The sequence below is a fragment of the Chenopodium album genome, chromosome 27 (genome assembly GCF_948465745.1).
Source record: "Chenopodium album chromosome 27, dcCheAlbu1.1, whole genome shotgun sequence".
Lineage (NCBI taxonomy): Eukaryota > Viridiplantae > Streptophyta > Magnoliopsida > Caryophyllales > Amaranthaceae > Chenopodium > Chenopodium album.
The window spans coordinates 28243192-28308593 of record NC_137860.1 but is presented as its reverse complement, the minus strand read 5'-3'; the positions used below and the strand labels follow the sequence as shown (position 1 = coordinate 28308593).

The window sequence follows — 65402 nt, the reverse complement described above, 5'->3', positions numbered from 1 at the left end:
AGAATCTGAGACTTGTAGTGAAATGAATAGTTGGAATAACAAGGTATTTGAGAGTTGAGACAGATAGTTTAGAGGGTACAGCTAGTTAGATAATTAACCTATGGGAGTGGTATGGTTTAAACATGCATTAGCTGATATGGGTATGAGGGAACCTTCTACCACACGTCCACATCAGCTACACCACACTGACATTTCTAAAATATGAAGATACAGTAGAAAAAGTGGCACCTTATATAAAGCTTCCCACCAGAGATCTGATCTATTTTGAAGCATGCGCCATTGCATTGCCATCTCATGTTCAATTGTATTTGCCTGTGCACAGTGGGAAGCAAACACAGCCTTTCTCTACAAGGACCAAAAAAATTAATGAAGCATTCACATACTAAGAGCAAATATGAAGGTGCGATGTATGTAGAATTAAAATGGTAGATAAGAATACCTTGTTAATGTTTAATTTGTGCTTCAGTTTATCCATGATAAGATGGCCAGGAAAATTCCGAGTCATATCAGGTTCATTAAGAGTGGCTTTGCAAGCAACGAGAGGCCTGAAATTAGAATAATTAGAAATTTAAAATAAATAAAAAACAAAAAAGAAGTAAGATATAACTTTATAACTACAAAGTGAGTCCTGTACAGTAGGCCCAATCTGCTATTTTGCATGGTAATCCTGGACCAGAGTTGTTTGCCTGAAGTGTCTGATATCCATAACGGGAGTACCACTTCACAGTCAGCATGTGGGAGGTTTAATTCAGGTGACTTAACGCATATTTCAGTTGGCCTCAGAGTTGAGTTACCTCTACTGAAGAGGTTATCCTAAAGGGGGCACCAAATAAAGCTAGTGAAGTGCAAGAAAGTGTAAGGAATAGATAACTCAAATGAAGTCGATCCTTGATAAATTCTAAGGCGTGGTTAGTGCTCAGATTTCCCTCTATCCAAGAACAAGGGATTTATTTGAGAATAACCTCTCTTGGTGCGAAGAGATCTTAGGAGTTCTAAGGAAAATTTTGATCTAGCAGAACCCAAGTATCGGTTTCAGAACCAAAGAAGGTAGGGTTCATTTATGATTATTCCAAAGAAAGTTTACCTAGTTTCTCAAGGAAAACATTTTACCTATCACCACTCAAAGCCGGGGTCATTTGTGATATTTCAAGTAGTAGACACTATAAGGAGGTTGCCAGGGAAGATCGTATAAGGTGGGAAAAGAATATATCACATTCAAATACTTCAGATATCAGCGTGTTAGGTTATCAGGATCATGAGAAGTCAGCTTCTGGTTTGGATTGTATCAAGTGTAAATTAATTAGTGTCTTAGGGATAGGTTCAAGGAAAGCCATGAGAAAAGTGGTTATCATCCAGTCACTTCAAGTCCAAAGTTTGAACCTTGCAGTTCATCCACCTCTACTAAGATGACCAAGAAGAAGAAGAAGGGGGGAAAAACATGTAAAGATACCTTCCTTCCCCGACTACAAGACACCTATCCTTTAACAAACACATGACGAGATCTGCATCATCCTTCGATTCAAATATAACCAATGCATGCCCTGCAAGTACAAACTATAGCTTCAGATATTGTTTACAAATTTCATGCTAAAAAATAAAGATTTCAAATTAAGAACGTACCATATACATCACAAAAATGTCTGCGTGGAATAACTTTTGCATGAGCCTTCACCTTAAAAGCCTTAGAAATTATTTCCTAAGCAATCAAAGAAGTGAATGACATCAAGATCATAGTGATTGGGCTACAACTAAGGCTACTAAACTTGGCATTAGGATCACAACTAATATACAGAGTCTTTGTAGCATTTTAACTAAATTTGTGCCCTTTTTTATGTCTGATTCCTTGCTATGGGTTAGGCCCCGTGGGTTATAGTCCAAAATACAACTCTTTGCTAGTGTTAGAGGTGGTATAATCATACACCTATCATGAAGCAAGGAAGCTGATAACGGACCAAGCAAAGCAACCGTATGTTCTCTCTAATTAGGTTTACTACTTCGATAGTATGATAATGTGTGGCACACGTTGAAAGGGAAAAGGGTGGGAGTTGAAAGACAAAGAATCATCATACCACAGATGTACAAGACAAAATGAAGATCTTAGTCCCACCATTCAACAAAAGATAAAAGCCTTGAGTTTTCAAATATTAAAACAGTCCAAAAGAACTTTAGGGGTGTTTGCCTTAACAAAGGGGAAAGGGAATGAGCTTAAGAAAGAGAAAGAAGCAGAATAGAAACAAAAACCCTTAGATAAGTTAGATTTGGATAATTAAGAAAGGGAATCATCCAACATCCATTTCCCTTCCCTTCAACAACTCTCACCGCCACCTTAAATCAGAAAACCACCACCATTGCCCCTTACTTCCTCCACTACCGCCGCAGTCACTGCCCTTGTCCCTCCTTAGTCCTTACTTATCTCTCTCTCTTTTTTTAATAAATCTTCTAGATCTAGTTGCTTAGTGGTTTTTTCGGATGTTTGGGTAATTATCCGTTTGTATAGGGTGGTTTCATAGTGGATGAAGTGATTTTTTCAGGTTAGGTAAGCGCTAGTTTTGGGTTTGGTGTTGTGGGTTTTGGGAGTGTGAGGTGGTTAAGGTGGCTCTCCAGTGTTGTGTGCCCTCACAGGCATGTAGATTACCAAATCAGAGAAAACATATAATCCCATTACCAATTTCTCTCTTTTTTCTTAAGCATCTTCTCACACAATAATGAAGGGGAGAGATGGGTTTTGGATGCCTTAAGTGATACCAATACAGATGCAAGAACATAGATACTACATTATCCCTTTAACTCAACAATTAATGACAGTTTCATAACCTCTAGCCAATTATATAGAATTACATGCATACTAAATAAGACTCCACCACCTTGACTATTGATGATTTGAATATTATTTAAGCTACTAGTTTAAGACATTCATATTAAGTAAATATGTAGACTAGGAGATAGACACTAACAGGTTGACAAAATCTAATCCCCCCCCCCCCCCCCAAACAAAAAAAAAATAATTAAAAAAATAAATAAATAAATAAATAAATAATTCTAGACTTGGTGTGCAGAGAATCATACTACCTCCGTCCCCAAATGATAGTCCCTTATGGGCAAAAATCACGGGAATTAAGAAACTTAAATAAAAGTAGTAAAATTACATTGGAAATATAAATTTGCATTGGGTATGTAAAATAGTAGAGAGAGAAAGTAATAAAAGTACATTGGAAAACAAAATTTACATTGAAAAGTTAAATTTGCACAAATATTGTTGCAATTGAAGAGAATTTTGATAAAAAATTGATATTAATGGTACTTGAAAAAAGCAAATGGGACTATCAATTTGGGACTAAAAATAGGCCATAAGGGACTATCATTTGGGGACGGAGGGAGTAATTGATTAAATTAAAGGAAAAACTATGTATAATTTAATACTCATAATTTAAGCTCCAATTATTGAAAAATAAAAAGGAAGTATGAAAGGAAAAACAAGACAAATAGAGGACATGGCATTCCTATGGTAGTAAACACCCAAGCACCAAAGAAGAGACACAGACAGCAGTCACATACTACCATTTTATCTTTACACAAGGGGAAAATAGGTGCTCTAGCATGAGAAATTTTTGATGGATTACAATAGTAGTTGAGTGGAATAAATATGCAGATATAATAAGCAATCATGAATATGAAAAGAACAAGAACCAAAATTGCAAGAAAAAAAAAACACAGGTAATAATTACATTATACTGTATTCAATACCTGTACGTCTAATGCAGTATGAGACAGCTCCAAGTTATACAAGTGGATGAGAGTTCCTTGCTCATGAGCCTCCTTTACTTTATCTTCCCACGACTGCAATTATACAGCAAAAAAAAATACTCATAAATGCATCATATTTGTGAGTCAAATGATTTATAATAGTTGACCAGATAACTTTTCCAGTCCCTTAGACCAACAAGCTATCAAGAGAACTAAAGCAAAAGGATTACTACAAAATGATGGCCAATTTGAAACAACTGAAAGTAGGTAACACAATAACGGCACAAAAATTATCACAACCAACATCAACAGAGCCATCGACAAATAATATAAAAGGAACATAACAGCCTATTCCCAATCCCACAAATCTATAAGATTTACTGCATTAACGCATAATTCTACTAAACCTTTAGCGTCCAGAAAGTAAGCATGATCAACAACGTTATGTAGCAGAACTTACCAACGTGAAGAACCATCTTCGGGTATCCTGAGATGGTGAGGGAGGATCTGTCTCTGAAATGTAAACAAACATGTAAATGCAGATATTATGTTGCCCACCAAGCATATATGAAGAGAATAAAGTAGACTGCAAGTAGTACCTGCCACTGGTAGAATTTTCCTCTTCTTCAAAGGTGGAGTTTCTGAAGTGTGATGCTCCAAATTCTCATGTATATTCAAAACTTCTGCCTTTATATGCTTTTCTGCAGTGTATGTAGGTTTTTCTGTAACTAATGCATAGCAAAAATTAACAGATGAGATAAATAAAAATTAATACAAACAACTACTAAATATGCACCCATGTGCAAAGTGCACCCAAAGTTATGATTTGCTCATTGATGATTAAATGAGCAAAGAATACCATTGGGTGCACGTTTCACCCAGGTGTATATAAGAATTACTCAACTACTACCTCTGTTCCCGTATGTCCTAGGGCACTTAGTAATAAGGAAGAGTGTACAGGTGGGGAAAGGAATGATTTTATAATTTCTCAACAATGTAAGTAGGTCAAATCTTATATTAAATTTTGTATGTGGGTATTGTAGCGGGCCAAAGAAGGCAAAAAGTTTAAGTGCCCTTGCCATAAATGGAATAAAGTACAAGTTTAAAGAACTTTAAGAAACAAACCTATGAGGAAGATGTAAAAAATCATTTAGGTATGGAGGTAGTATATACCAATTTTTTTATAAACAAATAAAAAATAGAAAATACAGTAGTCTTTTCAATGACCTTTCAATAGTGCATTAGCACTGGGATCATTGCTGCATTCTAAATTTGCTTTGGGCTTATCTCGATTCTCTAAATTCTCAGATGCATGCAACATTTTGATCTTTGTAGGCTTTTCAGCAGTGTTTGTAGGTTTTTCTGCAACTAAGCATAACACCAGCAAACATAGGAGGCATATATATTAATACAACGTTTTACCAAAATTATAGAAAGGGGAAAATGTATGTCTTTTCAACAAGTACCTTTCAACTGTGCACCAGCAGAGAGACCAGTCCTGCATTCTAAATTTCCTTTGGGATTATTTTGGCTCCAACTGAACAAGCGTTCCACTGCAGACATATGAAGATATAGTTGCTGATTTAGATCAAAATACAGAAAAGAGAATACTCAACATGAAACATTATCACAGGTATCGTGCTCAAAGTTCTGAGTAATAAGATGACATCTTGGCCAAAAGAAGTTATAATGAAAAGAGCAGGGATGTTATAGTTTCAATGATTTGCTTCAGCAAGATTTACTATGTCACTTAAGTCAGTTGTAGCAGATTGTCTCTTGCTCACAACAACAATAGATCCACCAGTAGCAAGAGGTCTATATCAGATTTCCAATATAATGTATTCTCATTTCATATTATATAGTACTGCTATAAAACAATAATAAAAAACAAATTTAAATTTCAAAACACAGAAAAGTTTATTATAAGGTGACAATGTGCCTAAGAGCATATGCTGTAAATTAATTTGCAATATTCCACTTAGAAAAAGGTCAATTTATTCAAAGCCCATCATCATGTGTTGGTTACATTGGGTTCAGTCACAGACTATTTTTGGTTAATAGTCACAGACTTGAGTCACTCAAGTTCACAATAAGAGTAGGTCAAATTTACAAATATCTTCTAGGCCATCATAGGGCATAAGAATAGAGTTGGATTAAAAAGTTTTGGAAGTGCAAAGAAAAACTTTGTTGCTGGAAATTGGAATAAAACTGTGAGAAGTTAGGAGAAATTGAGCCTCGTCCTGCAACTCCTATTTGTAGTGCTTCTAGCCTCTTTAAGCTTGACTAACCATTAAGTTACTAGTTTACTTAATCTTTTATCTAAACGTGGATGAACAAATCTTCTACCAAAATATCTTGTATGGCTTGTTAAAGAAACTCCCTATGGTCATAGAAAGAAAAATCCATACAATAAATTAGGAAGAAGCACTCTTCTAGTAATAGTCACATATTACTAAGATTTCTGTATACTACATGTAATCCAACTAAGACACCAAAAAAAAAAACCATACAGCTTCACTAACCTTTTATCTTGTCAATGACATCAGGAAACTTATCTGATATCCTTAGATCTCCGACATCAAAGATATGGGAAACGTAGTAGTTAGCCTTTGCCAAATCTGATTTAGACAGAAGAGTGTTCCTTCTATCCTTTGCAGTACATGCAACATTGCATTTCCCAACAATAGCTTCCTGAAACATAAAGGAGATAAAACTAAGATAATATTCATAATTTATTTTGAACATATCAACCATGTAACTCTATCCATATTCACAGAATGTTCAAGCAGAGAGAAGTTATTGTTAGGAAAGTGAACAAGAGCTCAAGAAGGTAGAGAAGTTACCAGAGGGATTATGTTTGAAACTCCTTTGCCCTCACCAGAAGCCAAAAACAGCTCATTCCAAGAAGGCTCATACTCTCCTAAGAAGCTGCAAACATCTACTGGGCGGAAAAACCAGATAACTCTCCCTCTCTTTGCTCCTGCTTTTGTCTCCCACATCTTCACTATTTTACCTATATCGGTGTCTTTTGCACCTTCCCGATATAGGTAAACACAGTCATGAAGAGAATATTGAACACCTTGATATCTAAAAGACTTGTAAGACTTAATTTCTGAATCATCTGTCACTATCTTGATTCCCCATTTGAAAGTTTCCTGGTTTTCCTCCATGAGTTGTGACATAGCTTGGTCAGCTAGATGAAAGTCAGAAGCCACTGATTAACACACTACCTAATTAAGAAATCATTTCAGTAACCTATGGGAAACATCTGAACCAACAAACTATGGGAAAACAACAACATAATTTAATACTAGCTTCTTCCAACAATCAAAATACATGTCTAAAATCAGGAATAGAAAACAAAAAAATCATCTTGACAACAAACTTTTTTTTTTGAAGGCAACAAGCAGGAACCATTATTAATTCAAATCAAGCAAAGCCAAAGTCATGAGACTTTGGGGAAAAACATTCATACAAATTCGTTCCATATCAATCGGAGTTTCCCACCTAGCAATACTATGAGCAACTACATTACCATCCCACTTCACATGCCTACACATAAAGGAAGTAAAATTTGAGCTTAGAAAAGACACTTCATCATAGAATAAGAAAACTGGAGCCGCCCCTTCTCACTTGTTCTGGATTGCCTTGACTGCATAAGCTGTATCACACTCCAACTCTACCCTGTCATACCCCATCCTGAGAGCCAACCTAACTCCAAAAACTGCTGCCCCCGCTTCTGCCAGACCAGGTGCCCAACATGCATCAATTTTCTTTACTGCAGCACCTAGTAAGATCCCTGGGCATCCCTAATCACAGCCCCAAAGCTCACCCCACTCCCTGCTAACACATGAGCGTCAACATTAATTTTGACAGCATTAGCTTCAGGCGGTTTCCATCTAGTAGGTCAACTCGCTGCAAAGATTTGGCGAGGCATACAAACCTTCGAATTAACTTGCATAATCCACACACAGCTTAACAAAACCCGTAGCAACCCCACCGCATCCACCTCACTCCCACTGTCAAAAATCTCCTTATTTCTACAGTGCCACGCAGCCCACGCCAAAGCAGCAAACAGACTGAGTTTACACTTATCCACTTTCCCAGCCACCCACACAAACAAGTCATTAAAAGAAGATAATGGAGCATCCCTCAACAGATCAGTGAACTCACTGCAGCCCCAAATGCTAGCTGCATGCTTGCAGAAAAATAAAGAGTGGATGATAGTCTCATCCCCACCTGAGCAAACATTGTAGATCTTCGATGTGCACATATGACAACAAACTTGAGTAGAGTAAAGCTAGGTTATACAATGTGGATGAACGTACTCAATTTCTCTCTAGAATTTGATGAGTTTCTCTCATTAAAACGGATAATAATGTTGAAAAAATGGCCATTTTTGCAGATGAATTGATAAATTCCCCCAAAAATACCATACTTTCTAGCTCTAAACACATAAACCCAACAAAATTTCTTCAAATATTAAACAGAATTGTCATCTAGATCAAACACAGTAAACATATACCCAAAAAACAGAGGAAAAACCCCTGATTCCAACAATATAGAGCATAATAAAGACACCCAGTAAGAAATTTCCAAAACAAACAAAGAAAAACACGATCAAACTAAAAAAAAATCCCAAAAAAACAGCAAAAATAAAAGCATTAAAACAGACCCAACTAAGAAATTTACACTAAAAACCAAAAAAACCACCATAATAGTTCATATACAAAGAATGAAAGTAGAATATTACCTCAAAAATGAAAGTGGGAACCTGGATGAAGAGAGAGAAAGCAGATAAAAGTGGGGTTTGAATTTCTGGAAATGGGGTGATTAAACCTTGATTACTAAAAATGGCAAAAAGAAGATGACAGAGTTTTGGAGAATTTTGAGCTTAAAATGGTAAAAATGTTGAATTTTGAAGTGAAATGAAGAAGGAAGTTACTGGAAATTTGGTGGAATGAAGAAGATGAAGTGACAGGAAAAGAGATAGTTACAGCAGAATTTGTGCGCAACGCCACCACTACACCATGGTCATTGCCTACGAACTCTACATGTAGACTCTTCACATGCTCTTACAACTGTAAATTTAAATTAAAATTAAAATTGAAATTAATTTTTAAATATTGAAAAAAAAAAAGTCTAAGTGGAAATTATAATTTTTTTTCTATAATAAAAACAATTTTTACTCTATTTTCTTGCTTATTTTCCTTTTGTTTTTGCTTTTATCAGGTATCAAGTACTTCGTCTATAATTAAGTATGAACTAACACGTTGGGTGAATGATAATTATTACTCCGTATCTTAATTTTACAAAAACAAAAATGTCATAAATATAAGGTAAGAAGAATTACTTCTCCATCATTTGGTGGAGTTTATTGGGAATGTGTAGAAAAATTGTGTTATGGTTTTATTTGGTGTGTGTACTTCATGCGTAATAAATTAAAAACGCGGTATTCTCATCATCTCATGTGTGTAGACTTTTTATTAATAATTCTTGACTAAAGCGGTTAAAGGGCACGTTCAAAGAATTTTTTTTGGAAAATATGACTAAATTAGTTAAGTTCTTTTTTAGTGGTATTTGTTGGGAGGGTATTTATGCCCAAATTTGTATATATAGCTTCATTTGGTTACCAATTTATCTTATTGAAATTGTGTTAGGTGAGTTTTAAACATAAAGTATCATTTACAATTTGATTGGAACTTATTTGACTTTATTGAGCCTACTTATATCTAATTACAAAATACAAATTGTTTAACCATTAATAATAAGTCATCTGCGTCCCTTAATACAAAGCCTCTTCGTAACATTTATTACTCACATAATAAAGCGAAAGTGGCTTTGTATTAAGGGACAGAGGAGTACTAAATACGAGTAACAAGTAAGGAAGTACTTGTTAATTTTGCTATTAGAAAAACACAATATTTATATGGAGTACGCAATACTAATTATTGCTCATCATTAATTGTAAATCAATTCAAGTATCAATATTAATTTTAAACATAATAAGAACAATAAGGACAATAATTACATCTACTTGATATTTCATTGAGACTACCCTATTATAGAGTATAGAAATCAATTTTCCACGAAATAGAATTGTACATTGTACTTAAATCAGTAGGTAGTACGTAGCACAATGTTAATATGAACATAAACAACTATAACGTGACAAATTAATTGTACAAGTACTATAAATAGCTGCAAATAAACGAAAGTAATAAAATCAGAGTACAACTTATATGTTCTTTAAACAATCATTCAATACAGTACCAAAGAGCTAGCAGACATCTGCAAACCCTCAAGCCGCTGTGTAATCTGATAGCCTCTTTATTTTGCTAACTTTACGCAAAACTGGAAAGTTGGTGCATTGTACAAGCCTAGATTTGACGTATCTAGTGATCATTTTTTTATTTATCGTATGGTTTTGTTTTTACGCCTTTATTTATTTCAAGCTTGGTTCATAAATTAATGTTGGTGCAACCAAATATAAGTTTGTGTAACCGTTAAATGATGAATCTTTATAATTGTTTAGTACGAGTACTTGTGTAACCGTTACCCCATAAAAAGAAGTGAGGCAAATTTTGAGAGAGGAAGGGAATACGTAGATCACTAGTCTTGGTGCCGTGGGAGTGGAGGACACGAAAATAGTCTTAGATATTACTCTGTAGGATCTAATTATTGAGGAGAAATTCAAGTGAGTGCCTCTAATTAACAGGGCCGTCTCCGATAATTTGGTGGCCCTGTTCTAACTTTTAAAATTGGGCCATTCAATTTTGGAGGACTATTTTAAAAGGTTAAAAATATTATTATTATTATGAGATGGCTTTTTTTTCGAGTACAATACTACAAATTATTATAGAGCTTATATATTCATAGTAATAAGTTTAATAGCAATTCAATAAAACAACAAACAAAAACTTTTTATTTAAAAAGTGTCATCCTTTTAATATTTTTTGAAGCAAAATCCACAAATATATCTTCATAATCAAAGATGAATTTTTAGGTTTTAGTTTGAAAATGATGATCTTTTACAAGGAAGAAGGTGAATTTGTAAGGTTACAATTGTTAATTTTTTAAATTATGGGGCCTTGATTTTGGGGGGCTCTGTTACGCGTGTGAGAAAAAACATGTCTAAAGACGGCCCTGCCTCTAAAAATGTCATGATTTGAAAAATAAAAAGCTTAGACAGAGTGCTAGCATATACAAGCAACACAATAATTCAGTGAACTATACCTTACACTCTTAATTCTTAATTTTCTCTTATTAGTTATTACTAAAAAAAAATTACAACAAAATAAATATCGTGCAACAACTACAGAAATGTCGTAATTGTGGTTCTTGGGGTAGGAATTATAGGTTTAGCACAGGTTTGACATGTCAAAGATTATGTTCCAATACACTAGGATCCTTCTTCGACCTATATTGAAATCACGCTGATTGCAAGTTTGCAACTATCGAAATCATGCTGATTGCTCACAGGTAACAACTATCGTCTATGTCCTTACTCCCTAGCTTCACCAAATGGCCTAATGTAGCTATGAACAAATTTCAGACGATTGTTAAAAACTGCTTCGAAACAGAAGACTGCCAAAAAAACGTATATCCATAACTGCCCAAGGTGGCTTTTAGGCCACGAGAGTTTCTCTCCAGACTTCTACATATACTGCAAGTAACTAACCCGAAAGTGTATAGATAAAATAATGATGTATGCAGTTATGCACGTTATGCCATGATTTACGAGAGTTTCTCTTAAGACTTCGTAAACTGCAAGATACTCAGAGACGAGTGAACAAAAAATTTCAACTCTTCAATTTTTAAAAGGTACACAACAGTCACTACAGCAGTAACTAACGCGCCAACGTGTAGATTGTAAAATGATGTATACAAGTTATGTCATTGTTACCCTTTGGTAGCCAGTGACAAGAATATCTACACGCTGACAGTAAACATCTCACTTAAAGTAAATAAATTAAGGAAAAAAAAAGACATCAATTTACAAGGGATTCACACCAAAACCCTGCAACTTCTGAGAGCTTGAAGTGAAGTTCCAACCTGGCAACACTACAACCTGAGGAGAGAGGAACACTATACTGTCTTCTCTGACGTTTCAGCGAGGAAAGGCGTTTGAGGAACCCTGCAGCTTCTGAGTTTGAAGTGAAGATCCAACCTCGGAAAACTAGTGTCCGAGGGGAGAGGAACACCATACTGTCTTCTTGGACGTTTCAGCAAGGAAAGGCGTTTGAGGTGGTCCAAAGAAAGGGGAAGACCCTCCAAAAGCTGGCTAAGTGACAAAGTTTCACTCTGTATGGACCTGCACTTGAAAATCGCATAGAACTCTAGAAATGAAAGGAGACATAGCTGCAAGCAAAGCCTTGGGGCACTCCTCATGAGGAAGATGTCCGCATCCTGATATAGCAACTAATCTCTGCATAATCATACAGTTAATTATGAGTTTCATGTCTAAAGGAAAAATACAATGAAGTATGAATCTTCCAAAGGTTTAAAAACATTTAATAGGTGAATATGCTTTTCATATGAAAACTACCGGAGTAAGGTATAAAAATGTTAAAAAGACGCCATGAAATAACATCTTGTTCAGCATTAATACTTCTAAATCCATACTATCACCCAACCTGCTAGCTGCTTTGTTTAGTTTCAATAAGCAATATCAGGCTTATATATGCTATATTATGCTAAGAGCAAGAATCCAGAACCATGCACATTCGCCTTCATACAACATATGCTACGATAACTAAGGCAATTTCTTCTCATACAGCAAATACTAATATTATGCTAAGAGCAAGAATCCAGAACCATGCCAGACTGATCTGCCTGACTGAAAATGATGAACCAAATAGCTGACCACCCAGCCAAGCCTTATTGCCTTCATACAACATCATCCACTGGACAATCACACAGCTTGAACATTGATAAGGTAAATTAACTGTACCAAATGATTCAGTCCCACAATCCAAGCCTAGTCCCTTAACCCACAAAAGTTCAGGACTTGGGAGATCATGTTGTTACCGGCAAGAACCCAGCACAAAACAAGTGACAGTTTTTATTTATTTATGAAATGAGAGAAAATGAGGGTTATAAAAGATCGAAATGGTGATAAATCAGACAACAAACACACACACACACCATAAACAATACATACACAATACTTACAGAATCTAAAAATTTGGAAGCCATAGTTTGAGCAGGTCTTAAAGCAACAAGTGCATCTTCAGCTCCAGTGACAACCAATATAGGCAAATCTTGAACTGCTTTTACCAGCAATGTTGCTTTTTCAGGCGATAAAACTGTTTCACCAGAAAGCTTACCAATCTCATGAAGAGCCTCATCCCAACCTTCTACACAGAGAGGGGCCTGATAAAATGCATTTGTAACATCTAGTTAAAAACTGACTTGACTTAAAATTTAAAGACCTTTTCCAAGATCCTACTCCTAAGACAGAATATTGTTTCACATGAGCAAAACCTATACCTTGTATAGGTTTAATACTTCAGTTGTCAGCTTCGTAGCGTCATACCATGCACGCCTATTTACCACTTGCGTAATTTCTGTCCGCAGCAGTGGCTGAACCAAATGTTTCTTTCCCAATGAAGTGCGCAGAAGTATCCTTGCAAAAGATGGAACTACGTCTCGAGAAAGGTCTGCACTCAGCAACACCACTGCTTTTATTGCAACCTGAAAACAAAAAGAATCATTCAAGTTCTAAGGCACTCTTCAGAAAAAAAAAAAAATCAAATTATAATAGCTACCTGATAGTGGAATCTAAAGGTACAGTCGTACAGATGTCTAATTAATGCAAAAATATTGTCACACTGTACCATTAATAGCCATAAGATGCATGATTAGCTGATTTACATCCCAATCAGCCAACAATCAGTAGTTCAGTACAGTGGTCCCTTCTAGTCTAGCTTGAGGCAAGATTAATCGTCACATGTGATGAAAGATTAAATGTAAATATAAATATCTACTAAACATAGAAAATAACATCAGCCAATTCCTAGACCGTATGGGTTAACAGATGAGGATATAAGGAAAGCCTTCATTTTTAAAGGGGGTGTGATTCTGACAATAAACATATCAAAACCCACATTAAGGAACTCATCTCTCTGTTGGATAATGATTTTTCATAAACAAATAATTACTACATAAAGAAACATTTGGCTTCATTTGCCATGACAGAGCCTGTTCAGCAAGCAGAAACTTCAGAAGCTGTTGACAACAGTTCACCATACATCAGAACATATGTCATGTTACTCAAGTTCAATGACAGTATCCAGACTTCTTAAACACAAAAATTACCCTGTTAATCGCTCTACAATGTGCCTACATTTTGAATTTTGTCCAGCCTCAACTTGGTCACAGACTCACAGTACAAAAAGTAAAAAATATTACCCCTCATCCTTCCTCAAACAACTACTATTCACATAATTAGTTACACATAATCAGCCTAATTACTACTTCTAGCTGTTCTCTGCCCCATGAAAACTCTTTGCGTATAACACAGCATTTACTTCAGCAAAGCAATGAACTGATAATGTTCAATCTCAAAAGAAAGCCTATCAAGATCATAATTAATTTGCACTCCATAAAAAAGTACAGTAAAACACAGCAACAAAAGTACCGCAAATAATCAAATGGTGTAAAAGACAATTATTTCCTTTCACTATCGAAAAACAGGAAACGTAAAACTTTAAGTATGAGAGTTTTTTTCTTTGTGCCAACTTATGTACCAACAAATTAAATCATGTATCTAGTGCCCTACACCTGTATCCTATAAAATAATCCAACTCAGTCACAAAATCCATTTATACATTTTGGCTGATACTGTACGTTGCATATCTTTGACACACAACTAGCTTCAAATGCATGCAATTTGCCACCCACAAAACACAACACATATAAAGGGCCACAAATAGCTACAAAGAGATTGGTTTCCATCCAACTATCTGTAATTGGACAGATATTAAGCAATAAGCAAAACAAAAATTTATGAAAGTTGTAAAATAAATCATACACAACATTTACTGTACACAAAAGCCATTCAGCTAAGTCTAAGATATATAGCCAACCCAAAAACTTCGCATGAACCAAGCAATTATTACTCACATTTGCAGAACTCCCCGATGCTTTTACTCTTTCAGCTGCCCTTAATGCAAGCAAGCCACCATCATCATGGCCAACAAGTATCACTGAAGAAAACCCCATTTCAGAACAAAAGGACAAAAGCAAGCCCACCTGAAATAGGAACCAACACAGCATCAGCCGAAAAAGAAATTAAAAGTCCCAAATGACAATGATTGAAAATATACAAGACATGACATTTAAAAAATATAGCCAACTTTATAAAATAAAGAAATAGTTAATAAAACAAAATAAAGGAACAGAGAATAAAACAATTGTCCTCGTCAGTAAGCAAGTAGATAATAAGCAGCAGATTTATAATTCTCACAAAATCAAACTTCTACAAAAGCAATGGTAACTGAAGATAAGCGGGCATCAATCAAGGCAATTCAACTGGGTTTAGTAAATTATCTCCAGTTAAAAGGAAGAGCTGAGTTCAAGAGTTTGATAGTTTCACTTTAAAGAATAATAATGATGAAGCTTAATTGTAAAATGGTCATCGGGATTATGAACAAGGGAAATTAGTACACACACACACACAGAGAGAGATCTGCACATCATATAAAGAGCAATAAGCTAAGTCTCAACAACTTCAGCTGATAGATGATACATATTTCTCATCTAGAAAGAAAGTTATAGAATTCAAAATTAAGAGCTTCTTGACACAATTACGTAGCACGAATATGGCAGGCTTCTAAACAGTATGCAAAAAATTACAAAAAGATAGTAGCAGCATAGTACTAAGAGCCCTAATAATGCAACCACATATGATGATATGAAGACTGTTGAGGCCCATTCATATACTGGATAGTAAACTGGTAAACAAATAGTAAAAAGATCCTCCAACGCCAAGAGAGCATATCAGCACCCTATAGAAGTCTAGATTAACAGACAGCGATAATGACCTTGTAACATCAAGATTAGAATGTGATAACAGAAAACTCAAAATAACAATGGCATCATGTTACATGCTTTCAATAAAAGGTAGGGCCGTAGGCAACGTAGCCACACATGCAGCAATACTGGAAAATTAACAAGTAAATAAATTATGGTTTCTGTTCTAAAAAATTACCAATAACAAACACTAGGGTGAAAGGGTCTTGCATCGAATATTAACATTGACATGCAACATGGAAAGTCAAAATCGATATGTAGCATGTTTAAATAACTCTTAATTATAAGTTATATTCATTATAAAAGTTCCATATCCATTAAGTTATATTCATTATAATAAGAAGATGCTATCTAGAAGCTATACCTGAGTATCAAGGCTGTAAGGATTTGGCAGTTGTTTCTCTTCCCAATCCTTCCTTAGTAGCCTAGGAGTCAAACCCCACCCAGGACGATCAAATGCTGCAACAGTTCGGCCTACTTGACGTGCCAGTGTCCCCATCACATGTCTCCATGAGAAAACTCCACCTCCAAATCCATGCACTAGGACAATACCACACTCTCCATTTGCTTCCAAATTTGAATCCAATTTCAAAGGGCTTAAATCATTTATTACATCCTTGTCCTCCATAGCATCAAGGCTCATAGGAGGAAATTCATCAGATGAAACAGCAGAACGTGCCATATTTTCAAGCAATGGGTCAAACAAAGAAGAAGAATAGAAATTGTTGCTATAGCTTCTACACAGGTTATGTTGGGTTTTTGACAGAGCATTTAATGGCCGATCAACATTTACCCTACCAATGCCCAACTGAGGGGTACAGCTTCTACTGGGTTCAACAAAGGTTGTGGATGACAGAGAACGTGCAGGAGAGCTAGGCATACTAATCTTGTAATGGAGCGTGAAGCCTTGACAAGTTGTGAATAAACTATCAATATCAGCAAGTAATCTGACAGGCAAGACACCATCATAACGAGTTAGACCATAAGGTTTCCTCCTTGTCTCACTATCACTTTTAGGAGTAGCCTTTGCTGAGGAGGGAATGGGAGATCGTGGAAGCTTTTGATAGGCAGATAGCAAACTCTTGCAAGACAAAACCTGCCAAGAGGTTGATCACACTTCAGCATGACATTGAAAACGGTTAAACATTCCAAGCATAGCACTTTAATAGCATATGATTGGCTTTAGAGAACAGCAAGGATAGCTGATAAATGACAAATGTGCAAAATTTAAATTAATGGAAACAAATTCACAACAATTAGAAACTTAGAAGGCAATCAACACTAAAAAGGATAAAACCACAAGGAGAACTACCGTTTCTGGATCAACCCGATGAAATAGAAGTTTTCTCCTTGCCTTGCAGCTAATTCGATAGGCAATCACCATATGGCCAAGAGCAAAAACTACAGATGAAAGAAACAAAACAGGCATTCCCCAAGACTTTTTCAAATGAAGAATACGCCTTGAAATAGAATGTGAAGCTTCAGCTACCATCTGAGAATTCGCAGAGAAAACACAGGCCTTTACTGACAGAAGAAGAATAGAAGAAATGGAACATATCGTCACACTTCCAAGATATGGTCCATGAGAAAGAGCAGGAGCATCAGAGAGAGAATATACACCTGCAAACAATGCATTAATCCATAAGCAATGCAAGAGTAGACGATTCACAAACTATATACAAAGCTACACCCATTTTCAAAAATGCATTATTTCTGTCATCAATCATCACCTATGTATATCTACCCAAACCCTGAGTTCGCAAGTATGTATTTCGTATATAACATAAGAATTGCATCATCCAAATTTCGCCAAAAACAATATAAATACAGAATAAACCATTCTAGGACTGCCCCATCACCACCCACAGATGAACATACCATACAGCCATACCAAACCCTTTACACCGAGCATAACATCACCACTAGTTACATTATCCGGTACACCGAATATCAATAGCTACTAAAGAATGCAATTAAACAGTACCCCAGATGTTTACACATTAGCAAAACAGCAAATAAAACATTCAACCAAAAACATGCAAAACCAATAATTATTCATATCAAAATCCAAGATAGAACTTTTATATTCACCTCAATCTTAGCTCAATATTGCTAAAAACACAATCAAAATTCACAGTTACATGAATAAATAGGACTGTAATAAAAACAAACAAAATTAAAGATGATAAAAGGGTGACATACAGGTAATAAGGAGAGATCTGAGGACAGAAACAAGAGGAATATCAATCAAAGAGCTCTTAAAAGCGTATCTTCTAAGGTGTTGTTTAAAGCTGTAACACCTAACACAGGTGAAGCTCGAAACCAAAACACAAGGTACCAAAACATCTCCAATGGCGACCAACAATGGCAGACATTGCACCAATAATGACGCCACCATTGCCAACATGAAAAACACCGTTCTCAAACACCTCCTCAACCTCTCCCACCCCGCCATTATCGACTTTCTCTCTCCTCCGCCACCACAACCACCGCCTTATTCGAACAACACCTGAATAAAATCAAATACAAATTAACGAAAAAACGAATTTCAATGACTTTTTTTTAGGTAGGATCGCGAGAGATCTGCGATCGTAACGAAGTCGAAACCCTAGCAGAGAAGAAGAAAACCGTCGAGAATACAGCCTCTGCCATAGCCAGTTTAAATTAACCAACCAACCGTTGAAAAAACGGTATCAAAACGAATTAATTTTGCGTCGTTTTGATGGTTTTTTCTAGATGATCAGAGAATTTGTGACGAGGAAGAAGATGAATGTAGTTCCGCCATTGTTAGGGTTTCGAAGGTTTGATTTTCTCTCTCTTCGAGAATTGAACGAACCAGTAGAACGAAGAAAGAGGAGAGAGAAAGAAAGAGAAACCGGCGATTGTTAATAAACGGCGAAAATGGGTAAAATTGAAAAATATTTGATTTCGGCGATTTTTTTAATTTTTTTATTTTTTTGAAAAAATGGTTTTGGAATTTTAAAAAAAAAAAAAAGGAAAAGAAAAAGGGTAAATGGTGGCGGGCATGTGTGGCCCAATTAGTGTTATGGGTTATTGTGTCGAGTTGATGTTTGCTTTATTGGAGCATGTTTGCTAGGGTACTAATTTTGAATTTTGTGTTACCTTATTTTTTGTTGAGTTACACAATTTGTTTATGGTTTTTAAGGTATGGTGTTCAAGTGCATTGAGATCTGCGTTTGAATTTGTGGCTATTGGTATAAGTGTATAACCGTATAACGGTATAAGTAGGGTTGTCCAATTTCGATTCGTATTTGTATTAAAGTTGGATTGGAATCGGATATTTGGATAATATACTTGTTTGGATATGAAATGATCAAATTATTTGTGAAAAATTAAAGATTGTTTGGTTTTTCGAATTTGCAAAAGTATTTTATAAATTCTTAAACTCGCAGAATAAGTCCGAAATAAAATGAATTGAAATAAGTTCGGATCAAAACATGCCTAATAAATTTGACATTTGTGTAATTGTGTATACTTTTGTAATAGTTGTAGTGAGGTTTTTTTTTTTTTTTTTTTTTTTGAAACCAAGTGAGGTTGTTTAAATGACAATTAAAACATAATAATACCTAGTACAAGTAAAAGTATTACTTTTGTGTTATAGAGTTATACTCTCTGCAAAGTAGCATGCAAAACTTGAAATCCAAAAATTGATTGTATGTACCTTTTGTAAGCTACATCTACTTGGTGTAACAGTGTATGATATTTTTAAATTGATACTCGAAATAAACTTAATTAAGTGATCTATTCAAAAGTTATAATGAATATAATTTATTATCAAGTTGTTCACTAGTCTTTAAAATCAAGTTGGGACATTAACACGATCCTTCGACGAACTCAACATCAATTTTGGATGAGATAAATCCTCCACAACCCTCATTCAAGAACTTTAAGTTGATAGTTAATGAATTAACTAGCACAAAGTCAACATATGGTCAATGGCCAAAACCTCGCGTTATAGACGCAAAAAGATAATAACCATTTTATTCAAGGAATTGTAGTTTTTTAGTTTTGAGATAGAATTCATTTTTTTGCTCTTGCTATTTACGAATTCAAACAGAAATACCTAACATGACATTGAAAGTCTAAATAATCCATGATAACTCTACTTAATTCCTCCACAATAACTAAGGGCCTTCTCTTACGTTGAAATTCAGTTCAGTTCAGTTCAGTTCAGCTCAATTCAGCTCAGTTCAGTTCAATCAGCTCCTAATTTCCTTCTCTTATAAAATATTCATTTCAGCTGAGTTCAGTTCAGTTCAGTTCAGCTGAGTTCAATTCAGCTGAGTTCAGTTCAGTTCAGCTGAGTTCAGTTTAGCTGAGTTCGGTCAATGAAAACAGGTCCTAACAGGTACTCCAAAGGTACATTAGATGATAAACTCACATGTATTGCTAAAGGTGAAATGATAATGACGATCCCCTAGCTCCTACAACTCTATGTAGTAAAAATATACACGTACAATATAGTAAAAATTAAACCGTATCATTCTAAAGACAATGAAATGATTTTCGATTATTACAATAATTTTTAATTTGGAAAGATCCTTTATTATATGTGAAATATTAATTCTTCCTCAAGCGTGTCCATTTAATAATCAAAGCAAGCATTACAAAAGTAGATACTCCATATAAATAATTTATCTCCACCTAACAAATAAAAGTTGAGAATATTTTGATGCATTTACATTAATTATAATAAGAAATCTGTCTGATATGCTTCTTTTAAAACCATACAAACTGTCAAATGGATAAAAGTGACAATATAATCATATGATTGGGTTAGTAGAGAAATTCATAATGATCATCCTCGTAGTATACCCTGTCACTTATTTTTCTGATAAGATATTTCGTTGTATAGAATCTTTTGCATTGTTGTCACTTGATTCTACTTTGTAATTTTCTGTATACTAAACAGAATATTTATGCTTTTTTTTTTTTTAAGATAAAAATATTTATGCATTTAAATTTACAAATATATGGAGAGCCATATTTTATAAATAAATTAAATGATTGGGTAATTGAGAAAATGTTAAATAAAATAAGCAATCAAATAATTTATAATCGCAAAACATAATTTAAATTCGACAATTGATAAAATCTGAAATTAAATTATCATATTATGTATTGGAGCCAAAATTCAAATTTCAATACATGATTTTACCAAGCTAGCTTTCCATCTTAAAATTAATTTTTTTAAACAAGTATTTAGTAAATTAATTATAAAGAATACAGGGTATTGTTGTCGGACACTTAAAATAAGTTTCGTTCTTGAAATTTAGGACACGATTCTAGAAAATATTCAAATTGACTCATACATGACCTATAAATTACTCAAATAACCCTAAAACATGTTTAGGAACGCGATGCTCTACCACATTCATTCCCCCCCCCCCCCAACAAAATAATGTAACTCAACTAATATCCTCATATAATAAATCGAGAATATTAAGATGTCATATGCCATATACAAATAGATCAGATTTAAATACATACTCCCTCATCTGTCCCAGGATAAATGACATGTTGGGCTTTTTACACTATTCATATATTAACCTACCATTAAACCTCGAAAAACAAATAAACCAAAAATTGTGGGATTGGAGACAAACAAAGTAGATTGCGTACATTTATATAATCCCTTTGAATATTCACATAATAGAATTGGATAACATTTGTGAATTACCATTTTATAATCATAAGCTCATTATTCTGTGAGTTAGTCATGTACTCATATTTAGACTAAATTCGTTTACAAGTGGCCTTGTAATAGTGAAACAGTTTATTATTATTATTATTTCTCGTTAAATTTGTAAAAATATAGTCCCATAAACTTCATTTTAGCATAAGCATATTTTCAATAAAATTAACTACCATTTTCCTTAGAATGCCTAGAAAAGCATCTCAAATATTGTGATGCAGATGGAGTTTTCTAGCTTAATCATTTTCATTTATTAAAGGTATTTTATTTATTTCAAAAAAAAAAAAAAAAGTAGTTATTCACAAATCATTTATTCAACTATTTTTCCCCAAAATAATGATAATTCTATACAACAAAAGCTAAAATAGAAAGAATTTTTAGAGAGGAAAGGATTTTCCACATCATTCATCGAGTACAACCTACAACTCTACAAGCACAATAGCACATTAGTTACTCACTTACTCCTTATCCATGTATCCTTGAAATATGAGCTTAAACGAGAGTACAAGATGACCCACCTTGTTCCAACTCTCCCAAGACATGTCGTTATATAGCTAACGGTCAAGTATTTCAAAAAAGAAAAAGAAAGAAAGAATCTGAAGTGGGGCATTTAAAAATCTGAAACGGCTTTTTCGGACACTCTGTACTCTGCTGTATTTGGGCTCACACGATTAATATTCACACACAATCTACGACCCAATACTTATAGTGGGTCGGATCCATCAAGGTTATGGGTCGAAAGTTGCTTCAAACATTTTGGGTTCAGGTTAACACAACGACCCAATGGTTTTAAGACTAAGAGTTTTAAGATTAGTTGTTTTAAAAAACGGGCTTGTTTGATCATGGGCTTGGTGATTTAGCTCTAACATTACCAAGAAAGAAGATTATAATCTTATCAATTCAATATATTACCTATACTAAAGGCGAAACCACAAATGACACTTGTCATAACCTGTTTAAAAAATTTTCCTCCAAAAGGTTTTTTTTTTTTTTTTTCAAAGCTTCTTAGCGAAGTATTTAACTTAATACTTAATTTACAATAATATTTCTTTTCTATTTGACAAGTATATTCATTTTTACACATTCAACAAAGATTTATATATTTATTTATTTTTTGACGGAACAAAGTCATATAATACACTATACAGTAATGTAATATTACCTATAACTTTGTAATGTAATCCATGGTTAATTTTATTAGTCGTGCATGCATTTCTTCCTCTGTTTTCTTTAAAGATTCAAAATATTAAACTTATATTGAAATAATTGTAAAATAATTTTTTAGTATTTTTTATAGTAAAATAATTGTATTAAACTAATGATAAATATTGAAATTACCGTGCATGGCACGGGATCTAACTTAGTTCTCCATAAAACTGAATAAAGAATCCAATATTGGGAATCGGTCTTTTTTTTTTTTTGTATAAAGCCGGACGCCACACTCTAAGTAGGTGATGGCAAAGACACTTACTTTTTTTTTTGCTTGACAATTGCGTAGCTAATCAAAGTCTTTTTTAGAAATCCTCCACTTAGATGAAACCCAAGTCAATTTCGACAAAACTATGAGCCCTACTTTTTTAAAACACATCGGTATAAATTATGGGCGTTTAGTTACACTTAATGATATGAGAGAAAATCCCGTATACTGTAGGGCTTCACTATGCATGGTAACTTATCAGTTAAGTCAACCACATGGTTAACTCATAATTTGAATGTTGAAGATAATAATTGGCCCTATCCGAGGATTTGGAAAATTGATATTCCCCCGAAAATCTAGATTTTTTTATAACAAATATTCCATAATAGTTAAGATGATCGAGAGACTCTTCATAAAGGAACATTATCTCATTGATAATCTGTCCAGTGTGCAATAATCAAAAAGAATTGAAACAATAGATCAGCTTTCTCTTAATTGTTCTAAAACTAGACAAATATTGGCTCTTTATCTAGTAAAAAAGTGGTTAGACTGTACGATCTCTTTTGTAAGTTTAACTAATACATTACAGTTTATAAGAAAACATCCCAATACTATAAGGATATTTATCTTTCTCATTTGGAGTATTTGGAAAGAACAAAATGTTATTATCTTCGCAGTAAGTCCTTTGAATGTTTAAGGATTTACCATCGAGCGCAATATGCGTTCAATGAGTGGTGCTGAAGATCTCTTTTAAATATCTTTTTCTCTATGAGATCTACCATTCCTAGAGGCCACATCTAATCTTCCCACACACTCTCCTCATCATCAGTTGCTCTTGTATCATAGAAGCCACCTCCAATAAACTTTTTCAAGCTTAACTTCGATGAGTTGGTTGACAACAACTCAGTAGCAGCATGAATCATATTAGAGACAGTAGTGATGCAGTTCTTAAGACTTCTACTTTCAACCTCAGCAACACCAAAGCATTCATTGCAGAAGCTACAACTCTTCATAAAGGGATTCCAACTAGCTCTTCATTGCGGCATTTAGAACATTCAAATTGAAGGTGATAATCATTTAGTCATCACACTCATAAAGACATTTGGACAGTCCCTTGGCAGATTAAGCATGTTATCAAAGACAATCGTTCTCTCCTTTATCAGTTTCATAATTGGAGCATCCAACGATCATATCTATCGGGAGGCAAATCGGTCAACAGTTAAATAGCTAACGTGGGACATTTAGTTTATGACACTATGAACATTGATGCTAGTAATAACTCTAGTTTGTTCTCTATTCTTCCTTTCGATATATTAGGTGATTAGAATTCAGTCTCCAGAGCTAGACCATGAATAGACATACTTTGGTTGTTTCATAAGCCAGTTCCATTTTAAATCAACTTGTACCTAAATTGCCCTTCAATCAGTATAACAGTCGAAAGCTTAGCAAAACATAGTAAAGGGAGCAATTGATTTTAGACATTCTAATTAAAAAAAAAGTGAGCACGACACGATTGGTTGGTTGGTTGCCTGCATGCCAACGTGTAAATTTTTAATCAATTCTAGCTTTAAAGAATCTCAATGATATTTATGTGTAGCTACATAACGACATTTCTTTTTAAAGCCCGTTTTAACGACAGGTACAATCTGACCCGTGACTATTTTTAGTGATCATTACCATAAGCAGCAAGGGTATCCATGTACAACTACATAACACCATGCCTTTTTTAACAGTTGTTTTAAAGACGTGTACAATCCGACTTTGTATCTATTTGTCCGAGATCATTATCTTAAGCAACAAGGCTAACAATAAAGGTGATACAAAAGGAAATGAGAGAATGTGAAAAGAAAAAACCTTTCATCTTTCATCAAACATGTTATAAAATCAAAAGCATTCACATTGGATCAAAAAAAGTTGGATAGGATAGAAAAAGTTGGATAGGATATATCAAAGGAGGTTTTAGGTCAAAACTAGTCAACGCCCAACACCTTAAAAGCAAAACAAATAAAATACTCCATTTCACAATTCATATAAAACTCACATTCATATCAATCCAAAAACCTTCAATCACAAATTCAGATGTCAATTCAATTTCAATACTCCATTTAGTAATCGCGTGTCACGGTAATTCTCTCTCCTCAATTCTAATTGATTAATTGTTTGATTTCTTTATTGTTTGGTGAAATTTTCTTTCGATTTTAATGTTTAGGGTTGTTGTATGATTTTTGCTTGATTGAATTAGGGGAAAATCTGGAATTAGGATTAAGGCAATTGTTGAATTATCATGCTCCAAATTATAAGTCGATTTTAAATTTTGTTCATCATTTCAACTTTATAGTACTCTGTATTCTGTAAACAATACCAGTGCAATTAAAAATGCCTGCTTTTTTTTTTTTTTTTTTTTTAATTTTTTTTTAATTTTTTTCTGGAATTGAATTTATGTATGATGTTGTAAACCTAATTAAACTGATTTTTTCATTTTTGCAAATTCAAACATTTTTTTTGCGCATTAATCTAAATTCGGCTGATGATATTGCTCGTGAATAGTTTATTCAAAGATTAAAAAGTATACATGTGAAATTCATATGTTTTTATCAAAGAAATTAATATCAAAATAATTAGGAAATTTTGTTTTTTACCACCTTACAAAAGCACTAAAATCTCTTTTACCACCTCCCAAAAAAAAAGTATTACTTTACCACCTTATAAAAAAAATAAATATAGGTTTTACCACCTCCACCTGACTCCGGTGACGGAAAGTTGCTGTGGGTCCCACCATTTCTCATTTCCCTCCACATTTATGACAAAAAATACGATTTCCCTCTCTTTCTTCCTTTTCTCACCTTCCCCTCTGAATTATCATCAATTCTCACCTCTCTCCATCAATTTCTCATCAATTTCTCCCTTACATTCAACCTTGTCACTCTCTCTCCTCTCATTTTCTGATATTTGTCAAAAAGCAAACCCTAAGTCGCACAGTTCTTCCCTCAGCAAGAGTAGTTGGGACCACAATAGCGAAGCTACTGAGCGAGGTATCTGTCATCTTCAACGCGTAAAGGTCCAAAAGCTTGAGTCTTTGCTGACAAAGAATCTCGAATTCTGACGAAAGAGGTATTTTTTAGCTCCTTACTGTACTTTGTGTGGGTAATTGGGAGTAATTTGGGGTAAAATTTGCTGTTTTTGGGAATATGTGAATTAAACAATTATAAACCCTAATTATGCGAATCTTTGACTTGGTTGAACTGTGTTATTGTTAATTAATTAGTTGATTAGGGTTTTATTTATATTTTAATTGTTAATTAAGTGCAAAGTGTAGCCTAATTGGTCTTGCATGTTGTAATTTGTGAGTAGTTGTAAACTGGATTGAATGATTAATTGTTCAATTAAATACTGAGATTGTGCATTGTTGTGTTTGTTTTGTTGTTGTTGGACCTGTTACAGCTAGGATGGATAAAGTGAACCTTAAAATGACATTGGGGGGTGCATTTATACCCTCATTAGTTGGTAAAAATAGAAGGGTGTTAAATTGGGATGGTGGTTGGGTTTATGTGAGGAAAAATGTTCCTGTTTCTAGCATAGATGTACACTACTTGAGGGAGTCAGCTATACATGGTTTTGTGTATGCTACTGTTAGGGTGCCTAAGGGATTTAGTTGTTGGTATAAACAGAAAGGGAAGTCTTGGGTAACTGGTAAAAGGGAGTTAAGAAGGTACATGATGAAGAGAAGTAATGATAAGTGGGAGGCTGCCTCTAGCTGGGAGGGTTTATTAACACCATATGTCAACAAGTTGTTTGATGGCATTGAGAAGTATGCTAGGGCATGTACTGTTGTGGCTTCTAGGGGAGAGACCTATGAGGTTCAATACAAAGATGACCAGTGCATTGTTGACTTGTCAAATAGGACCTGCACTTGCTATAGATGGGAGTTGACAGGGATACCCTGTACCCATGCTTATGCTTGCATTTTAGACAAGAGGGAGGACCCTGAGTTGTATGTGCATCCACACTATTATAGGGTCACTTACCTAGATGCATATGAGTCTCCTATAGCTGCAATGCCTGGTTCAAAGCATTGGGAAAGGGTCCAGCTTAGAGAGCCTTTGCCACCTGTGATAAAGGTTCAGCCAGGCAGACCAAAAGGGAAAAAAAGGAAGCTTGAACAAGGTGAAGGGTCTGCTGCTGCTACTTCTCAGGGGAAAAAACAAAAGATCAAAAAGCAATGTAGAAACTGTGGTGGGTTTGGACATTATGCCAAGACCTGTAAGCAAGGTCCTGCACCAGAAAAACCACAGCAGCCTGCACAAAATCCCAAAGGGGGAAGGCCACAGCTGCAGACAGCTTGGATGAAAGAGCAAAGGAAGAAAAGTGAGGCTAAAGCTGCAAAACAGGTATATACATGAAATGTTGCATTCATTGTATGTGTTTTAGGTTGATGACTTATGTTTTTTTTTTTTTTTTTTGAAATGCAGGCTGCATTGACAATGCCAAAACCACAGGCTACTACTGCAGCAACATCTTCCCAGTTCTCAGCAACTGCCCCTGCATCATCAGCACCCTATCAATCTCTGAGTCAACCCACTCCTAGAGGCAGAAAAAAGAGCTCAACTCAACCCCAACCAAATGAGTCTTCATCTCAGCCAGCCCAAGCAACACAACCAAGGCCCAAGCTGCCAGTTACCAGAAGCAGGACAAAGAATTTGAACAGCTTGTAATAGTTTAGAGAATCTGTACTTCATGAACAGCTTAGTTTTTTAAGTAATTTCATGTGTGTAGTTGGACAACTTAGTTTTTAAAGGTCAACATATGTAGTGCTCTTTTGCTGCAACACTTTCTCAACATTTTGTATGCATATGTAAATATGCCTTTTGCTACTACAATGAATGGGAATGACTAAATTAAGCACTACAAGTTAGAGCAACCTTTTCAAAATATTTCATTTCATTTCATTACGCAAAATATTCAAATACATAACATGATACCTTAACAAAAGCCATAAAACATTGCCTAAATTGACTAATGTCCACACTAATCCTAAGTTCTAGCAAAATACAAGGACATAACCAAACCTAGGAAACAAAACACAACAACACCCATAAACATAGTCAAATTCTTTGATGATCCATCATTTCCTTGACTCTCCATGCTCATCTTCTTCCTGTCAGAATTCAGTGCCTTACACTTGATCTTCAAGGAATCAATTTCATTCAACAAGCATCTCCTCTGCCCACTCACATCATCTACTTCCCTCTTCAAGTCATTTATCTCACCCTTCATCAATTTCTTGTCAAGTATTAAGTTGTTAATCACCTCTGTTTGCCATGGTGTTCCATCTGGCTGATCCACCCACTCAAAGGCTTTACAACCCCTTGTCTCTGTCACAGGGTCATAGAACTTGCACGACCTGAACTTGCGTCCCGGATTCTCCCTAGTCCAGGAAGTAAGCCTCGCCATGGGTACTCCGCATTGACATTTTTTTTCTTTTGATGGTGAATAGCTTACGGAAGACATTTCCTTCAACAATTGGCAAGCACCATCATCAACATTACTCCCAGTTGAACAAAATTACCATTGCCATACCCTAATTATAATAATCAATTCAAATTTAAAAAACCCCAATTCAATTGAAACTAACAAAAACCCTAATGTTAAAAGTACGAAATTGGGGTTCAATTCTTAAGTCATATCCACAATTACAATCAAACATCACATTTGCGACATAATTCAGACAACAATTTGCAAAAATTTGCTACAAAATCATCTAATTCGAGATTTAATTGAACATCGTACCTCCTTCCAATTTCTGTCTCAGTGAACTTTGTTAATTCAGCACAAATATCAAACAAGTCGATGCTGGGAATGCTAGGGCACACTTAAATTGAGTTTTTTGGAACCAAATCGAAAAAAAAAACAAAAATCTGTTGATTTTTTGGAACAAATTGGTTAAAAGGGGTATTTATAACGGAAAATCGAGGAACAAAGGGGTAAATTTCAAAAAGTAGCCGTTAGAATGGGACCCACATCAACTTTCCGTCACCGGAGTCAGGTGGAGGTGGTAAAACCTATATTTATTTTTTTTATAAGGTGGTAAAGTAATACTTTTTTTTTGGGAGGTGGTAAAAGAGATTTTAGTGCTTTTGTAAGGTGGTAAAAAACAAAATTTCCAAATAATTATGTGCATTGAAAACCGTACACTAGTCGAATGAAGAAAATAACAAAGAAATGGTATTTAATAGTTAGTGCTACCTAATGTGGTATTATTTTTTCCCTCTCTAAAAGTTCTTCATATTTTGATGTTCGAAGCATGATTAGGGTTTTGTTATATGATTTGGTATACTCACTGAAGCTTTGTGAATTGATAGTTAAATGATAGTGTCTTGTGTGACTGTGCAAGCCTATCTATGTAATCAGAATATCAAAATCTCTATTTGTCTTCATATCTCTCTGTGTGATTTCAACATTATTTTGTATTCTAGCTCGCAATCGCCCCCCAAAAGTAAAGCTTGATCTAAGAGAATATCAGTTTGATCAACAAGTATGGATCTTATTTTTCCAGGATTGCACGAGCATGGATCATTTGAATACAGGATTCACAAGAATGGATTTGAACTTGAATGAGAAACCGCCATATTATACTAGATGTGGTCGAAAATCTAGTGGTGATGTTCTAGCTGATAGGCTCAGCGTTTTACCTGATGAATTGTTAATTCAAATACTTTCTTTGCTTCCCACCACAGATGCTGTTGTTGTGTCCATTTTGTCTAGGAAAATGAGGAGTATTTTCCCTTTGATTACTAGCCTCGACTTTGATGATTCACCTATATCTTATTGTTTGAAGCATCCCAATCGTACTGAACTTTTCCCTTCATTTGTGTCCTTTGTTATCAAAGCCATCCAAGCATACCAGTCTGAGTATCTCAGCAGGTTTAGACTTCGAATAGGAAGGGACTTTGATACCAGGTCCTTTTCGGGGTGCACTATTGAAGGTACGGGTCCATGTGATATATGTTGTTTCCCTGACTTGAAATTCCCCCTGCTTAATTCATTGATCGGTTTTCCATTAAGCCATCAAGGCCTTAGGGAGCTTGATCTCCGCATTCAGGTGAGGTCACCAGGCGAACATCAGCTGCCCTCAGCGATTTTCACTTGTGATACGTTGGAGGCATTGAAGCTGGATGTCAATCTTGGTCTTCATCAAGTTTTCTCCATGCCATTCTTTCATCTTCCAAAATTGAAACTATTTCATTTCACCACTTCCCTTGTTTCTGAGAAAGAATTTCTGACTAAGTTAGTTTCAAGCTGCCCTTTACTTGAAGACCTCACTGTGCAAGCCTGGTGGAAGGATTTTCCTCTTACAACTTTATCTTCGCCTTCTCTTCGAAGACTTTGTTTAAAATTGCATCAACGTCTTATGGAGGAGAACAATAACTCCTTGCATTTAAATACTCCTAACTTGAAAAGTCTTTCCTGGTATGGTAACTTAGCAGTACACTACGATATCCAAAACATGCAGCGTCTTGTGAAAGCAGACATCAACATATACAACGTTGGATATACTTCCCTAGGCCAGGAAGTTGATGATCCTTTTCAGAGAACACTTAGCCTTATCAGACCTTTGTCTAATGTTCAATATTTATCTGTCGCAGGCTTGTGTATGCTGGTTTGTCTCAATCTCTCTTCTAGCTTAATTTCCTTTTCTTGTCCTATTTATTTTTAAAAATTATTATTGCATGTATTGTATGAACTGTTAAAATTGACTGATTGCTTGTGAATCTTTGGGTGAAGATTCTAGATTGCTATATAGTAAAGGATTATTTGCCCGTGTTTCCAAATTTGAAATATCTAGAGCTGGGCTATCGACCATCTAGCTACTTGGATAAAGTGTTGATGGCATTTCTTTATTGCTCACCTGTCTTAGAAACTCTTGTTTTTCCACAGGTCAGTGTGCAATATCTTCTTTATTTGGTATTATACCGACATATGTGGAATGAATTTTTGGTGATGGTGTGGGAATGGTGTAACAAAATTAATTGATTGTCTATTTGTCTTCTGCCTCACAGGGAATGATTAACGAAAACAAGAATATGGAAGATTTTGGGCGACTGAAGTTGGAACGAGAGTATTGCAGTACAACTAGAGAGATCCCTTCGTGTTGCAGGTCTCATCTCAAAAAAATTGTGATAAAGAAATGCATGGCGACAGAACGGGAGATAATGTTGATCGAGTTTCTGCTGAGACATGCATTAGTATTGGAGGAATTGGTCTTATATGTATACCAATCCCCCTGGAGGACTTGGCCTCCAATTGAAGATCGGAAATGTTCCCTGATAAGAACAATGGGAGAGTTACCGAGGGCATCAGTCACCTGTTTTACTACAATAATTTAAAAGAAATATTTTTTGCTCTAAGTCTTCTGGCTAGGACTATAAAGCTAGATTACATATATATTACTCCATATATTAGAGATGATTAGATGAAGTACATGCTCAATAAACAAACAATATATATGGTGAGGAGCATAATATTATAATAAGACTAATTAGCCTCATAGCATAAACATGTTAAGATATTCTAATTCTTAACAGAGCAATTGAATTGTTGAGGCTTATTCAATTTTGTGTTATAGTTGTTGCTGCTTTAGCAATGTTATTCTTTTTGAGTACTTCAACTGTATGTTGGTTAGCTTTCTTGGGTTATCAATTGTAAATGGTATTGTCTATTGACTCAACAAGCAAAGGTTAGTGCTAGTTTGGTCGCAAGCAAATTGTGGGAAAAGTGAGACTTCATAGGAATTTCACGATTTTTATCTATTTTGAAGCTGTTCCAGTCCCTGTAGGCTGTAGGGATGCCAGTAACGAATATGAACTTCTGAAGGAATGCTAGTATTTACGTTATGGAAGATGGCAATGGTCAAGCCAAACAGCGAGAATGGATGCCAGAAAAGAGATGGTGATTATGCAACCACATACTCATCATCATGTATTTGATGCTGAAATTAGGCTATTAAGCTGCTACTGTTGCAACAACTAATTTGTGTATGTATTGTACAGGTTTAAAATAGTAGGGAGTAAAGAATATGTCTAACACTATTTATGTCTTGCGATTCCTACCCTCATTAGAAAATACAAGTTAACGTCTTGATAAATACTAATCGTTATTAAAACCTTGATTCCAAAATGATTTGGTGTCAGCTAACATAAAATGTAAACGTGTCCTTTTATTGTAGTTCTTAAAATTTTCACATGGTCGGGAGTCATGGGACATTGTACTATGTGTTTAACCAACCATAACTTAGGGTAAATTTTAAACACAAAGAGCTCGTTGGTAAATTTGACAGTAATAAGGTGGGCAACAAGGAGTTCTGAAGCAATCTTCCAACACTGCGGCACATTTGAGTGCTCCATTTTCATTTGGCCTTTCAATCACCAAAATTTCTTCCTCAATTATGGTTGGTAACTTAGCATCTACCATCATCTCTTGATTTCCTTCACTATGTCCATCAGAAGTCACCATTTCAAGGATCTTGATTCCTGCTCGCGAATTTGCTAACGCCGGAGCTAAAACAAATGTATTTATACTCAATTCAGATCATATCATATCATATCACGTGTTATATTTCTTTAGATCTAATGAATATTATACCCGGTTTGATAAAAAAGAACAAAAGTTTGCATTTACCGATATTTTCCAATATATAGACACTCCTAAATTCCTAAGGTGTAAAATTTAAAATTTAAACACAAACAAGTTATGGGGCCTTTATTATTACTCCCTCCATTTTTTTAATGTTTGCTCCATTTTTAATATTTATTTGTCTATTTTAACTAATGTTTGGGATTTATACATATAAAAATAATAAATTAAAAAAAAAAAATAGTCTTGTGGGTACTTATTGGAATTGTCTCATTAAATAGATTATTAAATTTTAATTGTTAGAATTTATATTTATTGATAATTAAAGATATAATTGATCAAAGATTAGCATCGGCATACGTGTCCAAGAGTATTTAAAAAGAGGGAGTATTATGTAATTGTGTCCAATTAGACTTTTCTTGAGGATAGTGAAAATTGTTTTGATCTTATGTTGGCAAAAGCTAATGAATGCCCCCGGAGCGTTAGATAAGAGAATTAAAAGAGTAAATTTTAGAGTAAAACAATCATTAATTACACCGAACGACGCGTGATTTTGTCATGTATTCCTAACTTAATACGGAGTACTATTTTAACCAATACAATTATTCCTTATCTAACACCCCAGGGCGCTCGTTAGCAAGATCATTTTAAGTATTCCTAACTTAATACTATTTTAACCAATACAATTCACTACTTTCATGCTTATATAATTAGATTATAATAAGAGTTACTTTAATTCAATTTACAACTAAAATAAGCTCATATGACATAAGATAAGTTCGGAGACGTACATATTAGGTGAGTAGAACGCACTCTAACATACATGTTAGATGTATATGGTATTTTTTATGGGAATAATTGAAATGAATAGAAAAAAAAGTGTGCAAGTATACCAGAAGCAAAGAGGACAAGAATAGCAATTACAATCAACTTCGCCATTTTTTTTCTGTAGGTTTTTTATTTTGTAGAGGAGAGAACTTTTTCTTTTTTGGTGCATTTTTTTTTATACCAAATCTTGCCTATTTATAACCTACTCATCAAGAGTCTGACTAACCTCATCTTATCATAGTGTGTCATTAATAAGTATGAAGAAACGTGATTCATGAAATGACGTATTATTGAGGAAACTAAAGATTTATAGCTAATGTTGTACTACCTTCGTTACATATTATTTTCAACAATTAGACATTTTTTCTCTCTACTTTATGACAAATCGTTGCAAATAATGTGTAACGGAGGTAGTACATCTTAATATACTTCGTATTACGTACTACAACAGATCACACACGTATCGCGTACATATATGATTAGTAAGTACGTACCACTATGAAAAGAGTAATGGGATCCGTTTCTAGCTCTATACACATATTTTGCTCACCTAACAAAATGTTGTAAAATGGCGGTATACGGCTATGTGCTAGTAGTGGTGATCAAGTTTATTTCTTAAATTGTTGCAGTTTGGTTATGTTACAATGTAAATCATCATGAAATTGAATTTGTCTTTGTGATCGCACAAAGCATCTCCAAGATTGATGATTAATACATATATGCCATTGTTGAATTGGGCCATTGATAATTGGGCATATGTTTAGCCAAAGACCGCACAATAGTCATATGTTTTGGTTAAATATATTATTAAAGTAAGCATATGAATAGTGCAAAAGTCAAACTTTCTCTTTTATTTCGAGTAGTACTTAATGGTTGAGACTTCAGAGCCATAAACAACACATACTCCGTGTTTAACAACCATAACTTAGGGTAAATTTTTAAAGACAAATAGCTCGGTTATAAACTTGACAGTAATAAGGTGAGCAGCAAGGAGTTCTGAAGCAATCTTCCAACACATTGGCACATTTGAGTCCTCCATTTTGTGCTGCTACATTTTCAATTGGCCTTTCAATCACCAAAATTTCTTCCTTAATCATGGTTGGTAACTTAGCATCTACCGTCATCTCTTGCATTCCTTCACTATGTCCCTCAGAGGTCACCATTTCAAGGGTCTTGCTTCCCACTCGCGAACTTGCTAACGCCGGAGCTAAAACAAATTAAATGTACTTATAGTCATATATCATATCATGTGTTATATTTATGTGGGAATAATAAATTTCATACCCGATTTGACAAGAAAGAAGAAGAGGTCTTTGAAAATTAATATCACATCCGATTTGTTAAGAAGGAAATAAAGTTACATTTAGAGATATTTTTCAATAGATACTCCCGTGATATAAAATTTACACACAAACAATGCAAGTTATGGGGCCTTTATTATTACTTTATGGGTAGTAAAAATAATTGTGGATCATTTGGACTCCTTCTTTGACGAATTTTAAGCCTTTTGTTTTTTAGGTTGCAATAATATCACTTTCATGCTTATTTGTGGATGATTTGTCATACTAGGCATTAGTTAGTTAGAGCTAATTAAGTTCAATTTACCACTAAAATATGTTTTGACAAGTTCATATGAAGATAAGATCAAAGAAGTAAATATCAGATGAATTAAATGCACTTACCCTAACATGTTAAATGTCTAAAGTATTTTTGTACGAGTAATTTAAATGGATAGAAAAATAGTGTGCAATTATACCTGAAGCAAAGAGGACGAGAATAGCAATAACAATAAATTTCGCCATTTTTATGAATTAATTTTTTTGATGGTTTTTATTTTGTAGTAGAGAGAACTTTTCTTTATTTGGTGCATTTTATTCATACCAAAGCTTGCCTATTTATAACCTGCTCATCAAGTGTCTAACTAACCTCATCTTATTTTTAATACGCTTGCCAAAAATGAAGAAACGTGATTCATGAAATGTCGACATTATTGAGGATACTGATTACTAAAGATTTGAATACCATATAATCATTGATCCTTCTTGTGCTACTTGCCTACTAAATAATCTAGATTTCTAGAGTGTTGCTTGCCTATTGACACTAGGGATGGCAATCCAATCCGAATCCGACCCTACTCTGCCCCGATCCGAGGTAAAAAATCCGCTCCGAGTCCGAGAAAAAAGTAATCCGAGTTCGACTCCGTTAAAATAATCCGACTCCGAGTCGGAGGAGGGTCGGAGTCGGATCCTAAAAAAAATCCGAGAAAAAAATCCGACTCCGACAAATGTCCGACTTTGACGGATTATCCGACTCCGACTCCAATAGATAGTGGATTTTTGTGTGGGTCATGGTGGCATTGGGTGTGGGTTGTCAAGGCCCAAATAGCCCAACATCTCAAAGTATATTAAATAATGTAAAAGAAACTCGGAGTCGGGTCGGATCGGAGTCGGAGTCGGAGGTCGGATTTTGAAGTCGGAGTCGGAGTCGGATTTCGGAGTCGGATGTCGGAGTCGGAGTCGGATGTCGGATTTAACATCCGACTTCTTGTCGGATCGGAGTCGGATTTAGCATAATCCGCTCCGAGTCCGACCCGTTGCCATCCCTAATTGACACCTTGCCAACTATCACGTTCAAAAATTATTGTTAATTGCTGTATAAATTAGTCACTTACAATTAATTATGTACTCCGTATTATGTAATTTTGACATTTTGTGCATCTAGTATTTATAACAGATCACACACGCATTGCGTGCGTGCATGTATTATTACTCCCTCTGTCTCTATTTTTTTTGCTTTATTTAACTTTTCACGGTCATCATGACGCGTCTTAAAACGCACAAATCTTCATTTTCATACACGTGAAAATTATAAAATCTTAATACTAATAAAATATGTAATGAGCCGAATCTAGCAAAATCACTCATGATTATGTTATCTCTTACATATTAACGGTAATTTACAATCATAGTTTACAAAGTTTAACCAAAAAAATATCAATGGACTTAAAATAAAGGAACAGAGGGAGTAGTAATTACTAATAGGAGAAGGTAAAGGGAGATATTTTGCTCACTAGGAAAATATATTGTCTTTGTGATCGCACAAAGCATCTCCAAGAGAGCAAGATTGATTGATGTCACATAGGCCATTGCTGCATTGGACCATTGATATTTGGGCTATATAGTAGTATGTAATTTTGTCCAAATAATAAGTATGAAGAAACGTGATTCATTTTTTTTTTTTTTTTTTTGACAGCGGAGAAAAAGGAGACTAGCTCCCAACAGACTCGGAACTATCAAAAGCATACAGATAAGGACTAGGAGAGAGTTTAACTCTCTTAACAGAATTAATACAATGATATAAACGAGGGATGGGGGTACAATCATCAAAACATGCTAAACAATGCAAATGTGGGGGTTCTAAAGCTTCAACACAGAACATAGTCTTCGGATGCCCAAGGCTTGCTCCTTTGCGTTTCTTGGACCTGTAATGCCAATACCTGAAAAATAATTTACCTTTCCTATTCTTCATTCTTGACTCATGAGGCCTTCCATACTTCCTTTTATTGGCGGAGAACTCGAAAGGAGAGTGTGTGAGAGTGGGGATAACTTGTACTACATCGGATTCAAGAGCCATGGGATCATCTTCATTTACAGATTCCACTTCTACAAGGTTAGTGGGGGTAAAATCTTCCACTGGCACATCACTCCCATCTTCTGAACTCAAGTGCGTTTTCTGGTTAGGGCTGGCCTTCCCAGGCCTAACATCATAGTTGACTACTCTTAAGTTAGGGGGAGACATGACCTTTTCCTTTTGGTGTTTTTTGTCGTTGCTCTTCTCACCCGGACGCATCAAACTAGATGGCATCCACAAAGCATAAGGACCCTTTGAGTCAGTAGGCTTGTGATTTTCAAGATGCCTCTCTTGAGTAGTCTTGTCCTTCATTTGGACAGTCATCCATGAGTCAACAGATTGGTTCAAGAAATTTAAAGTCTTCCCTTTTTTGAGTTTTGAGTAAGATAAGGTGGATAGCTTAAGGGATTGGCTTCTTTTCATTCTATTTGAGAAGTAGTGAAAATTCTCACGATCCTTTTCATTTGAGTGTCTTGTATCATGATTCATTGTAGAGCGGGAAGAGGTTTTTTCCTTATCTTCTAAAGGGGCATAAGAGTTGTGGGTTGGAATAGTGCTTTTGACTTCCATTTTACTAGCCTGACTTGAGGTGGGTAGGTAGCTAGTAACACAGCTTTGGTCCTCACTATGAGATGACGGGTTGCACACAAGGCTAGCATGGGGTTCAATGGCCTTTCCCTTTTTAGTGTTAGTACAGTGAGTGAGGACAGAATTCTCGGCACCCCTCTTACCAGTGAGTTTGCTAGCTTGGCCACGTAGTCCCTTCAACCTCTTCAACTCGTGTAGAATGTCCTTATTATTTGGCTCTATCTTGGCTGCCTTGCCAAGATCTTCATAAGCCTCTTCCAATTGGTAAAGTTTAATCTTTGCTAAGGCCCTTCTATAAAGAGCTTTAACATTGCTACCATCAAAATTTAAGACTAAGGAACAAAGCTCCTTAGTTTGATTATAGTCATGGACCTTAAGAGCACAAGCTGCAAGATTCAATTCCAAGACAATTGCTAGATTCCAGAGCATGACACTATCATCCACATTACTAGGTAAACCAAAACAAAGAAGTTTTAAGCCTCTATCGTACTTTGCACCAGCAGAAACAACTTCACCATTCTTAAAACATACATTACCCTCATCCTTCAACTGTTTAGCTTGAATATAGATATTACGGGAGCAATTATTAAGAGCAAAATTAACAATAGTATCATCATAGTCATCATTCAAATGCATGACCATAAGAGCATCGATTAAAGGTTTGCAATCCATAGTTAACTAACTGAATTAAGGAAACTAAGAAGAAAGCGATAAAAACGAGGAAATTATAATTAAGTACCAACGTAGTGCCTTGAAAACCAGAAAACCGGTGGGTACCGCAAAGGCCAGACACCACGTAGTCGTCGCCGGCGGTGATACCAGCAAACCGCAGTCAAAACCACTCCAGAGTACGAAGGATAGCAAGGAGCATTTGCTCAATTAACAGCCTCCGATCGATGATGCCTTGGCGAGCTTTAAGGGGGGGGGGGGGTTGTGTTCGCCGGCGATCGAGGGGCAAGCCAAACCTCTCTGATCGCCGGCGATCCGTCGGGAAACAAGCTTTCTGAAAAGTGGTTTTTAAGAAACAGGGGCAGTATTGTTGGTTTTTGGGGAAATACTCCTAGCGCGTGGGGCGCGTTCTAGCTAGTACGATGGAGTTTTAAAGTAAAAGTTACACTTTGTGGGGTTAAAGTTACATCAAGAAACGTGATTCATGAAATGTCGTAAGATTGAGGAAATTAAAGATTTGAATATCAGATAATTGATTCTTCATGTACTACTAAATAATCTAGATTTCTATTTTCTAGAGTGTTGCTTTGCCTATTGATACCTTGCCAAATTTTTATATGAGTTAATTATAAATTTTTATATGAGTTAGCAGTGGCGGATCCAGGATTTCCGACTTGGTGAGTCACTATCAATTATTGATTACTTGTGAAAGAAAAAATAATTTTTCCAAATCTTGTTCATAATTAATTTCAATCCAATATATATATATATATATATATATATATATATATATATATATATATATATATATATATATATATATATATATATATATATATATATATATATATATATATATATATATATATATATATAATTGATTTCAATCTAAAATAGGACACAAAAATCCATAATACAACCAAATACTCCGTACTACTTAAAAATTCAATCTTACAAGTTGAAAAATATAACAAATAATATGTTACAAACAAATACTACATAGTACTATAAAACTATTACACTAACTTTATGATTTTTAACTTAGATTTGTGGGAAAATATTAAAATTGGTTGCACAAATATAGGATATAAAATTATAAATAGAAGCAAAAATTATTAATAATTATTAATAAAAAAAAAATGAGATAACTTAAGAGACCTGTTATTAAGTATAACCGGTCTCTTTAATGAAGAAAGAAAGCAGCGCCAAAATGTGAAATGCAATAGCAGCATCAAAGAGACCACTTACCTTAATAGTCGGTCTCTTTGATATTTTTATATAAGAAAACCTACGTCAGCTCTGTTAGCAGCACCAAAGAGATCGCCTCTCTACAATAGGCGGTCTCTTTGATATTTTTATTTTTTAAAAAAAAAATCAATTTTTTTTTGGTGCTGCTGAGTCACGTGACTCAGTGTGCACCAACACAGATCCGCCACTGTGAGTTAGTTATAATTGTGTGTGTTGTACATCTAATACACTACAACAAATCACCCGTATCGCGTGCATATATAATTAGTAAGTGCTAATATGAGAAGAGTAAAGGGGATCCATCTAAGCTTAGCTTTATACACATGCATGTGTATTTTTTTCTCACCTAAAAAAATGTTGAAAAATGTGATCAAGTTTATTATTTAATTGTTTGCAGTTTGCTTATGTTCAATGTAAATCATTATGTTCAATATTTTAATGTAAATCATTATGTTGCAACCCAAAAAAAAAAAAAAAAAAAAAAAAAAAAGAAGTAAATCATTATGAAATTGAAATTGTCGTTGTGATCGCAATATATGTATTCAATTAGGGTTGGGCTAGAACATAAAATTGCAGGACTTAATATCTTTCTCTTTGTGTAAGATTATTACATTTTGTTTGGATTGAAAGAAAGAAAGAAAGGAAGAGAAGGGAAGTGGAGGAAAAGATTATCTTTATACATACATTGAGTTTGAATGTATTATTGTATTGTACAAGTTTAAAGAATACGTCTGACATTATTTATCTCTTGCTTTTTCTCTCATCCTGGGAAAATACGAGTAACTCTTTTTGTTTTATAATAATTGCAACACTTTGACTAATACATATATATACCATTACACAACTTTAATTGTTAATAAGCATGTATAATTATACATTATAAAGAATTATAATATATGAAAACATACCTAAGACTAATCCATAAATATTTTATATGACAACATATAATATCAAGTAAGCATATAATTAATGCAAAAGTCAAATTATTACGATTATTTCCCCTTTTATTTCGAGTAGTTCTTACATATTTCAAATGGTTGAGAGACATACACAACACATACTCCGTGTTTACAAATTTCAAATGGTTGAGAGACATACACGACACATACTCCGTGTTTGCCAACCATAACTTAGGGTAAATTTTAAAGACAAATAGCTTGGTTGTAAACTTGACAGTAATAGGGATCGCAGCAAGGAGTTCTGAAGCAATCTTCCAACTCACGGGCACATTTGAGTACTCCATTTTGTGCTGCTACGACATTTTCAATTGGCCTTTCAATCACCATAATTTCTTCCTTGATTATGGTTGGTAACTTAGTATCCAGCATCATCTCTTGCAATCCTTCACTATGTCCATCAGAGGTCACCATTTCAAGGGTCTTGCTTTCCACTCGCGAACTTGCTAATGCCGGAGCTAAAGATAAATGTACTTATAGTCAATTTAGATCTATCATATCATGCATATTATACCATAGGAAAAATTATAAGAAATCACCTTGATTAACACTCTTTTTGTACAAAAAACACCTTATAAAAAGTATCTTTTAAAAACACACATAAAACCAGATTTTTTATACCAGATTACACCTTAAGCTAGTTTCAGGACATTGACCCTCACACGAGGGGCACGTGCTCCCTCCCCCCCCAAAACCACCAAAATTAGAGCGTAGCCAACCCTAACCGCCGATATCACCACCTAGCCACCTCTAGAGCACCTCTCTGCCGCGGACATCACCACCCATCAATCTAGCTGCCATCCCACCCACCCAAATCACTATAAACCCGCCCACAAAAATCCTTACCCACCTCCACAACCACCCAAATTCACTTGAAATAGTGTATTGTCTTTCCTCCAAAAACCAATAGAGAAGAGGGTAGCTAGTAGTTCCCCCCCCCCCCCCCCGCGCCCTTTCCCCCTCAATTGGAAACCCTAGATCTATAAGGATTTTTTTTTCCCCCGGTGGCTTTATAGAGTGATTTGGGAGGTGATGATGGGTGGTGGTGCCGACAGCTAAGTGGTGGTTCTAGTGGTGGCTAGGTTGTGGTGTTGACAGTTGGGGTTGGTTAGGGCGGTGGTTTTGAAGGGGGAGGGGTGGAGCATGTGACCCTCACGTGAAAGTCAACGTTGGAATACAGGGTCAATGCCCTGAAACCGGCCCAAGGTGTTATCTTGCAAAAAAAAAAAAAAAAAAAAAAAAAAAAAAAAAAAAAACTGATTTTAGGTGTGTTTTTACAAGAAATTTTTATAAGGTGTTTATTACCAAAAAAAAAAAAAGTGTTATAAAAGGTGGTTTCTTACAAATTTTTCTATATCATATCAAGTGTTACATTTCTTTGAAACAAAATATCATACTCGATAAGATAAGAAATAAAAAAATAGATATCACAGTTAGAGATATTATCCAATAGATACTTCTCCAGTGTACAATTTTAACAAAAACAAGTTATAGGGCCTTTATTATTACGTATTGCGTCCAATTAGAGAGTGAGGGCTAGCTCAAGTGGTTAGAGCTCCCTCCCGATTCTAGGAGATTCTGGGATCGATTTTCACCCCCGCCCTTGTGGCTCTCTAAACACCAAAAAAAAAAAAAAAAAAAAAAACGTATTGCGTCCAATTAGACTTTTCTTGAGGATAGTTGAAGATTAAACTGTTTTGAGTTTATGTTTTATGATAGGAAAGAATTTTAAACCAAAAAATAACTAATATATACTTCGTATATAACGAAGAAATTCATCAATTTCATCATGCTTATTTATGGACAATTTGTCCTACTGGATGTTAGTTAGTTTCTAATAGACTAATATGAGTTACTTAACATCAATTTACAACTAAAATAAGTATTAGTAAATTATGTCAAGTTTATACGACATAAGATAAGTTTATACAACATAACATGTTAGCTGTCTAAAGAATTTTTGTAATAGAAATGGATAGGAAAATTGTGTGCAAATATACCTGAAGCAAAGAGGACGAGAATAGCAATTACAATCAACTTCACCATTTTTTTTTGTAGGATATTATTTTGTAGAGAGAACTTTTCCTTATTTGGTGCATTTTATTCATACCAAAGCTTGCCTATTTATAACCTGCTTTCAAGTGTCTAACTAACCTCATCTTATCCTTTCCAAAAAAAAAAAAAAAACTAACCTCATCTTATTATTATTATTATTTTTTTTTTTTTTTTTTGAACCACTCATCTTATTATTATTAAGAAACGTGATTCAATAGATGTCGGCATTATTGAGGATACTAAAGATTTGAATACGAAATCATTGATCCTTCTTGTGCTACTAAAAACTCTAGATTTCTAGAGTGTTGCTTGCCCATTGACACCTTGCCAATTGTCCCATTAAAAAGTTATATTTAATTACTCCCTTCGTCCCCTTTTGATAGTCTTTTATGGGCAAATTTTAGTCCCAAAATGTTCACCTCATTTGAACAACCATTAATATTAATTTTTTACCAAAATCCCCTCCAATTTGCAATAATATTTGTGCAAATTTAAATTTCTCATGTAAATTTTGTTTTTCCATGTACTTTTATTACTTTCTCTCTCAACTTTTTTGCATACCCAATGTCAATTTACTTTTATAAACTTTTAAAAAAAATCGGGTGTACAATAATTATTGTACATCCACTATAAAGATAGACTAAATTGATCAAAAGTTACCCCTGAAATAAATAAAAGTTAGCCTAATATGCATAAAAGTAATCCAATACAAATAAAAATTATTAGTAAAGAATCACATTTTAAATGACTAAAAATCAATTATTAGTGATTGAATGTAATTAAATTACCATTATAAAACTTTTATTATTGTCTATTTATATAAAAAATTGTATTATGTTTAAAGTTACCCAAAAACTTACCCTAAAATTATGTAAAAGTTACCCTTATACTGCTCGATGTACAGTAAAATTAGTGTAAACCGGGTGTATACAAAAGTTTTTGATTTACTTTTTCAATGTACTTTTACCATTCTTATTTGTGTTTATTAATTCCCGTGAAAAATGTCCATAAGGGACTATCAAAATTAAAGGGGGCGGAGGGAGAATAACTTTTTATATGAGTCAGTTACAAATACAGAGTATATATTTTGTACATTCAGTATATTACTGGTTTGCAACTGATCGCACACGCTTTACATTCATACTCCTTCTGTATTCTTTTGATAGTCCCTTATGGATAAATTTTAGTCCCAAAATGTTCACCCCATTTGTTTTTTTCCAACAACCATTAATATTACTTTTTTTTACCAAAATTCCCTCCAATTTGCAACAACACTTGTACAAATTTAAATTTCCCATGTAAATTTTGTTTTCCCACGTACTTTTATTACTTTTTCTCTCTGCTTTTTTGCATACCCAGTGTCAATTTACTTTTCAATGAACTTTTACTATTCTTATTTGTGTTTATTAACTCTTGTGAGAAATGCCCATAAGGGACTATCAAAAGGTGACGGAGAGAGTATATGATTAGCAATCAATCAATAATATATATACTAAAAGACACACCAGAAATGACACGTGTTATCTCCTGGTGTGTCCTTAGTATTTTGTTTTTTAAAAAAAATTTAAAAAATTTATTTAAGGAAATTATTCAACAAAAAAAAAAAGGTTTCTTTTTATCAACAAAAATACAAAAAAACAAGCAATAATTACCTTTCTTTATATGAAATGTAATTTATTCAACAAAGATATTAACTTTTTATTTTGTATGCCATAAATCAATAACATAAAATACTAAAACAAACACCGGGAATGACACATGTCACTTCCGGGTGTCGTTTTTTCCCTCCAAAAAACACTTTCCAAATAAAAAAAATTTATTTTTTATTTTTCTTTTTATATCTTTTTGGTTGACAACTTATTTAAGACAATAATATTATACTATGCATATATTTAGTTTATACATTATAATAGAAATTAAAGATTCTTACTATTAATATTAATATTATTTGCGATAATTTTATGTTATTTTAGAATCAAATGGATTTAATCTATAGTACGGAAAAAAAAAATCTTTACGTTATATTGTATCAAATTGACTTTAACACATAAATCCGTAGCTATAACTATATATTATTATATATTATTACAATAAAGGTGATACCATGAATGACATGTGTCATCTCATTTTTCAAAAAATTCGCGCAAATAATTTTTTTTCCCCAAACCTTCTTAAAGAATATTTAACAATATACAATAATATTTCCATTACTATGTAATTATATTTCATTTATATACTTTCAAAAATATATTAGCTAGTTATTTTGTATTTTGTTTATTTAATACTATGCAATAATATTTTCATTTCTTCATATAACTTTATAGCGTAATCCATAATTATTTGGTTAGTCGTGCATGTAATACTTCTATTTTCTTTAGTACGAAGTATGATATTAATTTTTTTTAGTTTGTAATTACAAATTTTTTATCTTATTTTCCAATTTATAATAATTAAATATAGTGTTAAATCAATAATAAATAATGAAAATTACCATGCATGGCATGGGACCTAAGCTAGTTACTGATATAAGGCCCTGTTCTTTTGAGCTTCTGGGCAGAGCAGAGCAGATTAAATTTCAGCAAAGCAGAGCAGAGCAGATTTCAGGATAGCAGAGCCGAGCAGAGTAGAGTAGAGCAGATTTCAACATTATTAATTTTATTATTATTAATGTTGTTGTAGTAGTAGTAGTTGTTGTTGTCATTATTATCATTAATTTTATTATTATTATCATTAATTTTATTATTATTATTATTAATTTTATTATTATTAATTTTATTATTATTATTATTATTATTATTTAGTATATAGATAAAAGACAACGGTTTACTTATACTTATTTCACAAAAATTTTAAAAATAAATAGTGAGTAATAATGATTTTACTTGTAAATTCTTAATCATATATTTTTAACCCTAAAATAATAATAATATACAAAATACTACTTGAAAACAACCTTTTTTTTAAAAAAATTCTTAAATTGTAGGGAACTAAATGAACTAACAATTAATACCCACATAAAATATTTCTACACATTGTGATTCTAATATCACATGTTTATAAAAGAAATTGTTATTATTATTATTTATTTATTTTGAAAGAATTGTTATAATTATTTGAAATTATTAATTAATAATATTATTAAATATTAATTCTTAATAGTTTGAATTATTAAATATTATTATTGATAATTATTATCATTAATTATTATTATGATTAATAAATATTAATTATTATAATAATTATTAATATTAATAATAATTGTAATCATTCAAAATAATAAATTACTATCATCAATACAATATTAATCATTATTATTGAATATTAATTATTATTGTTGTTTTTATTAATTATTATTTGAAAATAGAGCAGAGTATTTCAGAGCAGATTTCTTTTGACCAAAGCAAATTTGATTTGAGCAGAGCAAGGCAGAGCAGAACAGAGCAGCTCTAAAGAACGGGGCCTAAGAAGAGTAAAAGGGATTTGTTTCTAGCTCTATACATATATTTTGCTCACCAGGTAAAAATGTTGTAAAATGGCGGTACATGACTATGTGTTAGTCGTGGTGATCAAGTTTAATACTTCATACTTCTTATTATAGTTTATAGATTAGTACTCCCTCCCTTTTTTTATATGCATCTCTTTGAAAATTGCACTATTCACATATCATGGTTGACTTAATTTTTTCACCTATAATAAATAAATAAATATTATTATATAATATACCATTAGATTTGTCATAATGTCTAGTTTCATAATATAATTTTGTTTCAATTTTTACTAGTACACAATTAAAGATATTAATATTTAAAGCAGTGTCTTGGCAAATGTGCCGGTCAAATTAATGCATATAAAAAGAAACAGAGGGAGTAAATCATTATGAAATTGTCTTTGTGATCGCACAAAGCAAGATTGATTAATGTCTTGTCAAAAAAAAAAGATTGATTAATGTCACATAGGCCATTGCTGCATTGGGCCATTGATATTTGGGCTATGTTTTGTCAATGCCCAGACAATATATGAGTTGGGGTTGGGCTAAAACTTAGAATGGTCTTGGATAACAAACTGCAACTCTTAACCACACACGTTTTTCTCTTTTTTTTTTTTTTTTTGGACTATGTATCTATACATAATTAAGTAATCAACATTACTACGTATTGTTTTTGATACAGATTCTTAATCCCTAATAAAAGATGACTATCTATTGAACCATACTAGACTAAGCTCATTACTTATTACTAATATAGTTGATTAATTGAATAATTGTCCATTTGTCTTATATTTATATCCCATAAGATAATAAGATAAACATATAAATAAACTTTTAATAGCTCAAGTGGTTAAAACTCCCCTCTCGGTTTCAAGTGATTCTAGGATCAATTCTCATCATCCACCCTTGTGGCTCTCTAAACACTAAAAAAATTATTACTGACTTCGTCTTTATCTATTTCTCTTCCTACTTTGAGCTTTTTTTATCTTTCCAAAATAAAAAAAGGACACGAAGAAACGAGAGGAGTTTCTTTCACCAAATTAGTAAAATGTAATTGTACTTGAAATAGTTACTTACTACCTATCAAATAGTGTCTTGCCCTCTTTAACTTCTTTTCAGTTTAGCTCATATCGTTATTCTACTTCATTTTAGCTTATTTCAGCTCATTTTAGCTCAAAAGAACGGGATACTTGTGGTTTTGTAAGGGAAGCCAGACAATAATTTAATTTTGATCAAATTCTTTTAATAACAGTTAAATAGTAGTGTTACCCAAAATTAAAACTTTATCGGTTATATTAAATCGCAATTAAAATTAACCTTATCTTAGTCATATTAATCAATAAGATTAGAACATAAATTTTAATTCAATATTTCTACTTTTAATTATCTTATTTAACTCGTTCGAGCATTCAATAGCTTTGCCCATCGAAAATTACTACCGTACAAGATTAATTTTTAGCATGGAAATGATTGTGAATATTTGGAGGTAGTGGATGGTGAAGTGGAGGTAGGAGATTACGTTCACGTGTTGTGAAGTCTCGGGACTTTACTTTGCCCCCAAAAATTGAACGCCTCGAGGTTTATGTGATTGATTAATCCTAGATGACTATTTTGTATTTGCCACGTGGAATACTATCTATCGTACACGTGTAAAATATCTTCCTCACAAAATTATTGAGTGAAGAAAGAATATGCGCATTTCAAAAATGCTTCTTTAATAATTGGCCCAATTGCCCTTTCTATGTTTCCCTGTCAATGTATTCCGAACGCCAATGTCCATGTATTGGGCACCTTATTATCATTATGATTATTTTTTTGAATGAACGAAGAACAAAGTATATTCATATTAAACCCAATAGAAAAGGTATATTCATATTCTTTGTTTGGTTTCACCATTAAACAACATATGTATTTACACGGTAAAAAAAAATAAACAAGATATTCCGTATGTTTTATAAATTTTCCTACACAATACAACATTGAATACGCTCATGTTAAAAATAAACAACTTATGTAGTTGATAACTTGATATGGTAATGATATATTTATACAATCTTTAGGGTTGTGACTTGTGAATATAGTGAAAAATGTAAATATAAAGCATAATCAAGCATTAATAAATAATACTATTGATTGTCAAGTAATTTTATCATGTATTCCTAAAAACTGATCGACATTGATATGTATAAAATGTTATTTTACAACTCTAAGGGTTTCATACCTTATTTGAAATACAAAGTAACAACAAAGTTATTATTAGCATTACTCAATAAATGTAGTCTCTCGAGCAGAGACTATGTTTCCTTACAGATCATTTTATATAAGCTCATCAAGATATAGATCATTTTGTAAATAGTAAATTTCTTTTTTATTTATTCTGATGACTTGAAAAGTTATGTATGTAATCTTAAGATAAAACTTTTCTAGCTTTGTGTATCTTTCTATTTAACATAATTAATAAAAATTACTCATACATAGCTTACATGAAGAAAAAAAAAAGGAACTACATTTGGACCTCATCACAATCAAGCAGGACAAGCACCAGCTTTCTTCTCCTTTACTACATCTCCTTCATTTCCGTACAAAAAAGCCAATTAATATACATGTCTTTTAGCAATAAATAAATAAATAAATGTTTCTAAAATGGTTACGACATTGTCACATTTATCATGCTCTTTTGAGCTCTAAAGCCTCTTGAACTTTAATATGAGCATACATCAGAAAGGTCTAAGTACTACATAATATCATGTACGTAATTATGTAAAATGAATAATGTGAATATCATAATACGTCGTTAGAAAGCCTTAATTTAGTTTTTCTTATTGTGCGAACACATAAAATGAATAACTGTAACTGAACTTAAAACCTCTCACAACTCACAAGTCTCCCAACCTAATATTTACCGATTTAAGCTCAACCTTCGAATATGTGTAGTTCATCAAGTGGTTACTGGTTACCTCTGAATCAGGACACAAAAATCTTACCATTACTAGCTAATTAGTTGACCGAGTACTTAATGTGTTTGGTAAACTATCCTAATAACGTAGATTATTGGAATAGTTCTTATCATGAGGTGGGGCTTATGTGCCTTAGCTTGCTTGTTTGATTAAAAATAAGCCTTTGTAAATATCCCATGAGAGTACCATTAAATCATATATGGACCCAAATTTTGGTGTCATTAGTCACGTTGATCATGATATTTAACAATCCTAAGTTGCAATCTTCAACTTTTTAAACAATTTGACCAGGAGTCGGCGGTACATAATCAACTTTGGTAGAACAACATAAGTCATAATAGGTACATTCCTCGTGGAAGTTACACATCTTAATCGGTAAAATTCGGTATGATTTCATATTTCTATGTGATTAAATCTTGTTTATATTTATTTTTTGTTGGTAACTCGATCTCTATATACCAAAAATAATGTCAACAATACGTAATAATATTTTGTGAGATAATACTGAGTAAATATTAATTTTTAATATCATATTGATTTTATTTTATTATTATTTATTTTTATGGTAGGCATTTTTTATTGGTAAATGTCAACAATTTCTATATGAATAAAATATAGAAAGTGATCTACTAATAGAGCAATAATAGTCCAATATCATTAAGAAAAAGTCCAATATCATTTCGGAAAATAAGGCGTAGCCAGTAAAAATTTAAGAGAATGAATAGAAATTACATTTGCATTACTGCATTAGAATATACGAAATATAAAGATTCCAAAAATGATTAACAAAAGGAAGCAAAAGGAGTACATATTCTTATTAGTGCATGTTATCACGCTATTGTCAAGGGATGGAGAAATTACATTGAGAGTCGGAAATTTAAAGATTGGATTCGATTTTTTTTGGTTAAAAACTTGTGCATAAACAATGACCACATCATACAAATAAGGTTTGACAACTTGCTATCACAATCAAACAAGTAATTTTCGCAGCAGCAAAAGCAATGCACCAAAAGTAACAACTTGGGTTGCAAAGAGGAAAAAGGTTTTGCGCAAGACCACAAAATAAGCAAGAAGTTGAAGAACAAATATCTCATGCTAGTAGCCCACAAACGCACAAATGTCTTTGTACCATCTCAAGGGCATTTTAGTACACGCCCAAATGTCCAAACAAATTGGCTTTCTAGAAATGACTTAGAAGAAATTTATTTATTACTAGCAACCAAAATAATATGGTATTCCTAGTATTTTTCACATTGAAATTTCAATGTATAATGGTTTTCTAGAAATCACTTAGAAGAAAATTAGTAGCAAGGTTAAAAAATAGTATTCCTAAATGCGTTAAGCTGGAATTTGAAAGTGTATATTAAATTGAGAAAATTTGATGCATGATTTTAAACAATTTATATCTTGATTAATTTTATAAAAGAAAACAATAATGGGATTAACAGTTAATGTTTCAATGGGATGATATATTGATAACATCGCACCAGGCTATTATATGGACATGTGATATGTCACATAAAAGACAATTTATAAATACAAAGTAATATAATTAAACTAATTTACGAGTAGTTGATAATTATTAAGTGTCAAATCTCATACATCATGTCTCCTATGACTTCTAAAAAATGAAAAAAATGCTTATTCAGAGGCTTAAGGGTTACGTATAGCATTACCCAATAAAAATACTCTATAGTCTATACTAATTTTAAGATTATATGGTTTGATTAGGGACGAAAACCATGGAGTATTTTAAAGTAATATTGCCCACACATTAACCACAATAAACATAAAAGAGTCATGGTAGTTATTAAGGTAACACATTAATCACATTATTAGTAAACAATTAACATAATAATCTGATCTTTATCATTAATCCCTCTGACAAATCTGCAAGATTTCTCTTCTGCTGCCCTCACAGTTCTGTCATTTTTTGTCCTATGTTTTTTAATTTTCAATTTCTCCTCCAAATTTCCTATTTTTTGTAAAAACCCTTTATTTTTCATCTAAGGGTTTTGGACTTTTGGCTTGTTCATTTCTTTCCCATTATAAAGTTTGCTAATTTAATTCACCAAACCCCATTTTCCTTCTGAGAAGCCTAAAAATCTTCTCAGCCACCTTATCACCACATCTCTTCTCATTTTCTCTCTCCTCAAAAACTAAATAAAGTTCATTTCTTGAAATCCCAATTTGTGTTTTCATCAATTTTTCCAATTTCTCTGTAGTTTTTTGTATCTGGGTATTTTTTGTTACCAATTTTTTCCTGCAATTTTCATTTGATTTTGTTGAAGAAAACAAGGGGGAGGGAGAGAGATGGAGGCTGTTCTACAAACAAAGGGCCTTCTTTCTCTACCTTCAAACCCCAAATTAAGGGTATTCAAATCACCTCAAAGTAGTTTAATTAGGCAAAGAATTAGCACCCCAATTGCCCTGAAACCTAATCCTCTTCAAGGGTTTTCAATTTCATCAAATGGGTTTCAAAAATTTCATGGGGTTGTGTCAAATTCAAAAGGGTTTGCCCAGAATTTGAGAAATTCCCCAATTTGTCGGGCCGAGGCAGCTGCAGCTGCTGCTGCACCTGATGGTGGTAGTGGTGATGAAATTCAACAACCAAAGTTTTTGGGGATTGAATTAATCACATATAAGAAAATTATTCCACTTGGTTTAATGTTCTTTTGTATCCTATTTAATTACACAATTTTGAGGGATACAAAAGATGTGTTAGTTGTAACAGCAAAAGGGTCTAGTGCTGAAATTATTCCATTTTTAAAAACTTGGGTTAATTTGCCAATGGCTGTTGGTTTTATGGTGTTATACACTAAATTGGCTGATGTTTTGCCTAGGAAGACATTGTTTTATACTGTGATTCTTCCCTTCATTGCCTTCTTTGGTGCTTTTGGGTTTGTCTTGTATCCTATGAGCAATTATTTCCACCCCACTGCTCTTGCTGATAAGCTTCTGACCGTGCTCGGACCGAGGTTTCTCGGTCCTCTAGCTATTCTGAGGATCTGGAGTTTCTGTTTGTTTTATGTCATGGCTGAGCTATGGGGGAGTGTGGTCATTTCTGTGCTCTTTTGGGGTTTTGCCAATCAGGTGATTATTCCATTAAATTGTTATTATTGTAGTTTAAATAGTTACTTGTATATATGCCTATGCCTATTATGTATATTCTAATTCTAATGTTTATGTTCTGCATCTTTGATTCTGGGTGTACTGGAATGATTGTGGTATTTATTTTATTTTACTCCTGGTTTATTTTATACTATTTTTGTGCATAAATGAATTCTGAATGGAATTTAGTAGATTTTGAGAATGAGATCTATTTTTTTTGGTTGATATTATAATTTGGTGTTCCATCATTTGTTAATAAACAGTGAGTTGTTTGGGATATGTATTCTTGATTTATTGTCTATCAACAATTTTAAAATGTTCCTCATTTTATGTGTTTGAGTTTTACAATTTAATTACATGCCTTGTTCTACTGTGTGACAATATGGCAGATTCTTGCTGAGTTATTGGTTGACTAATGTAGCTTAGTGGTGTACTTATCATGCCTGTTCTAGGATTTCATTTTATTTTATTTTTATTTTTTTAAAAAATATTCTTTAGTATTATTTGGTAGTAGATGCTTTAGTGATTGTGACTCATATTGTTGCTTCCGGGTCAAGTCTATTTGTGGATTCTTATGGTGTGAAGTATTGAGCAAGTCTTTTGTGTGAGGCATCAAAAGTTACCCCTTATAGAAGTTTAATGTCACGAGGTCACCCTACAAATAGAAAGTTATTCAGGTTACTCAGTTAATAATATGAGACCGTAAATCGTTTCATACAAGATTTTGCCGTTAACTTTAACTACTCATGTCATGTAGAGGAATTTTGTGCCGTAATATTTTTTAGACTGTTACTGATAGAATATGTAGCTGCACTTTTGTACTTCTGCTTGTCTTCATGATGCTAAGTTATGCTTGGTTGAAAAACCATATCTTCTTGAAATATTTCTACTAAAAATCAATCTAGTACCTCTTTAAAACCAAACATCTTTGCTAAAAGGTAGTAATGTTTTCTTATGATGCTCTATGGGATTCGGATTAACCACCTTTTAAGATAAAGATTGTAGTATTTTTAGATTTATATGTTGCATGGGGGAAGAGGTCATCTTCTGAATGAGGGGACTTGACTCCTTTTCTCCATCGTGAGGAAGGCATCTAAACCTCCATTGAGCGTATATTATCTGGTCAAGGCTGTGATTAAATGGATGGTAATTATTTTGCAAGATGTGGGGGTTGGACACTTGGATCTGACTATCTATCTTGGGTACTATCCTGATTGGCTTACTATCTTTTCTCTTTCCACCTTTCCTATTTTTTAGTGCTTTAATTTAAAAGAATTGGGGTATACTGTATCTTTTGATGGGGGACAGTGCTTTAAATTTTGAAAGAAGGGCAATTTAGTATCCAGTCATTCTTTATATGTTGGTCTAAATTCTCAAATTAAGTGACTTGGTACTTACACTCCTTTCAAAATGGGTTAATTTTTGAAAAATCTCTGTCTGTGATCCCATCCGAAACTCAATGCAAGTGAAACTTTATGTTGAATAAAACATTTCAGATTTTCAAGTATTCTCAACTAGATTATTTTTTCTGGTCCAAATAGACACTGCCTACACCCTCTTAGTTAGTTGTTCATGGTAGTGATGTCATATATTTTGAACAAGCTGACTTCCTTACAGCCAAATGGAGCCTTAAATTTGCTGTTTCTTTTACTCAAACGTGTGGAGATTTACAGTCATGTTGTGACTTCTTTCATTTTTTCACTGTGATTAGATCCTTTGAGGATCCACTAGGGTAATCTTTGTTGCTTTGCTATCAATCAAGTATGGATATGGCTGCCTTTCTTAATTTTTTATAATAAATATACCGCAAATTCTTACATGCTTTACTGTCACTTGCAGATCACCACGATTGATGAAGCTAAGAGATTTTATCCTCTGTTTGGGCTAGGAGCTAATATTGCCCTCATTTTCTCGGGACGGACAGTGAAATATTTCTCCCAACTCAGGCAAAACTTAGGGCCTGGTGTAGATGGTTGGGCTGTCTCTCTCAAAGGAATGATGAGTATTGTGGTACTAATGGGCCTTGCTATCTGTGGTATTTACTGGTGGGTGAATACATTTGTACCACTTCCTACCCGCAGCCAGAAGAAAAAGGTAAGAAATTTGAATGAGTAAGCAGTAAAGTAGACACCCCCCAATTGTAAATAAAACTTGTTTCTGAACATTATATGCAGTGCTTACCTTTTACAAAATCAGGATGATCACCAGTTCACCACTATATTAGTTATTTGGCCTTTCTTTCTTAGCTGATGCACTTAATTTGTCAAGGTTTCAACCTGTTCCTCAGATTTTCATGCTGATTATTATATCTGTTAAAAAGCTGAAGGATTGCTTAAAATTTGTGGGCCTTTTCTATTTGAGCTCCTTCATAATTGCATCTATTTCTCTGTACTTGGGTGTCTCCAAATAAGACAATCAACATCTAAAGAACAAGTGCCTTTTGATTGCTTGTTGGCTCAGGAGGATGGAAAGAAATAATTGATTCTCTTTTTTTTTGAAACCAGAAATAATTGATTCTAATATAACTTTTATTGTGACATAACTTTACAGGAGAAGATCAAAATGGGAACAATGGAGAGCTTGAAATTTTTGGTGTCTCAAAAGTACATTAGGGATCTTGCTACCGTTGTCGTTGCTTATGGTATCAGTATTAACCTTGTTGAGGTTACATGGAAGTCAAAGCTTAAAGCTCAGGTATGGGTTTATTTACAGTTGACATCTTTAATGTACTTTTACTTTGTTGTCTGTAGCTGAGCTCTCATAACTAAATGATGCAGTTCCCTAGTCCAAACGAATATTCTGCTTTCATGGGTGATTTTTCAACGGCAACCGGGATAATGACCTTTACAATGATGCTTGCCAGTCAGTTCATATTTGACAAGTTTGGTTGGGGAGTTGCAGCTGCCATTACACCTACAGTTCTTCTCATTACAGGAGTTGGTTTCTTCTCATTGATTTTGTTTGGTGCTCCACTTGCACCAATGATTGGGTCCCTTGGGCTGACTCCTCTTCTAGCAGCAGTTTATGTGGGTGCCTTGCAAAATATTTTCAGCAAGAGTGCAAAGTACAGTTTGTTTGATCCTTGCAAGGAAATGGCTTACATTCCATTGGACGAGGACACTAAGGTTTGTTCTGCTGAATTCTCTAATTTAATATCGTCTTTGTCTTTTGTTTCTTCAAATTTCTTTTATTTTGGCAAAACAAGAGTCCAGAGAGATAGTTTCTGGTTCTGTACTCAGTCCAGAAATAAAGGAGCAATATTTCATGCCGCTTTTGGAAGTGGTGTTAGTGTTACTTGAAGGTTAATATATAACGGGGTGGGTAAGAAAACAAACTTCCATATCTGGGTAATTAAGCAGAAAGGTAATCTCCACTTCCATCACTTGGAAATACTAGAGGGATGTAACCTTGTGTTGCGCTTCACCCTTTACTCATCTCTTTCCCTTCATTTTCCCCACCTTTCCATTATGTACTTATTTATTGAAAATAATATTGGATAATTATTACCTGGACTCGCGTATGCATGTTAAACTCGGGCATCAGTGGTTCTTACTTGGCTGTTTTATGACAATATCTCCCATATTTCGGTGGATCCATGTTGATGCCTTAGGGATCTGGCACACGTTATTGAGGTGAAATAAAGTGTCCTAATAACAAACCCCCAATCTCCTAAAAGTAGAACAGAGCTCAATTACTCTACATCTGAAAGCTGTATTCTTTAATTCCTCATCATCAAGGACAATACTAGTCAGACAAAATTGATACTGTACAAGTTTGATTTAAGGGTAGAGAGGAGAGAGAGAGGGCGAAATGTAGATCATATTATCTTCATAACTCATAGATTTCCTATTTATTTCAATATTTTAAACTTTGGAAAGATACCTTAAAAACTTCCCTTTTCTCTTCTTTAATAACACAACCTCACAGCGCGTAATATTCATTGAAATTTGAAAGTAACACCCTTGTAACTTTCCAGCTAACCCTTTAAGATCTAGTATATGGAACGTTATTTACTCTACCTTTGTTTTTTCCCTGGTGGTTCTGCATTATTAACATCATATACAATGCATCTGCAGGTTAAGGGGAAGGCAGCGATTGATGTTGTGTGCAACCCACTAGGAAAGTCAGGAGGTGCTCTAATCCAGCAGTTCATGATCTTGACCTTTGGCTCACTAGCCAACTCAACCCCATACCTTGGAGGAATTCTGTTGCTAATTGTAACTGCATGGTTAGCAGCAGCCAGGTCATTGGACAAACAGTTCACTGAGTTGCGTAAGGAGGAAGACCTCGAAAAAGAGATGGAGAGAGCTGCTGTTAAGATCCCAGTTGTGGCTGAGAACAGCAGCGAAAACGGTTCCCTCAGCAGTGGGTCCGATTTGAATCCAACAGTTGGTGACTTGCCAGGAAGTTCATCTGAGAGGCTCAAGTCCCAGTAAGATTATAATTATTTATTAGCTCTATAATTTATCAATGCAAAAAACATAAGAAAGAAAGAAAGAGTTTCTTTGGTTGTAGAATTTGTACTAGAAAGTGAGGATCTGAAATAATCCTACCAGCTGGAAATACTGAGATTGCCTTAAGGAGGCACTCTTGTTCGTTGAATTATAGGTAGTTAGATAGATTGGCTGGATTAAGGTGGTTAAAAATTGAAGCTCCTAAAATGCTGGCCTTTGCCGCAGTGTAGAAGATTTTGGTGTATTTGATAATTTGATGACTATATCCTATTTTGCCCTTGAAGGATGAATATCTGCTCATGCTTTTATAAATCTGGTCAGTTTTTGTGCACATCATTTGTTCATGATTCATTATATTTTTGACATTCATCTTTACATTGAAAGCAGAGCTCAACTGGGTCAGTGTCTTGTGACATTTGTACATGAACATGTTTGCTTCATTAGAAGATCAAGGTGAAAGTGTGAAACCAAGTAGTCTTAGCATTCATAGCAACGGCGACAGAAACAGTCTCTGATTATCTTATTTTATCGAACAACATTATCCAGCCCAGTTTTGTTGCTTTCAATCTTTCATTAGGGAACATGTTTTTTCAAACGGATCTTCTAGGGGGGTATAGAAATATTGAAAAACGACTAATGACCAAAAAGAGCGTCTTAACATACATGAAGCAAACATGTTCATGTCATGTACAATTGTCACAAGACGCCGACCTAGTTGAGCTGTTCTAGTCATTTTCGCAGGGTATTACAAACAAACAACTCAGAATAAATAGACACGACATTATAATAACAGCTACATGCATTGAAGAGGGATCCTTGTTTTCATCATAACAACAAACTGGTTTTGCATTGAGCACAGAGGAAGGATCTCGATGACAGTAAGTCTGAAACTAACTATCTAGCCTGAGAGTTGACACGCGGTTGGGATAGCTGAGGCAGATTGGTATTGTGGCTGGAATCTCACTCTCTCGGGTAGAATGGGGGTGTTGATGTTAGCCGGAGAAGATGGTGCATTTTCAATTTGCCTACGAATCCAACAGTGTAAGAAAAAAGTTTTTGAAAACCAAACAAACAATGCAGGATGGGAAAAATTATTTTCTTAGAAAATTTTGTTTTTTTCTTTTACCAAAACTAACAGAGCTTAATTCTTTTTTTTTTTTTTTTTTTTTTTTTTTTTTTTTTTTTTTAAAAAAAAAAAAAATCTACTTTGTTGTGTTTTGATTTATTTATTTATTTATTTATTTTCTTAATTCCTTAGTATGGAGTAAAACTTTAGATATATTTAGGGCCCGTTCTTTTCAGCTTAAATTAAGTTTAGTTTATTTCAGCTCAGCTCCAATCATTTCAGTCCAGCTCAGTTCCTAATTTCCTTCTCCCATAAACAAATTATTTCAGCTTTATTCAGTTCAGTTTAGCTCCAATGAGTTCAGTTCAGTTCAGAAAATCTGAACAGACCCTTAGTTCATCTTTTGGTTTTAACTTTTAACTTGTATTTTTTTCCCTTATTTATTTATTCATTTTTTTCTTCAGAGTTTCAATTATTATCTTGTTTGATACACAATGTTTTGTAAATTTTTATTTTGTTTTCTGACTTATATTTTGGACAACTTATTTTGCTATCTTGGCTTCTTGCCCTCCTGATTATGTTTGTTTTAATATACATTATTATCAACTAAGCTAATTTGTAGTTGGGAGGGAGTGGGATTTTACTAGTATTAATTAATGGAAAATGATATATATAGCCCTTAGGGCTACATATAAGCATTAAATTTACACTTGAAAATCGTAAAAAGTTAAGAAATCATCAAAATATAAACACTAATTATACTAATTTACGTGCGTTTTTGTCATGAATTCCTAAATTTATATTAATTCCAATAATGTATTTAATGCTTATATATAGCCCTTAGGGCTACATATAGCATTACCCTTAATTAATTTATCAACCTTAAGCTTAAATTCTTACACGTTAGCCACTAAGCTATTACAATCTAGTGCCATTCTATCAAAATTAAATTTTAATGAGGACTTTCTATTATGGAAATAATGTAGTAATTCGAGGCATCTAATAAGGACTTTCTTTTATGGAAATAATGCGTAATTCGGGGCATCACCCGGGCCTAAAAACTAGTTTTTGTTGAAGTTGAGATGCCATATAGTGTGAATTACCGTTGTTTGTACTTAGGGCCTGTTCTCTTACGTTGAAATTCAGTTCAGTTCAGTTCCACTCCTAATTTCCTTCTCTTATAAAAAATTCATTTCAGTTCAGTTCAGTTTCGTTCAGCTGAGTTCAGTTCAGTTTAGTTCAGCTGAGTTAAGTTAAGTTCAGTTCAGTTCAATTGAGTTTAGTCAATGAGAACAAGCCCAATAGTGCTCCGTCTTGCTTTCCTCGCTGTTTCAAAGTCCCTTGTGGCCTTGTCTATGTCTCATCGTCATAAGTCTCATAACGTCACCATTCTTGATGCTTTGTGTCCTTGGTGGTCTTCACCCACCTCATCATTGGGGGTGTACCATGTCGACAACTTCATTTCCTTTTTATTTTTTGTATTCAACATTTTCCTTTTTTTTTTTTTATATACTTATGAGTTATGACTTTTGGTTCTTTCTCTAAAATTTTGGTTATTTTCTTGTAATTTTTTTTAAAATTTTTTTTAAAAATAGCACTAATTTTTGCTAAACTTGCTTAAGACCTTAGGGTGTTAACCACAATTTTCCACGAGAGAATCTAGAGCAATAGAGCATGCATAAGCATGAACTATACTTTATGATCTTTATGCCTCTTTCCAAATCCCAAAGAAAAAACTAACTTAATGAATAGTGCAATAGAATGTCAAAAAAAGATATCTAGTCCTTTCTATTGTATTATTAGTATACTAGTCAACTACAATAATACAAACAATACAAAATTTCTTTTGTCATACTTTATGTTTCCCTTCCAAAACAAAATAATACAATCAAAATAATAAAAAAATGATTCTATCATGAACTTTGTTTCGGCATGGTTATTATCCATGTAATAATATCCTAGAGCATCGTTAAATACTAATCTTAAGGGCCTGTTCATATTTACTGAATTGAGTTGAACTGAACTGATTGGAGCTGAATTGAACTGAACTGAACTGATTGGAATTGAACTGAACTGAACTGAGCTGAACTGAATATTTTATGTGAGAAGGAAATTAAGAGCTGAACTGAACTGAACTGAACTGATTGGAGCTGAACTGAACTGAAATTAAGTAAATGTAAACAGGCCCTTAGTTTCTTAAATTATATTTCTTATGTTCTTTTATATTTGCCACGAAAGTATTTTTATACAGTAAGTTGCAAATTTGTTATAACATTAATTTATTTGCCTAATAATTTCCTCGCATCTCTATTATGTTGCAATTAAAAGAGAACGAAAAAGGCATTCCATTATCATATAGGGTTTTATGAGCGCTTGGCTTATTTTTGTCCAAAGCGAAACCATACTTAAAGTACCTCATTATAGAACCAATAACTCAACAAGTCAACTACAATAATAGAACTTTCACGAGACTTATTATTATTTGTTCACGGGGGATTCAAAACCTAAATTGCCAGATCATTAAAGATAGATAACTAGTCCTATCTATTTCCAAATTGATTAAACATAAGTTACCATGTCTTTATGTTATGTGAACATCAAAGTATACAGTGCTGAATATTTGATCATTTGAAATGTATGTTGAATTGACTTAGTTTGTCCCACTGGCTTACATATATTTAGCTACCTGCAATTTCTTTTCAATTACTATACAATCTTGTCTAAATTTGCTATTTGACAATCTTGATCTATAAATAGGTCGTTTTAGTTTGTGTCAATTTTTATCAAAACATTCTTCTTAGAGGATTACGACAAAATAGGTAGTCTAATGACTAATGAGGACATGAGGTAGTGAACGCCTAACAAATAAAGATGAAGAGAGTATACAAACCAACGGAAAATTAAAGGGAAAAACTTTTAATGCTTTTTAAGCATTACACAGTTAATGCAGTTGGTTAAGGTTTCTCACTTTTGAGTGTTGCGACCTTGAAATTAGTAGTCTAAATCGTGTAATTTGTAAAGCTTAAGTTGATGGCTGAAGTCATGATCAATTTATATACTCTATCAGTAAGTATTTGGTGGTGGGGAATTGGAGGGTTTCCTTACCTTGGATCGGCATCACTTATCTTCTGACAAGGTTTTTAGTTATTTTGTCAAACATTAAACACAATCATAATTTAATGGATATCTCAATCATTTGTACTATCAATTGATTTATGGGATAATTATTTGTAGACCAAGTTAATTATACCAACAAAAGCCATGGACTAGTGACCAAGCTGTCCATGGACTGTCAATTAATTGAATGAATGATCCCATTTTATTTAGACCCATATATGCTCGAATATTTAGGGCCCATTGTACCTCAGATTTCATATCGGTAATTGCACAACATGTACGAAGTATATGGTCCTTATCTAGGCCCCTTGGCTTCAAGACACAATAGATTAGCGCACCATAACAATGACCGCAAATAACTTACAAAATATGAGGTCAAGTCCGTCTTGTATATTACCGTCTTAGATAATTATACTACCTCCGTTAACTTTTAGTTGCAACTTTGGATATTATTTGTGAGATATAAAATATTTCAAAGTTGCAACTAAAAGTTAACGGATGTAGTACATAACAAAAATAACTTATTAGATGAGCCGTTAAAAAATTAGAATATTTATTTACATGGGTGTTCACGTGAATCCATAATTCGACAGCATAGAAGAATTGGCGTTATGCCAATCATCCCTAGTCCCCACTAAACGTTTCATTATCAAAGGGTTTGGAATTTTAGGGAAAAACATCACTCACATTATCTTTTTGTGCAACAACTTTCTAATTTTCCCACACAAAGTGATGGGAAGGAAGAAAGATAAGAATATAATGAGGTAATTTCTATATATATATAGACTAAATATATGACAAATAATAGTAAATGCAATATTCTCCATGTCTATTTCTTACTTAGTATTACAACAAAGAACAAAAGCCCTAAACTCTATACAAAAAAACCCTTGTTTAGATAATGACTTGAAGGCAGGGTAGGCATCTTACATTGTCTTTTCTTTCTTATCTTTGTTGAGCTCTTCTTTATCACCCATCCTCCTCACCTAATTTATTCCATAAATACCCTTGTGGATTTTATACAATATGTGTACTTTTCGAGGGGTATAATCGTCTTTTCACTCCTTCGTAACTTGTAACCATTATTATGTGCTATATAGTAGTCTAGTTATTTCTTTCTTTTATTTATGTTACATATTAGTAACACACACCATATAGACATATAGTAGAAGCCAAACAATGAATAATAAGGTCACCTTGTCGAAAACCTCTGAAGGCAAGCCACCGCAGTTGGGTGGTGAGCAATGGCTAGATGATGCTTGCATTCTTGACATGGACTACTTTGTCAAGACACTTTCCGGTATAAAGTCTAAGGGGGTACGCCCTGACCTTGTTGGCTCGATCATTGCTCACTACGCGTCTAAGTGGGTTCCTGAACTATCTGAGAGTAGGGATGTCACAACACTTGAGGGGGACGACCCATCAGCCTCCCCTGAATCAGTGACATCCGCTTGGAGGAAGAAGCGGTTTTTCGTGGAAACACTTGTAGGGATCCTCCCCCCGGAGAATGACACAGTCCCATGTAACTTCCTACTAAGGCTACTAAGGGTTGCCAACATGGTAGGAGTTGAGCTCACCTATAAAGAAGAGCTCGAAAAAAGGGTGTCATGGCAATTAGACCAAGCCACATTGAAGGAAATAATGATACCTTCTTTTAGTCATACTTGTAGTACATTACTTGATGTGGAGCTAGTCATGAGGTTAGTAAAGAGGTTTGTTGGATTAGATGAAGGTGTTAGGAGTAGTGCGGCCTTAATTAAGGTGGCAAAGCTGATGGACTCGTACTTAGCTGAAGTCGCGATGGACTCAAATTTGAAGTTGGAAGAGTTTATTCAGCTTGCTGGTGCCCTCCCTGCCCATGCTAGAGCCATAGATGATGGACTCTATCGCGCTGTTGATACTTATCTCAAGGTAATATTTCATGGCTCCTTTTTTGTGTTTTTGTGTATTAGTATGGAATACTAGCCTTTGTTTTTTGTCCTCTCATTTATGCTTTAATTATCTGAAACCACTTAATTTTCTCCTTTCTTTGTTTATTTCAGCAAAAATTACCTGTCTTCTTTTCGAGTACATGATTTTAGTATAATGCACAACATTTTTCCATCAACAGATGTTATAGCAATTTCAGGTTTTATATAGTTACCAACACTATTTCGACTCTAAGCTTTCTAATAAGAGTTTATACTAGTATAATCAATATAATGTCTCACATATTGACAACAAGACGCGTACTTAGGCAAGTAATAAGCATGATTTAGTACGAAGTATGTAATTATTGGTTTAATAATAGATATAGTGGTACAGAAGACAGCAAAATTAATCAGTAATTAATATGGTGTGTCCTACAAGTGAAAACGCCATGACATAATTTTGTGGGGAGGGAATAGTAGAAGAGCCAAAAATATATTGCCTGTTACTACTGAAACAGAATCTTTTCAGATTAAAAAGACTCCAATTTTCTAATACTGCATTACAACTTTGCAAGTAGGCTGTTTTTGGTCTCTTCTGATGATGTACATATTGTTTTAAAGTTATTAAACATTTTTTTTGTGGGTGTATTCTGTATAGGCACATTCTAAGGTGACAAAGCAAGAAAGGAAGCTTCTATGTCGATTGATTGATTGTCGAAAACTCTCTCCAGAAGCATGCCTACATGCTTCACAGAACGAAAGATTGCCTGTACGAGCAGTAGTGCAAGTCCTGTTTACAGAACAGAACAAGATTTCCCGGCAGCTGGACTGGAGTGGTCCTATGTCTATGGCTAGAAGCCCGAACTCTAATAGGCACGATGCACCAGGCCGATGCCAGTCAAAAAGGGAGGTTTCAGTCCAGCATATGGAGATCAAGAGGTTAAAGGAGGATGTTGTCAGACTTCAGAACCAGATAACTACCCTGCAGAATCAGCTGGAAAAAGTAAATGAAAAGAAGAAAGGGTTCTTTAGATGGAAGAAATTCATTTTGATCTCTGGTTCAACTAGTGTTACTGATGTTGGAAAGAGAGATTTTGAGGAAGTTGGGTTTGGAAGGCATACCCCTCTTGCCAAGGGGAAGACCTCACACAGATGGAGGAAGTCTCTATCGTGATTTATTCATGTTTCTTTTACTTATAATACGAAGTATGTTGTTTTAATTACCATCAGCATAATAACACTGATTTATAATTTTGTTTTTCTTGTTAATTTGTACTTATACATACGTCGTTCTTGTGTAGGCCAACAAGTCTTCCTGTAGATGTGTCAAACTTTAAAAGTTTGGATATGTCAAGTAATGTATGGTATGCCATTCAGAAGAAAAGTAAAGTAATATTACCTTACAATGTAGACTATGTTTATAACAAGCTGTTATTCTATATATCAGTCTGAAAAACAAACTGACAAAGAAATAAGTTCACACACAAATGAATATCAACCTCAACAAACAAAAAGAATATGGAAATAATTTACATTTCGAAATTTACAACTTAAATTTTGACAGCCTTCTTGATGGATTTGATGGATGATTTGAGGAAGTTGTCACCAGCTGAATGATTCTCATCAATATGATTATAATCTTCATCATCATCAATAACAAGTGGCTTCTTTCTTATGCAATCCACCCCCTTTCTCATATTAAGTATCTTTGAAGGAGAAGATGGGAGTTGCCTGAAGAACCTCGCGCTCTCAGTCCTAGCAATCCCTTTATCTTTCCCTCCTCCAAAACTCTTCTTTGCTTCACTCTCAGTCTCAGAAGAAATGGATCTCCTTGCTCCTAAACTCTTCCTTGCTTCGCTTCCTTTGCTAGTAATATCGGCCTGATATGAGATTGATCTTCTTGGAGTGCTCATGGCCCTTGGTTTTTTTGCTTCAGTTGAAACAATTTCTTCCTTCTTTTTTTCATGGCTTCTTGGCTCAACAACCGAAATGGATCTCCTAGGTGTGCTCATTGACCTCGGCTTACTGGTTTCAACCTCTACACCTTTCTTCTTTTCATCAGAAACTGGAGGTTTCAGGACTTTTATCTCCTTTTGTGGGAATTTTTCATTGAGCTTTTTGATGATTTCATCAGTATTGCTGCTAGTCTCGGGTCCTTGAGCTACTTTAGGAGGGCTAAAATTCAAGTTATCTTCGCCTTCTGTGTTTTCCAGCAGCAAATGCAACCATTTCTCTACATTGCCTTTCCCTCTCTCCTTCCTCGATTCCTCATCATCATCATCTACTTCTGCTTCTCGAGCAAATGGGAATTTGACACTTAACTCCTCCACATGATGACTTATTTCTTCTTTTTCTTCTTCTATCTCCAGGCCTAATGTAAGTTTCGGTGTCTCTTCTGTTTCTTCTTCTATTCTGTTTTCTTCAATCATCAAAAGGGCTTCTTCTGACAAGTTGTGTTCTTCTTCTAGGAACTTCCTTAGCTCCTTGTGTGAAGGTGTCTTAGACTTAATCCTCGGCAAGTAGATTAGTGTTCGGTCTTCTTTCTCCTCAGCAAAAGCATCATCAATATCAGTCCTTGATCTCTTCCTTGCTTGTTCCCACTCTGGCTTCATTTGCTTCTCAAGTTCATCTCTTTGCTTAAACTTTTTAGCAAGCTGTTTCTCAGCCGAGTTACATATTGCCATTTGCGCTTCAAGTCTTGCCATGAGTGTGTTCGTTGCAGCCTGGTTTAGCCTAACTTGTTCTTTGTAAACCACACTCCTACAAAAATTCACAAACAAAAT

General features: G+C 34.0%; 8 protein-coding genes across 8 annotated transcripts in view; 4 read left to right on the top strand and 4 right to left on the bottom strand.

Moving 5' to 3' along the window:
* Positions 1-11533: 11533 nt before the first annotated feature.
* LOC145620219 (uncharacterized) lies at positions 11534-18696 on the bottom strand. The gene is made up of 7 exons (XM_081674852.1): positions 17983-18696; positions 17093-17400; positions 16145-16876; positions 14872-15000; positions 13237-13440; positions 12919-13119; positions 11534-12172 (listed from the first exon to the last, which is right to left on the bottom strand). The coding sequence occupies exons 1-7, from the start codon at positions 18233-18235 to the stop codon at positions 12044-12046; spliced, it is 1956 nt and encodes a 651-aa protein (XP_081530978.1). The 5' UTR covers positions 18236-18696; the 3' UTR covers positions 11534-12043.
* A 6150-nt stretch (positions 18697-24846) lies between these two features.
* LOC145620499 (uncharacterized) lies at positions 24847-27821 on the top strand. The gene is made up of 3 exons (XM_081675185.1): positions 24847-25037; positions 26355-27301; positions 27383-27821. The coding sequence occupies exons 2-3, from the start codon at positions 26360-26362 to the stop codon at positions 27623-27625; spliced, it is 1185 nt and encodes a 394-aa protein (XP_081531311.1). The 5' UTR covers positions 24847-25037; positions 26355-26359; the 3' UTR covers positions 27626-27821.
* A 1687-nt stretch (positions 27822-29508) lies between these two features.
* LOC145619936 (F-box/LRR-repeat protein At4g14103-like) lies at positions 29509-31994 on the top strand. The gene is made up of 6 exons (XM_081674614.1): positions 29509-30570; positions 30696-30848; positions 30971-31171; positions 31594-31685; positions 31785-31859; positions 31961-31994. Exons 1-6 carry the CDS (start codon positions 29509-29511, stop codon positions 31992-31994), a joined length of 1617 nt encoding a protein of 538 aa, XP_081530740.1.
* A 2313-nt stretch (positions 31995-34307) lies between these two features.
* On the bottom strand, positions 34308-35235 carry LOC145619120 (uncharacterized). Its single transcript, XM_081673721.1, has 2 exons — positions 35128-35235; positions 34308-34578 (listed from the first exon to the last, which is right to left on the bottom strand). The coding sequence occupies exons 1-2, from the start codon at positions 35171-35173 to the stop codon at positions 34310-34312; spliced, it is 315 nt and encodes a 104-aa protein (XP_081529847.1). The 5' UTR covers positions 35174-35235; the 3' UTR covers positions 34308-34309.
* A 5273-nt stretch (positions 35236-40508) lies between these two features.
* On the bottom strand, positions 40509-42553 carry LOC145619048 (uncharacterized). Its single transcript, XM_081673645.1, has 2 exons — positions 42463-42553; positions 40509-40920 (listed from the first exon to the last, which is right to left on the bottom strand). Exons 1-2 carry the CDS (start codon positions 42506-42508, stop codon positions 40649-40651), a joined length of 318 nt encoding a protein of 105 aa, XP_081529771.1. The 5' UTR covers positions 42509-42553; the 3' UTR covers positions 40509-40648.
* An 8440-nt stretch (positions 42554-50993) lies between these two features.
* On the top strand, positions 50994-56857 carry LOC145619070 (plastidic ATP/ADP-transporter-like). Its single transcript, XM_081673669.1, has 5 exons — positions 50994-52054; positions 53912-54166; positions 54623-54766; positions 54850-55197; positions 56149-56857. The coding sequence occupies exons 1-5, from the start codon at positions 51275-51277 to the stop codon at positions 56506-56508; spliced, it is 1887 nt and encodes a 628-aa protein (XP_081529795.1). The 5' UTR covers positions 50994-51274; the 3' UTR covers positions 56509-56857.
* Positions 56858-61838: 4981 nt separating this feature from the next.
* On the top strand, positions 61839-63900 carry LOC145620687 (root phototropism protein 3-like). The gene is made up of 2 exons (XM_081675395.1): positions 61839-62620; positions 63278-63900. The coding sequence occupies exons 1-2, from the start codon at positions 61889-61891 to the stop codon at positions 63791-63793; spliced, it is 1248 nt and encodes a 415-aa protein (XP_081531521.1). The 5' UTR covers positions 61839-61888; the 3' UTR covers positions 63794-63900.
* An 84-nt stretch (positions 63901-63984) lies between these two features.
* Positions 63985-65402, bottom strand: part of LOC145620686 (uncharacterized) — a 3766-nt gene continuing 2348 nt past the window's right edge. The window contains exon 7 of the mRNA XM_081675394.1: positions 63985-65379. Within this exon, the coding sequence (XP_081531520.1) occupies positions 64170-65379 (1210 nt within the window). The 3' untranslated portion in view covers positions 63985-64169. The remainder of the gene's footprint in view (positions 65380-65402) is intronic.

Bases quoted from the DNA above. Each gene is read 5' to 3' on its own strand.
- LOC145620219 (XM_081674852.1), bottom strand. From the start codon at position 18,235: ATGGCGGGGTGGGAGAGGTTGAGGAGGTGTTTGAGAACGGTGTTTTTC. The intron at 15,001-16,144 runs GTATAGCTTCTA...TTCCTATTTCAG, and splicing joins CTTACAGCCTTGATACTCAG to GTGGGCTTGCTTTTGTCCTT. The intron at 13,120-13,236 runs GTATAGGTTTTG...GCATTTTATCAG, and splicing joins AAGTATTAAACCTATACAAG to GCCCCTCTCTGTGTAGAAGG.
- LOC145620499 (XM_081675185.1), top strand. From the start codon at position 26,360: ATGGATAAAGTGAACCTTAAAATGACATTGGGGGGTGCATTTATACCC. The intron at 27,302-27,382 runs GTATATACATGA...TTTGAAATGCAG, and splicing joins AGGCTAAAGCTGCAAAACAG to GCTGCATTGACAATGCCAAA.
- LOC145619936 (XM_081674614.1), top strand. From the start codon at position 29,509: ATGGATTTGAACTTGAATGAGAAACCGCCATATTATACTAGATGTGGT. The intron at 31,172-31,593 runs GTCTTATATGTA...TATGTTGGTTAG, and splicing joins CATTAGTATTGGAGGAATTG to CTTTCTTGGGTTATCAATTG. The intron at 31,860-31,960 runs GTGATTATGCAA...TGTATTGTACAG, and splicing joins TGGATGCCAGAAAAGAGATG to GTTTAAAATAGTAGGGAGTA.
- LOC145619120 (XM_081673721.1), bottom strand. From the start codon at position 35,173: ATGGCGAAATTTATTGTTATTGCTATTCTCGTCCTCTTTGCTTCAG. The intron at 34,579-35,127 runs GTATAATTGCAC...AATTTGTTTTAG, and splicing joins TCTCGTCCTCTTTGCTTCAG to CTCCGGCGTTAGCAAGTTCG.
- LOC145619048 (XM_081673645.1), bottom strand. From the start codon at position 42,508: ATGGTGAAGTTGATTGTAATTGCTATTCTCGTCCTCTTTGCTTCAG. The intron at 40,921-42,462 runs GTATATTTGCAC...ATTTATCTTTAG, and splicing joins TCTCGTCCTCTTTGCTTCAG to CTCCGGCATTAGCAAGTTCG.
- LOC145619070 (XM_081673669.1), top strand. From the start codon at position 51,275: ATGGAGGCTGTTCTACAAACAAAGGGCCTTCTTTCTCTACCTTCAAAC. The intron at 54,767-54,849 runs GTATGGGTTTAT...TAAATGATGCAG, and splicing joins AGTCAAAGCTTAAAGCTCAG to TTCCCTAGTCCAAACGAATA. The intron at 55,198-56,148 runs GTTTGTTCTGCT...ATGCATCTGCAG, and splicing joins CATTGGACGAGGACACTAAG to GTTAAGGGGAAGGCAGCGAT.
- LOC145620687 (XM_081675395.1), top strand. From the start codon at position 61,889: ATGAATAATAAGGTCACCTTGTCGAAAACCTCTGAAGGCAAGCCACCG. The intron at 62,621-63,277 runs GTAATATTTCAT...TATTCTGTATAG, and splicing joins CTGTTGATACTTATCTCAAG to GCACATTCTAAGGTGACAAA.